The 72089-nt window shown below is 39.9% G+C and overlaps 1 pseudogene; it reads left to right on the top strand.

Annotated features, from left to right (window-relative positions):
- The first annotated feature begins 23669 nt into the window (after window positions 1-23669).
- On the top strand, window positions 23670-23766 carry LOC138819960 (U6 spliceosomal RNA; annotated as a pseudogene).
- The last annotated feature ends 48323 nt before the right edge of the window (window positions 23767-72089 follow it).

Here is a 72089-nt window from a genome sequence, read left to right on the forward strand (position 1 = left end):
AAGAAAAAATGAGCTGATTATTATTGGTATTGTTGTTTAATAGTATGGCTAAGGTCAGTTAGGAACCATACCCATTCAAGATCAAGAGCTGTTGGAGTTTAGTTTGAGGCTGGAGCCACAAGACCATAAGTCAAGGGGGGGAATGAAGGGTTAAAGTTTTGAGGCAGTGAACACTTGTTGCTTGTTTCTAGCAGAGCAACACGTGGTGGTAATCTAAACACCTGGTTGGTTGTGTGCCTTTATAAACTCTGCAAATCTTTACCTTTGGGCTCTTCTCCTAGGTGCTGCTGTGTTGGAGTGTAGGATGAGACCCGAGCTGCAGCCCGTTTAAATAAAACCTTAAAACAGCTGTAAAGTCTGACCCTCGGTGGTCTTTTTGGTGGGGGTCCTGTGACTGGGGTATAACAATGTTTCCATTTTTCTCTAGTACTCCTCGAGATTTAGACTAAGGGTTTGTGTGGAGTGGCTCCTCAGTGAATTCCTGAGGAAACCATTTGAAGCCTTCTCAGGAGAACGCCATTCAAGCCAGCAGAGCAGGAGAGTCTCTGAGACTATTTTCTCCAATAAACCACCAGAGAACCAGAAGTGAAGCAATGTCCCAGAGGGTAGAGCTCCAGCTTTCAGAGAGAAAACTGAGTAGGAGATACAATCCAGACCAGGCAGGAAAGCCTGGGAATTGCTTAGGTCCAATTAACTACCAGCTGGCAGGAAGTGGAGCTGTGGTGGTGGTAGAGACTCAGCCTTGAGCAAAACAGCTCAGGAACACATCGGGCCCTGAGTTTAAATCCTGGGATGACCACAAAAACATTCAAAAAGAGAAGGCCAAGTTTATGTATCAGTGCCCTACCTACTTATGTGTGTATATATATTACCATCCATAGTGCAAACTCTGCTTTTATTTACTGGTTTATTTTTCAGATATGCTAGTTGTACATACTGCATCATTCTCTTCATTTCAGGCCCAATGCTTTTCTCTTCCAGGGTTCTAGGCCTGTGTCTTTATATGATGCACACTGAAGCTCTCAGCAGCCTTTATTTACATTTTATTATGAGGGCAATCCAGGAACAATCACATATCTGGCAAGGGAAGAGATCAGGTTTCTTTGAAGTAACCGGTATTCAGAAAATTAAACTTGAGAACATAAAATGGTAGCATACTTATGTAAAAACTACCATTAAGAAAAAAATGAAGGAGCTGGGAATATGTATTAATGAGAGAGTGCTTGCCTAGCATGCAAGAAGCCCTGGGTTTAATTCCTCAGGCACCTGTACACAGACAAAGCCAGAATATGTGCTGTGGCTCAAGTACCAGAGTGCTAGAGACAATTCCCAGGCCTTGAATTCATCCCAACAACTGGCAAAGAGATAGCTACCTAGGTAGGATGGTAGGTAGATAGATAAAAAGAAATAGAGAGAGAGAGAGAGAGAGAGAGAGAGAGAGAGAGAGAGAGAGAGAGAGAGAGAGAGAGAGAGAGAGAGAGAGAGAGAAAGAAAGAAAGAGAGAAAGAAAGAAAGAAAGAAAGAAAGAAAGAAAGAAAGAAAGAAAGAAAAGAAAGAAAGAAAGAAAGAAAGAAAGAAAGAAAGAAAGAAAGAAAGAAAGAAAGGAAGGAAGGAAGGAAGGAAGGAAGGAAGGAAAGAAGGAAGGAAGGAAGGAAGGAAGGAAGGAAGGAAGGAAGGAAAGAAAGTTGATAGATGAATCTGTTTTTGACGTCAGAAGGAAAGAAGGGAACATTCCCAGTCATGAGGCTTTCTGCAGTGCGCCAGGACACCAGCATCGCCTTCACACAAATGCAGAGCAGGATGACAGTCTCTGTCCGACTTCTCAGGCATCCAAGAGCCCCAGAGTAAAGAGGGTAGAGCCAGGTTCTAACTCAGGTGCTTGGAGACAGAAGAGAAATGGCCCTGCCCCTCCTTGGACTGGGGATTTGCATTAATGATGTAGAGAATGAAGTAAGGAGAATGGACTGGCACAGATAGAAGGGCCTTCAAACTTGACAAATTGAGAGTCAAAAACCTACTCCCTGAGACTAGAGAGCAGGGTTTTCTACTCTGTTACTCCCCTCTCCAGCACTAGACTGGCTCTCTATTGGTAATCTAAAGATAGCCTGAGGCTCCCTTCACATTAGGAAGGAAGGTTAATTAATCAATGTTTGAAGAGAGTGAGAAAAGCCTGATCCTGCTGTAACTCTAACAAATGTTTCAGGTTGCCCCCATTGCTGGCTGTGCCTGGAATGAATGAAGTGGTTTTGCAGCTCACTTCCGTGATGAATGTGTATATTCTGCCTCCTAATCCTGGAGGCCTAATTCTCTGCACCTAGCCTGGCTTTTGAAACTGTTTGCTGTCCTTCAAATACAGTTTTACACTGGAGTTCTTCCAGCTAACAGAGTTAGGGCTTGGATCCTGAGAACTTCATTTGAATCCTGATTGGGTCAATAATATTTCTTTCCTTCTTCTGTAGCTCAAGAACTCCAAAAACATTTAGAGTGCAAGTAACTTCTCATCACCAAGTGAAACATGAATTTCTTAAGCATCTGACCTTTCAGAACAGGAAATCAGAATGTCCTAGACTTCCCTGCCTTGGCTGGTTTCACCCTATGAGAGACCTCAGCCTCCTGAGCAAGCTTGATGGGCGTGAGGTATTGGTTCTCTGCTAGGGTCAGAACTGTAATGACATTGACAATACAAGTCAACTGCTTATCACAAAGTGCTTGGGGAGCATATTAAGACTTTCAACAATGTGCCTTTCAGAACCCTGTAGGACATAAGTTTATAATGCTAGAGTCTGAGAGGCTGGGCTTATGGATGTGCTACACTTGAACCTTGAGGTCTGACTCCAATTCTGGTGTACATCAGCATTCATTTTCCTAAAAATATTTTCATAAGTAGCAAATAGGAAAAAATAAGAAATAATAGCAAAATAATAGGAAAAAATAGCAAAAAAAAATTATTTTGATTATCCGTCAATCTTTTTCCAGTTGTGTGTCTCAAACTGAAGCCTGGGTGCTGTCTCTGAGCGCTTCAGCTTAAGGCAAACACTCTACCACTTGAGCCACAGTGCCACATGGGGTTTTTTGATGGTTCATTGGAGGTAAGAGTCTAACAGGCTTTCCTTCCCTAGGCTGTCTTCAAACTGTGATCTTCAGATCTCAGCCTCCTGAGAAAGTAGGTTTCCAGAGCCACTGGAATCTGGAGTATTGTTTTTGCCAGACCTGGAGCTTGAAATTAGGGCCTGGATACTGTCTTTGAGCTTCGTTTTCTCAAGGCTAGTACTCTATCACTTGAGCCACACCACAGCTTCTGGCTTTTTCTGAGTATGTAGCACTGAGGATTCAAACCCTGGCATTCATTCATGCTGAGCAAGATCTCTACCACTAAGCCACATTTCCAGACCCAACCTTACGATTTTATCCCTCAACTTGCCTATCCACAAGAAAAGGCTTCTGAGTATAAATCATCTAAACAAATCCTTATAGGAAGTTGTCCAAAGATAAATAAGACAAAACTCATACTGGGGACAGACTCTAACCAAATGATGACTTGACAAATGCCTCCATTTAATTAAGTATTATATTTCAAAACTTAATAAAGTGTTAATGAAAATTAGTCAATGTACTGAATTATTGTGTATAATTTTATAATATATATACACAACATAATAAATATTATGTGTATAATAATACTAAATACAATAAACAATAAAATGAGTAAAATGAAAATTAAATACAAAATTAATAATAATAATCATAATATGAAATATACATACATATTTACCTATATATCTTATATTACACATGTACACAAATATTTTTTCTATTGCAGGGTCTTAATTCAGGCCCTGGGAACTCTAACTTGAAAATCTTTTCCTCAAGGACAGGGATCTTAGCCTTCACCCAAGGTGCAAAAGAGTTACATGGACAGTGAGCTCAAATCCCAGCAATGGCAGAAATACTGGCCCCAGTTCCAAGACAGTGACTTAATATTTGTAACAGAAACAGTTATGTTTATTCAGTTCCATACTGAACACTGAAAAAAAAATCAGTATAGAATTTTGTACAGCTGTTCAGACATACATCCCTTAACTCCAAAGTGCTTTTTGAGCACTACATAATTTTTTGTACGTTTTTTATTTTAAAAATGTTGTACAAATGGGTCACAGTTACATGAGCAAAATAATGAGTACATTTCCTATTGAGTATTGTTGCCTCCTCGTTTGTTTTTCCCCTACCATCCCTTCCCTCCTATCTTCACAACTAACTTCCCTGGTGAGGTCAGTGACTTATTTATTTTAGGCTTGGCATGGGGATTGAACTCAAATATTGGCAACTCTGCGCATTCTGTCACATTGCTACGGATTCATCAAAACTCTGAGTTCAAATCCCAGGCTATTAAAGAAAACTGGCAGAAATTCTAAACCAAGGAGCTTTATTATTTCAATTTAGTTAGTTAATTAATTAATTAATTAGTTAGTTAATTAATTTTGCCAACCATGGGGCTTGATCTCAGGTCATGGTAACTCTGACTCAGCTTCACTCTCCCTAGGCTGGGGTGCAGCCTCGAGACCCAAAGCTGATCCTGGGACCCTAGGCCCAGGGGGCTTGCAGAAGGAAAAAAAGCAGAACAGCACAAAAAGTGGGGAGCTGTAGAGGGCTCAGGGTTTTACAATTTTTTTCTTTACATGGTGACCATCCTGGGTCTGAATGACATGGTTTCAAAGTGGAGCTGGCCTGCCATTGCTGATGGCTGGCAGGCTATCAGGGAAGCCATAAGCCAACATGTCAACATAGGCCCTCGGTTCAAATCCTAATCCTTACATTTACCAATGGCAGGAGATCACAAGAGACTCATTCCTATGCATAAGATTACAGATTGAAAGAGTAGTTTATGCATTTGTCTAGTCTAAGATTGGATGCAATAATCCTAGGATGCTGATTGACCTTAATTAATAGTTTATTAAGCATGAAAAGAATAATATTGTTTCAATGGAGATATAATAAATACCTAAGCGTTGGTAGGAACGTAGTAGATGTTATTCAGTCATAGATAGACAGCTCTGGAACTCTTTAACAATATATATTTATTTGTATACCACCTCTGCCTAGCCATGTATTGCTGTTTTGGCTAAACTTGGGGCTTGATCTCAGTGCCTGGGAACCACCTGACAGCTTCATTGGCTAGAGGCTTCTGTGCTCGCCCTCACCCAATCATGAATTGGGCCTGCTAGTCCCTGAGTTCAGATCCAAGCACTGCCAAAAATTTAATCTTTGAGTAAGAAGCCGAGTGTGACACATGTTTTCCTTTTCTGGGAGAGTCCAGGGTGTCAGACATGATGGAGAAAACATCTACAAATCTAGATGGTATGTGATATGATGTAAAAATTGTAATAAGTGGATAAATGGTATAGGTGTCATTAAAGACAATAAAATAAATTGTAAATAAATGGATAAAAAAAAAGAAATAAAATGAATAAGAACACTAAACGTGATATGGACTGAACATCTGTATGGAAGTATAAATCCTACCACACCAAACACAGTATCTACTGAACATCTGTATGGAAGTATAAATTCTATCTCTAATATTTATATAAGGAGTATGTTTTCCATGCCTGAGGCTTGAATTCAGCCCACCCCCATGAGAAAGCAATGGCAGGAAATCCTGAGAAACTGGTTTCTGGACCAGGAAAAGTCATGGAATGTGATCGATCTCATCGAATGAGTATTTCATGCATGATGTGACTAGGAAATGATAGGCAAGACTCATGGGGTATCACTTATTTGTAAAGCAGTGTTGATTAAGCATGACAATAATCGTCAGAGTCATGAAATGAAGACATCTGGAAAGATCCAAGAATCAGTATACACATGGTAGATTGGATTCCATCACAGGTTATCGTCTCTCCTAATCTATACAAACGTGTACTCATTTGCATACTACCTTCAACTTATGAATGGATGACTACTGTGTACCCTCCTCCCCCCCCCCACCTGGGGGTCCATCTCAGGTCCTGGGAACGGCCTTAGTCCTTAGTAGCTCACAGGCTGGTGTGCTCACATGGACCCATTCGTCAGTTGGGTCTGCTAGGGCTTGAGTTCAAATCCCAGCACTGCCGTAAGATTCACCTTGATTTGAGAAGCCAATCGATCCACCTGTTTTCCTGTCCTGTGAAAATCCTGGGTCTCAGCGAGGATGGAAATTCTATATAGACAACTCTATAGGCATTCGAATAGGTTGTTATCCATGTCAGCATAGTTATATCTATCACCATACTCAATAAAATACACAATACATCCATGAATAAGGCACAAAATAAAAAGAATAACTACACTGAATGCAAGATGCATACCAAACTTGTAGGTAAAGAGAGATCCTATGTTTAAAAAAGGCGGGCTTGTTATTTTGTCCAGTACTGGGGCTTCAAATCAGGCCCTTTATGAGGCCTGACATTATAGTCTTCTAGGATGGTGAGATTTCCCTTGCCCCAAAGTGCAACAGAGCTACCCAGACCTCAATTCAAATCCCAGCACTGACAAAAGTTTCATTCTGTTGTCAGAAGCCAGTCGTTGAACGTTTTCCTCTCCTGTGAAAGAACCGGGCTTTCACTAGGATGTAGAATGCATAGGAAACCATATAACTATGGGAACAGATTGTCATCCATGTCAGCACAGTACACCTGTCACCATACTCAGTAAAATACACAATAACTCCATGAATTAGACACAAATTAAGGAGAAGTGCACCGAATGCAAGATGCTGTCCACACATGTATGTAAATATAGATCCTATATTTGAATTACGAATTTATGACTATCTGGACCTCCCTGGGACTCGATGTCAGTTCCTAGGAATGGCCTATCTCCTTCGTTGCTCACAGACTGGTGTCCTCACCTTGACCATTTCCCCAATTGGGCCTGATAGAGTGTGAGTTCAAAACCCAACACTGCCAAAAGATGAATCATGATGTGAGAAGCCCATTGATTCACCTGTTTTCCTGTCCTGTGAAAGTCCTGGGTCTCAGCTTGGATGGAGAATGCATAGGAAACCCTATAGCCAGGGCAATAGGTTGTCTTCCATGTAAGTTCTGCTATATCTGTTACATTATTCAGTAAAATACACAATACTTACATAAGACAGAAATAAGGAGAAAAGTACTCCAAAGGCAAGATACTGTCCACAGATATATGTAAATATAGATCCTATGTTTAAATCATTAGTTTATGACTATCATGGCCCACCCTGGGGATCAATGTCAGATCCTGGGATGGCCTAACTCCTTTGTTGCTCACAGGCTGGTGTGGTCACCTTGAACTATTCACCAATTTGTCCTGCTAGGCCCTGAGTTCAGATCCCAGCACTACCAACAACTGGATCATGCAGTAAGAAGCCAAGTGTGAAACTTTTTTCCTTTTCTCTGAGAGTCCTGGGTGTCTGGCATGATGGAGAACATGTCTACAAATTTAGATTCCATGTTAAGAATGAAAACAATAACATTAATTATATGGAGGCATTATAAATACCCAAGAATTGGTAGGAATGTAGTCTATATAACTGAATAATGTATAGACATCTCAGGCACTCTATAAAGATATACATTTACTACCATCTGTATGTCAATCTGTTCTTATTTTGTCAACGGCTGGGGCTCGATCTCAGGTACTCGGGACTGCCTGTCAGCTCAATTTGCCGCAGGATGGCAGGCTGACACTCACCCATTCATGAATTGGGCCTTGAAGGCTGTGAGTTCAGATACTAGCACTCCCAAAAAATGAATCGTGTAGTAAGAAGCTGATGATGGCACATGTTTTCCTTTTCTGTGAAAGTCCTGGGTGTCAGGAAGGACGTGCAATACATATGCAAACCTATATCCTATGTAATCAATGTAATCACTGTTCTATGTGTCATAATAGTTAATAAAATGAGTAGTCAGTATATGAATAAAACAAAAAATAAAATAACTACACTGAATGCAATATGGAGTCAACATATGTTTAAAAATATAAATCATATATTTAAAATGTAAACAAATAGTATGTTTTCTAGTTGTGGGCATCGATTTCAGGCCTAAAAAACAGACTTGAATTTCTTAAATTCAAGGAGGCAAGCTTCCCCTTCCCACAAAGTGCAACAGCAGGGTTACCTAGACCATGAGTTCAAATCCCAGTCCTGGCAGAAAAAAAATGGCATCTCTATGCTATGTGATGTCCAATTCGTAGGTATTTCATTTGGACTCCATTTAATGAAGGTGATTGTTTAAATGCTTCATAAAGTATTAATTAATATCGACCAGTGTCCTATTATGTAATTGTGTATAATTTTATCCTCGAATCATTCAAGTACTGCCCATTTAATCATGACATACATCACATTCCTTTGGTAATCATATGAATAGGAATGAATTTCATAGGATCTCCTGCCATTTGTTGGTGGCAGCCCAGGATTCAAGCTGTGGGCTTCAGCTCCTACCACTTAAACCTGAGGATAGGGAACTCACAGGTCTGTCCAAGATCACCAGCCAAACCAGGCATCAGTGGCTCTCAGCAGTCCTCCTTAAAACTTACAAGGCTGTGAAAGGAAGATCATGGTCAAAGTCACCCTAGGCAGGACAGTCCTTGAGACTCCTGTCCAACTTGTGCCATCAAAGACAGAAGTAAAGCCGTGTGGCTCCAGTGGTAGAGAGCTAGCCTTGATCAAAAACAACTCACAGATTGTGCCCTGATCCTGAGTTCAAGATCTGGGAACAAACAGACATACACAACAATCTGTGCAGCCATCCGGCTAAAGTGGGTCACTCTCTTGTCCCCAAATGGATTGGACAGAGTTCCCTGGGAAAGGGGCTGCCTTCATTTTGACTCCACCCATTCTGCCTGCATCAGAAGATTCCAGCCACACCTCTATTGTTTCATGGTTCTTTCTGACTAATGAGATACAAGAATGGTGGCCACGCCCACATTCCTTGCTGCCCAGTAGCACCTTGATTCACTCTGTTTGTTGACACCACTACCTCCCCTCCGACCCGGACCTCGCCTCCCCTGTGCCCCACAGTCTGGCCCACGCCCTGCCACAAATGTGCCCCAGGGGTGGAGGTGGGGGTTGACCCGAGGATGCCACCCCCATCCCCAGCCACTAGTGTCCAGGATATGGGGAGATGCAGGTTGGGTGAGGAGTGGGTGCCAAAGATCCCCTGGCCTGGAGCAGTGGGAGCCACACAGCAGCACATCTGCGCCCTTCCACTCCCTGGTGGGAGCCCAGTGGCTTTAGTCAGAGGTGGGGAGCAGCATGTCTACACCTGCCTTCTGGGGTGTTTTTCCTTTTTTTCTGGGGATGGGAGGTGTTGGATGCAGAAGATAGACACCCTTGCTGTGTGAGCCCTTGTCTTCTGTGCTCAGTCAAACTTTCACCTGAAGACAGAGAGACAGAGAGACAGAGAGAGAGAGAGAGAGAGAGAGAGAGAGAGAGAGAGAGAGAGAGAGAGAGAGAGAGAGAGAGAGAGAGAGAGAGAGAGAGAGAGAGAGATAATCTTTTTCCTTCTACAGCCTGACTGTGCTCAGGTGAGTGATCAGTTGGCAAATTGCAGGTACTGCATGGAGGAGTCTTCTGTCACCTGTCTGGATGTGTGTGTGTGTGTGTGTGTGTGTGTGTGTGTGTAGAATTGGGTTGTAACAAGGAGGCTGAATGCTTTGGTAACTTCTACCTGTTATCTTTGGGGCATGTATGGGCTTCACACCTGAGGTCTGGGGGCCAGGAAGGGTGAGAGGCTTGAAGGGGACACAGCACAGTTAAATTACAAGAACAAGGGATCTGTGTGCAATGGAGCTGTGTACTCCCTTGGGCCTGGTTGGTGGCAGTGGAAGCTTGGGAGGATCTGGGAGTGTGGCCTGCAGGGGATGGCTTCCCAGGAGGACAGAGAGCATGGCCAACTCTTAGTAAGGATATGAGTTCTGCTAGTATGGAGCGCAACAGCATAGGTCAGTCTCTGGGTCTTCTCATAATGATGTCTGATGGGCAAGGCCAACCCTATTTTAAATCTTGAGCTGTGATCTTCAGATCTCAGCGTCCTGAGTACTTGTATTATAGGCATGAGCTTCTGGCACTGGAACTCTAGTTCTTTTTGGTATATTAGGGTTTGACCTCATAGCCTTAGGCTTGCCAGTCAAGTCTTCTACCATCGAGTCAAGCTTTTCTGTCTTGGGCATTTCTGAGATGGAGAATTAATATATGCTCATTCTGGGCTGGATCATGGTCCTCTGATCTGTGACAGGCCTGAGCCATGAGGCCCGTTCTTCTGTAGTTGGGATGGTAGATATGTAGCGACATGCTCAGTCATTGGTTTAGATGGATTGTTCCAAACTCAGTCCACGGCAGCCAATTCTTGACCAGAGGTGAATCTCTGGGTTGGGCCTCAACCATTGGACTTCAATCTCTTCATTGGACAGTTGTAAGGAAACAAGGGATTGATACAGAGGGATCTCTGGAGCAGGGACAGGCACAGAGGGAGGGGCCATCTGATACTGTTCTTGGCAATTCTGTGAGCATATGATAGGAAGATACCCGGAAAGATCTCAGATGGTGTGTGTTATTAACAGTGCAACAGTTATGGGATTATGAAACAAAACATGGCTCTCTTTCTTTATTACTCTATCCCCATGAGTAACGGGATCCTTCACTTTGTTCAGTTTTGAAGCTGGGGAAACTGAGGCATAGAGAAGCCGGGTGACCTACTAATGACTCCCAGCTGACAGGAAGCTCGGCCTGACTTCTCTGCCATGCTCCCTAGGACAATGGGTGCTATTCAGTCCACTTCTTGTGGTGGGAAGTCCACTTCTTTTCAGTCATGAGGCTTGAATTTTGGGCCTAGGGCAGCTCCCTGAGCTCCTCAGCTCAAAGCTACCACTCTACCACTTGAGTCACAGCACCACTTTGGAGATAAGAGTCTCACAGGTGTTCCTGCCCAGGCTGGCTATAAACCACATTCTTCATATCTCAGCTTCCATTGTACTTAGGATTATAGGCCTGAGCCACCAGCACCTGGCTTAAGTGTAATTCTGACCTTCTTTCTTTTGCTTTCTCTCTCAGGAACTGATTCAATGGGTGCTGGAGGAGGTGGTCCAGCATCCCCATGTGGCTGGAACCAAGGTGGTCCTCTCATTCTCGAGGTAGGCTGTGGGTCAGGAGCTGTCTCGCTCAGTCTGTTGTACCAGCTCCATGAGGTAAGTCCCTCTGTGCCCTGGCTACACTGTGACAGTAATCCATTGTCCATCTAGCCTTACTGGACTCAAGTACTGTGTTCAATTCTCTTTTCTAGCAAAAATTCCTGGCTAAAATTATGATACAAAGTTATAGAATGAAAATGTAATGCTATCTTAAGAAAGTCATTTAGGGTTCTGGGAATGTGGCTTCATGGTATGGTGATTCCCTAGCATGCATAAAACCCTGGGTTCAATTCCTCAGTACCACTTAAATTGAAAAGGAAACTGGAAGTGGTCCTGTGCCTCAAGTGGTGGAGGGTTAGCCTTGAGGAAAAAAAAAACGCTGAAGAATAATTCCCAAGCACCGAGTTTCAGCCCCAGGACTGCCAAAACAACAGCAACAACAACAATGAACATTTAGTTAGTAAATGCGAAATAAAGAACCCATACTTGGAATATATAATTGCTCCTTCCATACTGATACCTGACAATAGTTCCTAATACATGTACTTTACCTATGTAAGGATACTGTGTTGAAAAAAATATTTTGTTCATTGGGTCACAGCAATTAATGCTAGGAATGTGCTTAGATGTCAGGTGAAGATTAATTCTGAAAATTCAAATATTCCAGGCTTTTGAGTGGGGTCACTGCTAATCACAATGAGAAGGATAGTGTAAGTGAGATTCAGAAACTATTTTGGCCAGTCATCTTACAAAACAGGCAGAGGCTAATTAACAGTTGTGACAGAAGAGAAGGAATAACGCCAGATGGAAAGAATAAATGATAGTAACTAAGGTATAGCAGAAACCGTTCTAGGGAACCATTTTTGCTTATTAAAGAACTAGTTATGAACTAGGCTTATTCCTCATTGCCTTCGGCATTCAAAATCTCCTAGGCTAGTTCTTAATCTCTTTGTGATGAATGTATCTCCTTCTATGCTGATCTTTCATACCTGATCTCCTTTGCTTTCTAAAAATCTGTCTTGCTGTATTTATCTATGAACATTTCCTAATACTAAATACACCTACAAAGATGAAAGAGGATGCTAATATAAGAGTCCCATAGCTCATGAGTCATTTATGTAACAAAATGGAAAAGGAGGACATATTTATTGCTACCTTAATTATTCTGAAAAGCTGCAATGTCACATCATATGGTTCATATTTCCATTCTTTGTCTACATAGTGACATTAAGTGCACATAAATGCAAATATGAGTGGGGTGCTGGTGGCTCATGCCTGTAATCCTAGCTACTCAGGATGTTGAGTCCAGAGGATTGTGGTTCAAAGCCAGCCTGGTCAGGAAAGTCCATGAAACCCTTATCTTCAATTAACCCCAGAAACCCGGAAGTTGTGCTGTAGCTAAAGTGGTAGAGTGCTCAAGTTGTGCTGAAGAGCTGAGAGACAGTGCCCAGGATTAAGTTTCAATCCCCACAACCAACAAAAAAGTGCAAATATAGGTTTATGTTTCCCCCAAAGGAATGATGAAATCAATAGTAATCTTCCCAAATGATTTAGTAGTGCACCTACTTTTACTGAGTTATTTGTTATGGCTTCTTTGCTAAATATATTCTCTTCTTTAAAAATTGTCAACTATTAGCTTTATAATAAACTTCATCTAATATTTCTAGGTTCAAAAGAGAAGTCCATAGAGTTGATGTCACTTAGCTTTCTTACTGTCTTAGTTCAAAGCCAACCCAGGCAAGAGAGTCTGTCAAACACTTATCTGTAATTAAACACCAAAAAAGCCAGAAGTGGAGTTTTGGCTCAAGCAGTGGAGTACTAGGTTTGGGCCAGGTAGGAAAGAAAGACAACTGTTCAGGGACAGGGGCCAGTCTCTAAGTTCAAGCCCCAGAACCAGCACAAACTAAACAAACAAGCAAATAAAACAAAACCTGGGTATTTCTTTGGGACTCTCCTTAAAATAGTGGTGGTCTGAGAAGAGGCTGCTTTTGCTGATCATACTCACTGGATCCTGATTTTTGGGAATTGTTATTGCTATGGAAAACTCAAGACCAGACTAAATGAATTGAAAACTGATTCCTGCAACAAGAGAATCATCTCAGGAGTGAAACATCCATCCATAAGACACTTTAAAACCTCCATGTCTTTGCTTCTTTGCAGTAGAACACTTTTAAAGTTATTTCCTTTTGTTCTATGCCTGCCTTCAAATGGCATATTGTTTCCTTTTGCAAAACTCTCAACCAGAAGTTTACAGACAAGTTTTATATGAGTAAAGGACACACTCAAAAAAGTCAGGGACAGAGTTTCCTTCCAGCCTTGGATTCTTTTCTTGACCAGTACAAAGGAATGCAATAGTTAACTTGAACTTTGTCATTTCTCTATGTTAAATTCCTCTCCTGGGATCAGTTTCCACATCCAGTAGCAGTTTCTTCCACTTACTTCCAGTAACAACTTATGGTGCTGCTCCAGAAAAAAATGAATGTTTTCTGGCTTCATTGAAATAGCACAAAGACACTTTTGGACATGAGGTAACACGTGTTTCAGAGACCACTTAGTAAAGACAAATGCAATTTAAATTGCTTATAAATACATTATCCATGAGAATATTTTGTTCAAACTTCTCATGTGCTCTGTAAATTAAGGTGAATTTTAAATGGTAAGAAGGTTCTCAGATAATTTTTTGTGAGTCTATATGCTGTGCATTAATTTCCTAACTGTACATGAGTTAACCGTAAAAGAAACAATAGCAATTATAGGAGAAAAAGTTCTGTGTTTATGTATAAGTGTTCAATACAATATACAAGACTCTACAAATAAAAAATTGAAACAATAAAGCCAAGTCCCACATGTAGATTTATGGGAGTGATATAGAGAAAGCATTACCCCTAAGTGGAACATGAAGCATGAGGCCACTCCCTTTCTAAATCACGCTTGCTAATCATGTAAATGTGCAAAAAGGAGAATGGAAGAATGATTCTTTTTCCAATGCAAGTCACATATGGGAGAACAGACTTAACTGGAAAAAAAGAGTCTATCTTGAGGGAACAGGAATTATACTAGCAATGAACCTGGTGGCTAAGATCACATTTCTTGTTCTTTCCTTTTCTTATATTCCTTTTTATTGTTGTTGTTTTTCGTGGCACTTGGAATATGGGACAGGGAGCTGTCCCTCTGAAACGCAGCTCAAGGCTAGTGCTCTTCCACTTGAGCTGCAGTGCCGCTTCCAGTTTTCTGGTAATTATTGGAGAAAAAGAGTCTCCAGGACTTTCCTACCCGTGCTGACTTTAAAACCCAATCTTCAGATCTCACAAAAACTTGGTTTATGATCACATTTCTAACAGTGTACACCCAGGATATGTAATGTATATGTTCATCTAACTTTATATGAATTCTTGAGTTAAAAATCTGGGCTACAGTTAGACTTTACACTCACAAAAGTGTTTGAAGTTTAAAAGTTGATACTCCTAGAAAAATAAAACCTAAGAATGTAAAGGAGTCTGGGAGGTTCAATTTGCATTTAGCTTGGACAGTATAGGCTTTGAGACACTACCTATAATTAACCAGCCAAAGCTGGAATACCAGTCACGAGCAAGATTGCTGAATTACAGCTTTAAGTTTTTGCATACATACATACATACAAACATACACATACACACAGAGGCACTTATAGGTGCACACAAAAATACATAAATGAAACAACTCTCAGAATATGTAGAAAAGTTAGAAAACAATAGAAAATTGGTCCTTAGTAAGACTAGAATCAAGTGATAATTTTTTTATATTAGAAAGCCCTCAAGTGAACTTTCCCCCAGAAGTTGAGAATATTACATAGGTTGGGACCAGAGATAGTAAGAGAGTCAAGCAATCATTCTTAACGGGATAGGATACATAGTGGAATGAATCAGGGAAGCCTGCAGGTGCATCCAAAAATGTTCATATCCTGTGTCAAATGTTAAAACACCTTTGAAAATAGTACATAAACAGTCTGAGCAGTCAGTCTAGTGGATTAAATCATAGGAGAAGTTCAGAATTTCTAGTCTGTTTCTAGATTAAATAAACAAACTATGGCAGGGCAATGTGATACAAGCCTGGAATTCTAGCACTCAGACAAGAGATAAGAGAGTGGAATTACATAATGATACCTTCCCTGGACCAGATAGAATAATTTTGTCTCAGTAAAACTAACCAAACAACAAGAAAGGAATACACAGTTGGAAGTTTGGCCTAATTTTGTCATTATGTTTTGAGAAGTCAAGTTTCCTATTGAATGCACCTCATATATATCCTCACTTATGTTTTAAATGCTCTCATCATTACAGAACATTCGTAGATGCAAAAGAGCTCATGTTTCCCATCCCTCATTCTGTTGGATTCCAAATAAATGTTGAAGGATTACAAAAGCTTAAGACTGGAGAAATAGCAAAGTTCGTCTAATGTAGGATTTTGTAGACCTTGTTAAATTAGAATTTAGATTTAAAATATAGTTTTTGGATTTGTTTGTAATTTCATATTCTATAGGATACTACAAAATTCTTTCAAAGTAGAGGGATTAATTGAAAAATTCACAAATAATTCTGGCATTCTATTTGCCTAGATATTCTTTCATGACAGTTATAATTAGAACATAGTTAATAGATAATTTGCAGAGTTCATGTATACCATGTTAATATGAATAATCTAGACAGAGTTGCCAAAAATGGATGACATTAATTTATACATTTAGAAAAACCAATTTTTCAAGGTTTGGTTTAATATGGTATGAAGAGAGTAATTGTGTGACATCTTCTTTCTTCTACCTATATGTACCACAGGAAGCCATTTCCTTATTTACGTGCCTCTGTATACATAGAGAAAAATGCTAGGTTTGGGGTTTTTTTTCAGTTTTTTTTTTATTGATTCATCGTAGAACTTGAACTCTTGGCATGGACAGGGTCTCTGATCCTGTTTATGCTCAAGGCTCAAGCCCTACCACTTCAACCTCAGTGCCACTTGAGTCTGGATTTTGCAGAGAAGTTTTTTGGAGATAAGATTCTAAGAAACCTTCATGCCTGGGTGGGCTTTGAATCATAATTTTCCTATCTTAGCATACTGAATATCTATGATATTTAAAATAATCTAAATATAAATAATATTTGCAAGTGTTCTGATCTCAAGATTACCAGTGGAGGAAAAATGATGCAGCTCAGTTTATTGTGGTGTTCTTTTCAGAACAAGGAGGGTGTCACATTAGCAGAGGTGTAGTATTTTTTCAAAATAGAGATAAGGTATTCATAATGTGAATTAAGGAATTTTAAGGTGTCCCTTATAAGTTGGAAACTGTTGGGCTAGGATGACTTTATGGCATAAATCTTGGGATTGATGGTCATAGACATAATAGCTTACTCTTATAAACAATTGCTTACTCTTGAAGAATTAATTATTACACATGCTTCACAGTTTTATCCTCTACAAGAATGTGGCTATTTTTCTGTTTACTTCTCAATCTGGACACCCCATTGGAAACTGCATCTATTGCAGAATTAATTAACATGCAAACAGGTACTGTTTTGAATCTCTTAGGAATGTTGAGAATTTAAAAATGAGTAGTTGTTAGTCATAGGAATTTTGAAGAACACATATATTCTGTCCTCTTTAAAAACTTACTTACTTTTAAAATTATGGGTTTCCATAGTATTAAACTGGGTCCCGTCATGGGGCCTGAACTCTGGGCCTGGACGCTGTCCCTCAGCTCTTCAGCTCAAGGCTAGCGCTCTACCACTTGAGCTTCTGGCTTTTTTCTTTTTGCTTATGTGGTGCTGAGAAATCGAACCCAGGGCCTCAGGCATGCAATGCAAGCGCTCTACCACTGAGCCATCTTCCCAGACCCTGTTTTCTGTTTTAGAATGAGAAAGTACTAAATTTATTCTTTTTTGAAAAATTTGGCAAGTATATTGTGAAAATAGTGTCTAGTTGGATAACATTCAAGTTGATGAACCTCTGATAAATAAGGGGTAATTAACTCAAATTAGAAGCCAAATATTATTGATTTTTAAAATGTTACTACATAAAGAATAATATTTACTGTGTCAATACAGTAAAATTACATTTTACACAGCTTATTTTTTCAATTTTATTACCAAATTGATGTATAGTGACTTTACACTAATTGTAAGGTAGTGAATAAAAGTCATTTCAAACTTGTTATCCCTCCCTCATTTTTCTCACAGTTGTCCTTCACCCCTTCACCCCTCACAAGTTGTAAAGTACATTTCCAACATATTGTCTTGTGAGTATTGCTATTGCATTGGTTTGCCTTTTGTCCTTTGTCTCACCATTGTCTCACCATACAGCAGGGATAAACCATAGGGGAAAACCCCAAAGAAAACAGAAATCACATAGTTCATCAAAAACAACAACCACAAATGAAAAAGAAATCTGGTTCCATATCTTGGAATTCATTTTGCTTAGCATCAGCTAATATGGTTACATATATGCATAACAAAGCCACTGGAAAATAATAGCTGCATGGATACTATATCATGAAAACAACATGTTAACATTTTGATGGTAAAGGTGGAATTAGGATTGGTGAATTTGCGGTTCTGATAAATGATTTTCAACAGATTTAAATTTATGACAGGTAAAATTGAATAGTTCAAAATTTTTAATAACTTAGCCTATTAAGAAAATTTAAAATTGCCTGGAAGAATAGGCTCTCATGCAAAGAAATCCAAGGAGACTTAGTAGAGAGGGAGCAATATGGATGAAGATGGCTCTTTTTCAAACTAAACAAACAAACATCAGAAACCTTGCTGTAAATCCTGTAGGTTCCCTTGGAATTGTCCTTACCCAGGAACTATATTCTCACTGTTTGAAAGAAGGTTGTATTGGAATTTAAATTAAAAGTTCTTTAAGGGCTGGGATGTAGCTCAGTGGCAAAGCGCTTGCCTAGCAAGTGCAACGTCCTGGGTTCGATCCCCAGTACCAAAAAAGAAAAGACAAAAAAAAATACAGTTAAAAAAAACCCAAACAAAAAAAAAAGTTCTTTAAAAAATAAGGCATCAAAATTTGTGAATGTACCTTCAATTACCAAATACTAATTCTCTGAAAAAGATAATTTGAGTCAAAATATTTAGGGAGAAAGTGCCCTCCACAATGAAAGAAGGTGTCACTTTCCACAATGTCTTTGGACGTGAAGCAGTGAAACACAGAAAAAAATTTGATTGGATACTTCAAACCAATGATTTCACATTTCTAAGTGGCTCACAAAAAATAATATTCTTATTAATATGAGGTAGTCTAGACTTCTTTTATTACATATGCCAAAAAGTTCAGAAAAGAATTGAACAAATGGAAAAATTAATAATAAAATTTTTCTTAGAAGCCTTAGCTAAGCGTATTGACTTCAGCAGTGAAGGGAGGCCAAAACTTTTTGATGTAAATTGTGTTAGTATTTTTACTCCCTAAAGTGATTTTACAGAGCCCATTTGGCTCACTACAATGCAGAACTGATTGAATGAAGACATGAAAATACATTCCACATCCAAATGAGGCAACTTGAAGAGTTTTAAAAGAGAAATAATGAAGATGTAGCAATGGTGGAGCCCGTATGGTCCTTCAGCTTCACTAGACTGGAAGCCAAGAAGCTGTGATTAATTGGAACTCTGGCAAGAGCTAAGAGTAGGACATAGAAGTAGGACATAGAAGCATTTTCCTTTTGTAACAGACACTTTCTTCCAAGGTATGGGTGGTTTAACTCTATTCTCCTCCATACATCTTGGTGAACAAATGCAAGACCAAGAGAAAAATAACCTATTAAAATAATTTTGCATAGAATAACTTCACTGTTCCTGATATGGTATCGAAGGAGAATCTTAAGAGAGAAGATTAAAAAGTGCAGTATTTTTTGGTTTCCTCTAAGCATCTTCTTAGCAAAAATATATCTTTGATGTTAGACAATTCTGATTGAACCAACAAGTGATGGAGTACTTATTTTTGTGGGCACTTTAGACACAAGAAGTCTTTCAAGGTAAAAGAAAAAAAAATATAGCCAAATATTTGTGATCACAGCATCTTGGACTGTTTTCTGCAGACAAAGTTTTACATTAGATTTCTCCTTATTAACATAGATGTTGTTTCATGGCAACCAAATACAAGAAGGAAGTTTTATGGACTCGCTTGGCCAATTAAACAGCATGAAAAAAGAAAATGGCAAATAATATTTAATGAAATTACTTTGACCAATCACTTTGCCAGAAGAAAGAAGGAAAAATATAATTCAAAATCAATTGTCTTAAAAGTATGAAGAAAGAGTAGTGAAGAGAGATTAGAGAAAATATAGAGGATCGTTTTCTCTCCAGTGGAGTAATGCGTTCTTGATCTTGTTTCTTCCATTCTACCTCACAAGCTACCAAGTGTTTCTCAGGACTGGATTATCCAGTTCAGACAGAAATCTCTTAGAAGTAAGATACTATATGCAGCAGGTGATTTATAACCTTAGACAATCTATTTAATTCTGTTGAAAATTCTCCCCTATCCCAAACTTCCCTCTTTGAACAGCTTTGTTTGCTTTTCCCAAGACTGCCCTTCATTAACTGATTAAAATTTTGAGTGGTCATATTCATACTCTCTAGAGATTGCTGTTTGGTTGTGATTTTTGTGTGTTTTTGTTTCTAGATGTGTTTTTAACTGAATTTTAAAAGTTTGTGCAATTGTGTTACAATTAAATATATCCATCTAATTGTCCAATGCTCCTAGATCAGAGTCACTCCTTCTATCATTCTCAACCAACCCTTTCTCCAAGATTTATTTCCAATTTACCACTTCCTTCATCATATGTGTACATTCAGGATTCTAGCTGTATTTGCTCCTTGTTCATTTTTCATTCATTCTATGTCTTTACTATAATTCCTCTTTGGTTTCAACTTCTGATAGTCATTCTGTTAAACTGTCTATTAATACTTTGAAAGGTTTATATACATTCCATGGAGTTTCAATCCTGCATATTCTTGAAATGATGTCAGATTATATCTCCATAATTCATTCATCTGCAGCAACAATTTGCAAGACTGGAGACGGGAAGCACCTAAACATGATTTTTTCTCAACCGTTTGAAAGATTAATCTTTAGTCAAAAAGAAAGTTAAAAAATGGCTTAGAATGTATTTCTAACTATGCATTTTTATAAATGGCTTTGTAAAATCGTGTGATTCTTTTATTTTACATGGAATAATTTTTCTACTACCTATAAGTTTTGGAAAAAGAAGAACATTATAATTTATTCCTAGATAGGAATATGATAGAAATAGAAGACAGATATTATGTTTGTCATATCTCTGATTAGTACCCATATTCAAGACTTAAAGTCATATTTCTTACTATATTAGACAGAGGGAAAACATAAAATAACATATGATGAGGCAACTATTTGTGATTGTTTAAAATGTACCTTATAAAATGATGAAATTTATTAGCTAAGGTTTGGGTTTGAAATTTAGGAGGCTGACATATTAAACACATTTCTGAAAGGCCCATACTGAAAACCACAAATTGTGGGTGGTACTATTTCTACACTTTATTGAATGGTTGAACATGTTTGGCATTAGTGCTGTGTAAATAATTCAACTCTATTGTAACTTGCTCCCTACACTTGAAAAACTTGTAATGTCACTAAGTATCATTAACTTGTCAAATGTTATTTTGGCGAAAGTGATTTTTTTAAATTTAATTTTATTTTATTTGTGAACATATTGTACAGAGGGGTTACAATTACATGGGCAGGATAATGCGTACATTTCTTATCAAGCATTGAAGCCTCCTCCTTTGGTTTACCCTTCACATCCCTTCCCAGCCTCCCCCCTCCCCCCCAATCCCAATCCTTCTCCTTCCCCCCCCTCACCCCCCCCCCGCACGGATTTTTTAAACCTCATTGTGGACATGACAACTTGTACTTCTCATTGTTGCAAGAGGTCCACCTGTATCCTTAAACACTGGTTTTTCCCCATCTCCTCCACAAGTTATACTGACACCAAATATAGTGAAAGCAGGGATTATACTGTGGGGGAGGGACATACAAAGCAACAAAGAGATAATCTTATAAATGCGTTAGAAACACATGCATGAAAGAAAAAAACATTAAAATACATATCTAAGGGTTCATTTTCCTGACCTCACATTATCTGACCTTTTCCGCTTGACTCATACATATACTAGACATTGCAAATAAGGGAAACAATGAGACCTATGTTTCTTTTGGCCTGGCTTCCTTCACTTAATATAATTTTTTCCAAGTTTTTCCATTTCCTAACAAATGGGGCAATGTCATTCTTTCTGATGGAGGCATAGAATTCCATTGTGTATATATACCATATTTTCTTGATCCATTCATCTACTGAGGGACATCTGGGTCGGTTCCATATCTTAGCTATGGAAATAATGCTGCAATCAACATAGTTGTGCTGGTAGCTTTAGTGTGGTCTTGTTTGTAAACATTTGGGTAAATGCCCAAAAGTGGGATTGCTGGGTCATAGGGGAGATCTATGTGAAGTCTTTTGAGGAACCTCCATACTGCTTTCCAAAGTGGTTAAACAAGTTTACATTCCCACGAACAATGAAGTAAGGGCGAAAGTTATTTTTAAAAGTTTATTTAAATGTAGATTATCATTGGTTTGAGAGTGACATTTTTATACCACAGAACCATGTTGTACTGAAGTCCCAGTGTTTTGAAGCACTCCTTAGTGCTTCAAATGTTTTTCTGAATTACATTTGACCTCTAAGTCAAGTTTTCAGGCTTTGGTAGACCAATTATAGATCTATCCTTCTAGGAACTATTTTTTGGCCCACTTATGTTGGAATAAAATCTTTCGTTAATCATAGGTGAGGGGTATTAAAAATAATCTTATGACAATTTGTGAACTTGTTCACTCATATGGGCTGGTCATCTGTAAGTTGAATGTTTGAATTACAGTACTTTCTCTCAAATTTTGTGATCTCATCCTTCATTTTAAGTTGCCTTGCATTTCACAATTGCTTACTGCTAATTCCTGCATCTCAAGGAATTGGGGCCCTGAAATATAGGAAATGCGAAATTGAGATGGGTCTTCAATTACTTTGTGTTGATATATTGCATGGGCCTTGGTGAAAAGTCTTGCCCCTGTTATCTGATGATGCAGGTAAATGGGCCTTGAGATCCTAGGACCCATGGGTACTGCAGAAGAATAATATTTTTTAGACATCTTAGCAAAATTTGGGCATAATCAGTAAGAATGCTTCAGAAATATGGACAAAAGCAGTTTGGGACAAGCAAGTTAAAACAATAAACAGAGCAGCAGAGTAAAATCCATTACAGATTAGAGGAAAACATTGTTTTTTTATCATGTGGATTCAGAAGACCAAGAAGAGTTATAATGTATCACAAGTTTATACTAAAAAGATTGCATTGATACGTTTTCTAGTCTAATACATATTTGAAACCTAAATATTTATATTCCAATTCTGTTTATTGGAGTAAATAAATATCAATTTATTTGTCAAATTATCAACTAATTCTAGTAAGTTTCATTGTGTGAAATATAAAATCAGCACATATAACTATATATAATATGATTAAAAGACACACGTTTTGTATTGTTCTGTTGTAGTTACTGTATCAAAGGCAACTCTGTTTTAAAGTATGATTCCATTATCTCTACTTCAGTGTTTGATAGAGTTAGATCTAAAGCTTTATCATTTGTAGATTTACAGCATGGAGGCAAGAGGAAACACTGTGATTAAAACATTATCAATTTAATGCCTAATAATGAGGAGAAACATATGCACTTCTCCTGCAACTATGAAAATATTTGGTGATAAAAAGGCAGTAGTGTAAGTTCCTGCCAGGAACTTACAGACAGGCCAGGACATTAAGTAATCATGCATACGAACAATTTTTTCACTTCTTGGCTTTAGCTACTTTTAAATGGAAGGTATAATAAACAATTATATTTTGATAAAATACCTTCTCGTCTGAACAGTTCTCTTTGAACTGTTCATCCCTCTATGATCCCTTGTAACCAAGATTAGTTTTGTTCTTGTAAGAAAATCTTTGCTGTCAGGGTAAGGTATTCTGGTTGTTCTGTTCCCACATGGAAGAAGGGTAAAGGCTCAGGTAGACATTTGTTCCAGTAACACCTCATTTGGGAAAATGTCAGCTGAAGAAGTTTAGAAGTAGCTCTTAAGCAACGCTTAGTTTGAATCCATTAGGTCCACAAAGCTGGATAAATAAATACTTGAAAAAGCCATCACCTTTGGACCTAATTATAAGTAATAGAGAGTATGATCAAATTCCAAATAAAAAGACTTAAGATATTCATTGGCAAAAAAAAGTTTGCAAATGTGAGCAATCGACTGATCAATATAATTTTTTCAAATATTCACAGAATTTTAGGGAAATAAGATCGATAGCATTGTTAGGAACAATAAGGTTTCCTTGTTACAAGTAGGCACCCATAGATATAAGCCTGTATAAAGATTGCAGCATTAACTATTATATTTAGAGGATACTACATGCTTCAGCAGCACGTATACTCAAACTACAATACAGAGATTAACATGGCACTTGCACAAGGATAATATGAAAATTTGAGAAGTATTCCATATTTTTCATTCTTCAGATGCAAGAAATGAAAAAAAGTGATTAAAAAGTTGATTACAAAATTACAAGTTTAACAATACACGTAATTCATATAATTAAATTTAGTTTGACATCAGTGTATTAAATCACCTCAGAAAGGCGTTTACATAGCATAAACTTTACAAAACTTTTCAAATTAGACAACATTGTCATTTTATCCCAAAGAAAAATAATATTAAGACCTAGAAAAAAAGGAATCAAACTGTTTCTATATGGAATACAATCGGAAAGGACACATTAATGAACTTATATATTATAAAATAATATAGAATTCAATGTATATCTAGGAGAAAATAAACTATGAACATTATGCAAACATAGAATATAGAATATTTTAAAATATACTTTTTCAGACAAGCACCAGAAATATTTTAGTTTCTGTACTACTCATTTCAACAGGTAAATTAAAATTATTTCTTATTAAAAAATCACAAACTCTGAAGAAATTATTATACATGTTTACAAAATCTATTGAATACATTTTTCCATCCAAGGCAGGCAATTCACTTGGAAGAATTCCGCGGAATCCATGAATTTTTACAGTAAAATATTGGTGCTGCCGGGCACTGGTGGTTCATGCCTATAATCATAGCTAAACAGGAGACTGAGATCTGAGGATCATGGTTCAAAGCCAGCCTGGGAAGGAAAGTCTGTGGTACTCTTATCTCAAATAAACCACTAGAAAACTGGAAGTGGAGCTGTGTCTCAAGTGGTAGAGGGCTCACCTTGAGCTGAAGATCACAGGGATAGCTCTAGGCCCAGAGTTCAAGCCCCATGACCGACCAAAAAGAAAGATATTGCTCTTATTTGGATTGTGAAAATATTTTGTAGGGACACAAAAGATGAACTTGCATTTTTGAAATTTAAGAAACTTAACCCGACCATTAGGACTTCGGTGAACAATTTGTACAGCCTTTTACAACTTCATAGAGGTAGTGATACATACTTATGCTTTTGGCAATGTCAAATAGAGTTTCTTCTATGTTGTTCTTCAGGCCTGGATTTATATAATGGTTCAACAGAAGGCGATCCAGCGTATCTTTGCTATCTCAATTCTCAACAGCAAGATATAAGGGTGTCAAGAGTCCTTTAGTTTGGGGAAGTGTTACTGTGGCTCAAGCGGTAGAGCACTCCCCTTGAGCTGAAGAGCACAGGGACAGCACCCAAGCCCAGAGCTCAAGCCCCATGACCCACCAAAAAAAAATCACAACAACAACAAAAATCAAACAAACAAAAATATTTGGGCTGGGAAAGTGGCTCAGTGGTAGAGCGCTGGCCTTGCATACATGAGGCCCAAGGTTCGATTCTTCAACACCACATAAGCAGAAAAAAAAGCAGTAAGTGGTGCTGTGGCTCAAGTGGTAGAGTGCTAGCCTTGAGCTGAAGAGATGAGGGACAGCACCCAGGCCCAGAGTTCAGGCCCCACGACCAGACCAAAAAAAATTTAAAAAAAAAGTCCATTAGTTTGGCCATTGGTATCTGTATCATGATGAAGTAAGAAAGAAGCGACTCTGGTATTATTCCACGTGTATGCACTGTTCAGGGGTGTCCAGTCATCTACAGTTATTGCATGTGCCGCTTGAGAAACCAACTGACTGACAATGTCTAAGTGTCCACCGTAGGCTTCTTGAAGAGGGATATACTGATCATCATCCCTACTATTCACATAAGTGGCCTTTTGAAAAAGAAGTCTCCGCACTGTAGTAAGCTGAATATTTTCGACAGCCCATTGAAGAAATATGGTTGGATCCTTCTCCAATTTTTTTCTTGCAATTGATACCATTCCTTACTTTTTCATCTTGTTCCCCATATTCCTAAGAATTGCCTAACCAGAGACTTTGAGTGCCAGTGGGAATGAGGTGTCCATGTATTTCCCTAATAGTTCACATTGGTTGAACTGGTCAGAAATATCTGGTGAATTTTCTGCAACTGTTTATTCACCATGATTTATTTTCTCTTTTTCTAATTTTACTATTCGAAATTATTCTAACTGCAGAGTAGGGAATTGATGGAGAGCAGAGGAAAGATATTCCTCCATATTCAAATGTACACACTGAAAATGAGGACCAGTGATGTCTCCATGTGCAGCTTATTCTAGGCATGAGAAAATAGGAAATAATGCCTTCCATATAAATGATTTGGGAAATGGCAGAGCAAAAAGTGAAATGATACAACCAAAAATATAAAAGCAAAATAAATTAGGATAATTATGGAGCAATCGTGTTATATATGAGAACCATGAAAGGGAGAGAGAAAGAAAGAGAAAGATATGTAATGACGTAGCTAGCCACATAATCCATGCCTCTGATCAATTTGTAGAGCAAACAAAATTTTATTTTTTAAAAGAGATGGAAATCGAATTTATGTATTTACTTGAAGTTAGTAAATACATTTTTAGTAGCCTACATAAAGAGACATAATTTTACCAAACTACAGACAGTAAAATAAATCCTTGATAGTTCTAGTAACAGATCTGACTGAAATCAGTTGAATCATACTTTTCTTGTACAATGAAGGAATAAGAGGGTAGTAAAGCAGCTAGAGAAGGCAGGGAGATTGTATCTGTGACAAAACTTTGTGGAAATTGGTATTGAGGATTTCTTACTGGTGATCCACTTGCACTGGAAGCATGATTCTGAAGTATTGCTTGCCGATTCTGAACTATTGATTTGATTATTATATTCTCCAAGAAGAAAATGAGAATTGATAATGAAGGACTACTAATACATTTTGACCTTCTCACTAAGCACTTTCAATCATCAAAATCACATGAAGACAATAGACAGGCCTACTTTTTAGATGAAAGCAAGTGTCTTATAAAAACAAGGAATGTATGTAGTCATGCAAAGGACTTCTATTTTACCAATGCCGCATACATTTTTCTAATGTTGGGTACCAATAAATAATGGATCTATTAGAAAGCTCTTAAGGCTCCTATGTTCAATAGTGAGTTCTCTTACACTATATCATGGTATTTTTTGTGTTTTAAGAATAAATTTACATTACTAACTTGAATTTCTGACAGGACAGTATCATCACTGTACATCTTGCTTCTATACTCTCATTTTAAAATTACCATCTAAGTATGTGCATTAGATAACTATATAGGAAAAAGTAGAAGCCACACTGATGGCTTATGTCTTTAGTAGTAGTTAATCAGAAAGATGAAATCTGAGCATTGTGGTTTGAAAGCAGACCAAGAAAAAACAGTCCATTAGATTCTGATTTGAATGTAACCAGCAAAACCTAGAAATGGAGCTGTGGTACAAGCAGTAAAATGCTAGCCTTGAGAAAACTGAAATAAAAAATAAATTCTGGGACAAAGCCAGGCCCTGATTTCAAGCCCTAGTAGTAGCACCAAACAAATAAATTAATTAATAAGGTAATTAATTAATTAAAACTAAATTAAGTGGTCACATGTGGAGAGGCAGGTAAAATGTAACGTGCGTGGTAATGGTTTATGTATTATTTTGTAATAAGGCATATTATCATTTGTCCTAATCACTAATATTTTATGTGGACTTTTTTGTACAATAAACCCTGAATTTAGCATGCGTGTATATGTGTGTGTACATGTGCGAACATGTGTGTATGTGTATATGTGTGTGTGTGCTGTTGCAATGTTGCTTGCCAATGTGGACAGGGTGAGGCTGAAAAAAGCTAACTGTGTTGCAATGTTTTTATTTATCAGTGTTCTGTCATGTCATTTCAGTGGAACCAGCCTTTGTACATATTATTTGTCTAATAATAACATCATAATCAAAGCATTTACAATATTAAGTTAGAAAAAGAGACCGCTTTCAGCTCTTATTGTATGTTAGGTAAGAAGATACAGACATAATTAGTTAGTAAGTTGTTGCTATAAGATGATTGTCTGTACAAAATACGTATTTGACCTCTTAAATTGGTTATACTTTTAAGATACACTCATAGAGTGATTTGGACCGACTTGACCAAACAGGTATTACTCTCTGATTATTCCTGTGAAACACAAGTTGGATAAACTCTTTCCGGATTTCTGTTGAAAATCACTTTCTTTGCAATATTATATCTATTCTCACTAAGAGATAATCCAACCCATATTATGTTTGAATATCCCATCTTATTCATTGAAAATAAGTATTGTGGATATGCTTGTTAGATATTCCTTTCAAAAACGAACAAACAAAAAGCAAGTGTTATTTCCATATTGTGGATGCATTTGAAGGTGTTTTGTACATGCACAGGTATCTTTACTAATGGCTCTTTTGTGGGAGAAACTATGGCAACTTTAACAAATAAGGCTTTTTGAATATCTGTTCCAATATACATAACATCTCAGAGCAAGTCTTGCAATTTCTGAAAATCCTTTGAATATTTTAGTATTATTTCAGTTCATTGACTGTAGAGCTAAAATTTCTGAAATATTGTTAAGATCTGAAAAAGTATGTGGGTATATATGCTTTTTTATGCTTCATTTTATGAAAACCCAGTTTTTATGAAAGTAAATGGAATAGAATGAAAGAATTAAGTGAATTGGGTAAGCTAATTATTAGTATAATTTTGTTTTCTATTAATAGTCCATTGAATGTAGATGATGCAGTTAAATTATTTCCTCTCTATTTCAGTTAGTTTTAGTCTTTATAGTTATGAGTGAACTTTTAAATAAAGGTCTTTTAAAATAATTAGGATTAACCTTGTGCTTTTCGTCCTACTCCCAAGAAAATGAGTTATTTTTAAGTGTTAATAGTTTATCATTATGATTATCATAGTGAATCATTATCATTATCATAGGGACTTAAAAATGTAGTAGTATTGATGTCTTTTTAAACCAATTGTATTCACAAGTTGGAGAGTCTTTAATTCATAATTAGGTCTTGGTGTCAATGATTTAAACTCTCGTTCCTAACATTAATGATAGGTAAGACTGCATTTTTGGGTATATGAAAGGTTTTTATATTTATCTCGGGTCAAATGTGATTTTATATCATTCTTTCTTTAATAACATTTTAAAGTAGTACATTTCTCTCAAAATGGTGGATATAAAAAGCAATCAAAAGGGCTGGGAAGGTGGCTCAGTGGTAGAGTGTTTGCCTTGCATGCATGAGGCCCTGGGTTCAATTCCTCAGCACCACATAAGCAAAAAGAAAAAAGCCGGAAGTGGCTCTATGGCTCAAGTGGTAGAGCACTAGCTTTGAGCTGAAGAGCTGAGGGACAGTGCCCAGGTCTAGAGTTCAGGCCCCACGATCGGACCCCCCCCCCCAAAAAAAAAGCAATCAAAATACTTCAAATGGTAAAAAATTTAGGTGAGCTACAATGTGGAAACGATTGCTCCAAAAGGCCTGCAGTCTGTTTCCATCAGGAATTGGGCAGGTCATTCTTTCAGTAAGACTGTGTTAACCAGAGATGGGGTCCCCAGGCAGTGCAGTGTTGAGTGAAGGCCTAAAATATGATTTCTACTATTTTGAGCTAGAAATCAAGAATGTTATAGTTTAGCAGTTCCTTTCACTAGGGAGGTATAAATTGAGTTTTCACTAGGGAGGTATAAATGGAGTTTTCTTCTTACAGTTACTTATTGTCTTTTTTTGTTGTTGTTGGTCATGGGGCTTGAACTCTGGGCTTGGGTGCTGTTCCTGCACTCTTCCACTCAAGGCGAGCGCTCTACCACTTGGACCACAGTGCCACTTCCAGTTTACTAGTGGTTTATTAGAGATAAGAGTCTCACAGTCTGTCCTGCCCAAGCTGGCTTTGAACCACAATCCTCAGATCTCAGCCTCCTGAGTAGCTAGCATTATAGGCGTGAGCCACCGGTGTCTGTCTAAGTTACCTATTTTCTAACAAAGATAAAGGAAATATTATTAGAGTGTGCACAATAATTTTGGGAATTTTCCTAGAATTAGTAGACTGAGTGCTAGTATTTAGTTATAAAATAGAATGAGGTTAGTTCATATAGTGGGAATGGAACGCAGGCTAACACTTACCGTGTGTAGAATGTTGTACTAGTAATTCCAACTCTGAAGACTTAAATATCATCATCTTAGAATTAAAAATAGAAATAGTTTCACTTTATGGGATTATTGTGAGGATTAAATTAGATACCAAAGGTAAAGTACTTGGAAAAACAATCAGAGTTTGATACTTTCTACCTTTTATTTTATCATGTGATATATTCTAATAGTTTTACTGTGATTTTTATATTGTCTATTTAGGATATGCAAAGTGATGTATTGATATACATTGCGTTGTTCACTTTTCTGTCATTATGAGGAAAATACCTGCAAAGAAAATTTCTGAGAAGGCAAGTATCATATTGACTCATGGTTTAAGATCAGATGTCTCCATTGTTTTTAATTATATTTTTATTAAATAGGTGTACGAAATGTTTTCCATTCAACGAATCAGTTTATAAGTACAATGGATCTTTACATAACTTTCTCACATCCTTCCAAACCTCAACCCACTTTCGTTTTTATTAGTTTCATACTATCTGCATTGAATATTATGGCTTCACTCTCTACTTCCATAAGTCTCTTTATTTCTTCCCTTTGATTTTCCCTCACATTTTCCAAGTGGTAGCCTCCTGGTATTCATTTTGTTGGATTAAAAGTTCAATTTTATAAGAAATTACACCTGTTAAATACTCCTCTACAAATAGCATGCTTCGATTAATACTGTTTTTTAACTTGCATAAAATTCTGGCTTCTAAATACACGTTCTTTTTGTGTCTGGCTGTGACTTCGTTTATTTAACATAATTTTAGTTCTATCCATTACTTTGCAAATACTGTAACAGTCTTTATAATGGATGGGTGCAATCCAATTGTGTATATGTGCAACACTTTCTCCAACCATCCCTCTGCTAAAGTGCATCTGGGCTGTTTCCATAAATTCTCTACGGTGAATAGTGCAGTAGTGAACATGATTGTGAGAGTGATTTTACTCTAACCTTTTGGGAAAATTCATCACTGTTTTTCTGGGAGCAATCCTCTAGCCAATTTTCCAGAATTAGCACATCCCTTCCTTCATCTACATCACAACGTTTTTCAGGTCCTCAAAAACACACTACCCCCTACAGGTACCAATCAGCTAAAACCAGACTGTGCCCATATTCTTTTGTTGTTGTTATTGTTTTCTTTCCGGTCGAGGGGCCTGAATTCTGGGCCCTCAGCTGTCCCTCAGCTTTTTTGCTCAAGGCTAGCAATCTACCACAGCGTCACTTCTGGCTTTCTTCTTTTTGCTTATGTGCTGCTGAGAAATCAAAACCATGGCCTCAGGCATGCAAGGCAAGAGCTCTACCACTGAGCTACTTTCGGAGCCCCGATGTGCCCATATTCTTTTAATACATTTTTCATAATTTTACACATAATTTAGTGAGAACCTTCTATGTACTTTCCTAATGTGGGAATGAGGTATATGACAATAGAGCAAAAGTAAGGGATATGGGATTAAATTAGCTATTATCATATTTAAAATAATTTTCAGCTCTAACTCACAGCCTCACTTAGTATTATTTTAATCTTTATTTGATTACTTCACCTATCCCCTAAATTATAACATGAGATTTAAATACAAAGGCAAAAAAGTGTGGTTTGACTTTGACACTCATGTGTGAGGATGCACAATATGGGCAAATAAAGGGATTGGAATTAATAGCCATTATCCATTTTGTTAAATGGTTTTCTCAAACTGATTCTCACAATTCATATTTCATTCAACAACAAGAAACATGTGACAATTCCCTTTGTTTTGCTCCTCATTAAACTTGTTTCCATGTTATTTTATAATGAAGGATGATTTCTTAAATCTACTGTAGATACAAAAATATGTTAAAATATTTCTATATGTATGCATTGATATAAATACAAACACATATATTATAAAGGTTATAATGATAAATTATAACTTCTGTAACTATACAATTTACTAAATTATTAAAAACATGGACGACTCAGGCCTGGAATCCTGGTTACTCAGGAGGCTGAGAGCTGATTATTGTTTTGAAGCCATCCTGGTCAGGAAAGTCCATGAGCCTTTTATCTCCAAACAACCAACAGAAAATCAGAATTGGAACTGTGGCTCATAGTAGTAGAGTGATAGCCTTGAGTGAAAAGACTCAGAGATATCACCCAGGCTCTTAGTACAAGAACTAAAATCTACCCCCAAAAAGTATTTAATTTACACTTATGTAAATAGAGTATTTCCTTCACACAAATGCACATCCATGCTCATTTGCAAGGTAACTCTGTTATGTCTGGAGTACCACATAATATTATCACTTAAGTAGAAAGTATTACAACATGGGTAAACTCTACCTCTCTCATGGATTTTTCTCCACTCAAATATTCAAATCTTGCAATTATTCCCATTATTTAAAGTCATAGCTTTTTTTCTTTAATACACATAAGATTGGAATTTGAATTGAGTGTCTTGTGCTCCTAAATGGTTGTTCTTACCACTTTGGCATGCCCCCAGCCCTAAATTATCCTGATTAACTTTCAGATGGAATCTTGCTTCCTACTTGTGTAAGATCGTGGGCTCAGTCTACTTTATGTTATTCTTCCTGGAATTTAGAATAACAAGTGCCTGGCATTGTGTACAGATCTTTCTGTCCAGTCTGAGCTTTAACCACTATCCTCACAATAGTAGACTCCCTCGTAGTCAGGATTTTCATAAGCTTATCATAGCTATTTTTAAAAAAAATCTTTGCATTTCCTGCAGGTTCTTGAGTACTGAGTTAATTGGTGTTTTCTTGGGTTGTTTTGTTTCTTTTGAATGTATGTGTTGAGTTGTTCCTCATTTTTCCTTTTGTTTCTTTCACTCAAGTTCTTACCTATAGTGCTGAGAAACCAATTCTTCTTTCTCAAGATAGTCAAGGTGAACATTATTTATTCCAAAACAATTCCAGTAATATTTAAACACCTTCAGAAATTTCGAGAAAATGGCGGAGGAGAATCTGGTGGCTAAACAAGCTCTTGCATAGAAAGCAGTTCTAGTGTTCCAATGAACAGTCCTAGGCACACCAAGTGTGCCATCACATTACAGAGAGTTTGGGCAGAGAGGAAAAATCCAGGTAAGGAGACAGATCTGAGCATTTTCCAGCAACCATGGCTGAGGTTGCTGTGGCGGCTGTGGTGCCATCCATAGCCGCCATAACTACAACCCAGAGAGTCTGGGACAAATGTGCCAGATGCAGCAAGTGAGCAGATTTTACTCAACACGACCAAGAACTGACAAGTAGCAGATATCTTCATCCTGCAGATAGCAGACCAGACGCTACCCAGGAACCCACACTCCAGCGTGAGTACAAAACTAACATCCTCACTCCTTCTCAAAGGGAGCAGAGGAGGGAAGGACACCCCTCCCCCCAACACCGGAAATATCCACCTTTGATGTAGACAAAAGCCTGGCTAAGTAGCTAGATCCAACTCAGTTCTTTGATGAAAACAAAAGAGTCATTTAGCTAGTCACAAGTACCTACCCTGACCTGCCATTCTCAACTCCACCCATGGGAAAGTCACAACAACAAGGCAGAGAAAGCTAATCCCACAAAGGAGTGGCTTTCTTCACTGGGTAAACAGAGCCAGAGGCTGCCCCTCCCTACAACAGCCCTGACAATCAATTGAAACTCAGTAAACATAAACCCTGAGAATGGCTCCAGGCTGGGCTTTGTGAATGTCTCAGAAGCTAGCCCCTCAGGGAAAAGCTACTGTTTGCTGAAAGGCTTCAACTTTACCCAGAACCCAGCCTTATTACAGTAACTCCAAACTAGAGGAAACAGCCATCTCCCACTTTTGTGATACTCAAAGCAGATCTCCCTCCCACTGAACTAGCCTGGGAGGCAATCACAAACTTCTGGGTAAACCAACAGAATTTTTTCTGCCTGCCCAAACAAACTGACTTAAGAAACCAATCAAGCCCCAGAAAACCAAACACCACAAGCAAACCAGAGACTCCACCAAGAGACTGGTTACTGACACAAGGGAGATACAGGATCTTCCCATCAACCCCCAAAAAACAAAATCAAAGAAGTCTTTTTTGTATCTTTTTAAATTTTTACTTTTTAATGATAAAAATTGTTTTCATTAATCTTTTTTTCTTCCTCTTATAACTTTTATTTTAGGTGTATGTGTGTGTGTGTGTGTGTGTGTGTGTGTGCTTTTTTAAAAAAAAATGTTTACTGACCTGTTGGTCTTTTTTGTTCTTTCTTTCTCATTCGTTTTACTTTTTCATCTATTGTTCTTTTTGCATGAATTATTTGTTGTTCTGTTCACCTCCTATATACCTGTCATTGATTATAAGACCTTATCCACAATTGTGTACATTCTTAATCCAAAAACATATTACGCAATTCAAAACCTCTTCGGATTACATTCCTTAATAGCAGTATTACTTATTTATACCTATAAATTATTTGAAGTATTTTTATTTTTTAGTTTTTCAGGTCTCCTTTCTGTCCCTCCCCTCCTCTCATCCTTGTTCATCTCTCAATTTTACTTCTTTAAATTTTCATTACTTTTAAGAGTTTCACTTTCTCAATTTAAATATTTGTCTTTCCATTTTTTCTTGTCTCTTTTTAAAAATTTTTTCTTCTCTCTTTTCTATCATTCTTTCCAATCCATTTCCCTCTGTGAGATTAGGACTTGGTTAATTTCACTCTCCTTTTACCTTTCCACATCCCTCTAATGCTGTTTTCCCCACTTTTCTCCCTAAACATAATAATTTCTGGTTTGTCAAATTATTCTTTGGTATTCTTAGCCCATTAAAACATAGTTATTTAATGTTGAATTGACTGTATCTGTTGAACTAGATTGTATCTTCAAACATTTGACTATGCAATTACAGGACTTTGGTTGATGCTTGCCTTAAAATTGTGTTCTAGCACAAAACTGGCATTACTTTCATCCCAAATGGGCAGAACAAGCAAGAAAAACACAAGGAAAATGGCAAGTCCGGGTATCTCAATTCCCACTCAAGATAATCAGGTGACAGAACAGATAATGAATAATCCAGACGAGAGTTCCCAAAAAGCTCTACAAACACTACTGGTAAACATGGTGAATGAAAAGATTGAAACCCTGCAAAGGACTCAGTGTGAACGTGTTAGGGAGAGAGAGGAGGCAAACCAAAGATCAAAACAGGAAGCTCATGGGCTTGAGAAAGCTACTCAAAGATTGATACTGGAATTGCGTGAGCAGGTTGAGAATACTCAAAGAGAAATAAATAAAGGAATTGCCTGAGCAGGCTGAGATCAGTCAAAGAGAACTAGAGAAGTTACATGAACGTGAGAAATCTAATCAAAGAGTAATACAAGAATTGCAAGAGCTGGATGAGCATAGACAAAGATCAATACAGCCATTCATGGAATCCATAAACAGTCACCTGTAAAGAGTCAGGGAGACCACAAAGGGAATGTTGAATGGAGCCCAAGAGAAGGAATGGGAGTCCAAGGAAACCATAACCAATCAACTAAGTGATTTGAGAGTAAACACTGAACACCAAATTAAGGAAGTAAAGAATTTCATACAAGATCTAAAACAAAGCTCCAACAAAGAATTTGAAGCCATAACAGCCAACCAATTAAAAGGAAAAGAAATTAAAAATAAAGTAGAAAGTCTTGACATTAGGTTAGACTATGCAGAAGATTGAATCTCCGGCATTGAAGACAGCCTAGGTATTATAGAGAAAGAACATACAACTATCCAAGACAAATTCAAGAAATATGATAGATCTATTCAACACTTGGAAGACACCATCAGAAGGCCTTATCTGAGGGAAATGGGTGTAGAGGAGCATATAGAGACATAAGGTAATGGTCTAGAAAATTTGTTCAACAGGATCCCAGCAGAGAACTTCCCAACACGCAAAAAGATAGGCATATTCAGATACAAGAAGCTTTTAAAACTCTAAATAGAATTGAGATATCACCTCACTCCAGTTAGAACAGCAAAAATCAAGAACTCTAATAACAACAGATGCTGGAGGGGATGTGGACAGAAAGGAACCTTACTTCATTGTTGGTGGGAATGTAAACTTGTTCAACCACTTTGGAAAGCAGTATGGAGGTTCCTCAAAAGACTTCACATAGATCTCCCCTATGATCCAGCAATCCCACTTTTGGGCATTTACCCAAATGTTTACAAACAAAACCACACTAAAGCTACCAGCACAACTATGTTTATTGCAGCATTATTTACCATAGCTAAGATATGGAACCAACCCAGATGCCCCTCAGTAGATGAATGGATCAAGAAAATGTGGTATATATACACAATGGAATTCTATGCCTCCATCAGAAAGAATGACATTTCCCCATTTGTTAGGAAATGGAAAGGTTTGGAAAAAATTATATTAAGTGAAGTAAGCCAGGCCCAAAGAAGCATAGGTCCCATGGTCTCCCTTATTTGCAATATCTAGTATAGGTATGAGTCAAGCGGAAAAGGCCAGATAATGTGATGTTAGGAAAATGAACCCTTAAATATGTATTTTAATGTTTTCGTTTCTTTCATGCATGTGTTTCTAATGCATTTATAAGATTATTTCTTTGTTGCTTTGTATGTCCCTCCCCCACAGTGTAACCCCCGCTTTCACTATATTTGATGTCAGTATATCATGTGGAGGAGATGGGGACAAACAAGTCGTTTAAGGATTCAGGTGGACCTGTTGCAACAATGAGAAGTACAAAATGTCATGTCAAAACCAGCTTTACAATGTCGGTGTGGGGGGGGGGAGGGGGGTATAATTGGGTGGGGGGAGGGGGGTAAAATTGGGTGGGGGGAGGGGGGAGGCAGGGAAGGGAAGTGAAGGGTAAACAAAGGAGGAGGCTGCAATGCTTGGTAAGAAATGTATGCATTATTCTGCCCATGTAATTGTAGCCCCTCTGTACAATATGTTCTCAAATAAAATAAAATACAATTTAAAAATAAAAAAAATAAAAAAAAAAAACTCTAAATAGACCAGACAAGAACAGGACTTCCCATAGTCCAATTAATTATAAGCCACACAGGATCAATTCAGACCAAGGAAATGATCCTTAAAGCTGTCAAGGAGAAAAGATCAGTCACCTATAAAGGAAAACCAATTAGAATCACCTCAGATTTCTCAAAAGAGACAATTAAAGCAAGAAGAGCCTGGAATGGTTTATGCCATGCTCTAAAGACAAACAACTATCAACCAAGAATAGTGTACCCAGCTAAACTCTCAATCATAATTGAAGGTCTAATAAAAATCTCCATAGCAAAGAAAAACAAACAATATATCTCCACCAAATCAGCTCTACAAAAGATACTAAAAGATGTCCTAAACATAGAAAACCAACAAGACCACAATAAAGGCCAAGAAACCACATACAAACAGAATCCAAGAACCAGAGAAAGAATCCAGTAGGCGCAGCACCCAAGAAGGTGGATAAAATGGCAGGAGCACCCAAATACCTCTCAGTCCTCTCTCTCAATTTTAGGGGATGTAACTCTCCAATTAAGTGACATGGACTGTCTAGTTGGTTTAAAATGCAAGATTCTTCTATCTTCTACCTTCAGGAATCACAACTTGCCCATAAAAATCAAACACATTTTGAAAGTGAAAGGCTGGAACAAAATCTACCAAGCAAACGGCCCCCCAAAACAGGCAGGAGTTGCAATCCTAATATCAGATAAAATAGGCTTCAAATTAACATTATTGAGAAGAGATAAAGAAGGTTACTACATACTAATTAAGGGATATCTCTTTCAGGAGGATATTAAAATTCTAAATATTTGCCAAACAATAGTGCACCCAAATTTATACAAGAAATACTACTTTAAATCTCACATAGGTCCAACGACATTAATTGTTGGGGACTTTAACAAACCACTATTCCCACTAAATAGATCAACTCGGCAAAAACTCAACAGAGAAACTGCAGATCTAAACAAGTGCATACATCAACTGATTTAGCAGACATCTAGCAAATATTCATCCAGCAGCATAAGAATACACTTTTTGCTCAGCAGCACATGGAACATTTTCCAAATCAAACTTGTCAAAATTCAGAAACATTGAATTCATATCTTGCATTCTATCAGACCAAAAGGGAATAAAATTAGAACTCAACACAAAAAGCCACCAAAGAAAGTCCAGTATAAGATGGAGGCTCAAAAACACACTGTTCAAACACCAATGGGTCATGGAAGAGCTTAGAATCGAAGTTCAAATGTTCATATTATTCAACAAAAACTAGCACAGAGATTTTCTGCTCCTCTGGGACACAGAAAAGGCACGATTCAGAGGCAAGTATATAGCTCTGAGTTCCTATATTAACAAATTGGAGAGACCTGGAACCAACAATTTAATGAGATCTGACACTCCTTGAAAAAGTGAATCAAGATAAACCCCAATCAAGTTGATGGAAAGAAAGAATTAAAATTCAATCACAATTAAATGAAATAGAATCCAAAAAAAAACATATGAAGAATCAACAAAATGAGAAGGTTCTTCAAAATAATTAACAAAATTGACAGACCCTTAAAAAAGAAAAAGAAGAGAACACACCCAAATTAATAAAGTCAGAGATGAGAATGGAAACATCACTACAAAAACAACCAAGATTCAGAACATTATAAAGGAATACTGCTCAAAACTTTATGCTAATATGTTTCAGAACTTGGCAGAAATGGACATTTTCCTGGCAAATATTGACATGCTGAAACTAAGATGAGTTAAACCATCTTAACAGGTACATATCAAGCATTGAAATAGAAAGAGCAATAAGAGAACTCCCATCTAAGAAAAACCCAGGAATAGATGGTTATACAGCAGAATTCTAAAAGGCCTTCAGAGCAGAACTCACACCAATACTCCTCCAAATCATCAATGAAATTCAAAGAGAAAGTTCCCTACCGAACTCTTTCTATGAAGCCATCATAACCCTCATCCACAAACCCTCATCAAAGAAAGAGAACTATAGACCCATTTCTTTGATGAGCATTGATGCAAAGCCTCTCACCAAAATTTTGGCTAATCAACTTCAACAATTCATCCAAAAAATCATACACCATGAGCAAACAGGATTCATTTCAGGGATGCAAAGCTGCTTCAATATACACAAATCAATTAACATAATTCATCACATCAACAAGAGCAGGGATAAGAACCACATGGTTATCTCAATAATTGCAGAAAAAGCCTTTGACAAGATCCAACACCCTTTTATGGTGAAGGTCCTGGAAAAATTAGGAATCTATGGAACATTCCTCAATACAATAAAGGTTGTGCATGACAAAACTACAGAAAGCATTATACTCAATGGTGAAAATCTAAAGCTATTCCCTCTAAACTCTGGAACGAGACAAGGAGGCCCACTCTCTACTGCTCTTCAATTCAAACATAAAGAGGAACCCAATAGGGAAAGAAGAAGTATAACTTTCCCTATTTGCAGATGACATGATCTTGTATTTAAAGACCCCACTCCCAAGTTACTCAAGGTTACTCAAAACTTGGGCAAACTAGAAGGGTATGAAATTAACCCTCAAAAACCAATGGCTTTTCTGTATGCCTACAATGAGAAAATTGTGGCTGAAATTAGGAAAGCAACTCCATTCGTAATAGCCCCACAAAAAATAAAATACCTACGAATTAACTTAATCAAAGGAGTGAAGGACCTCTATGATGAAAACTTTAAATACCTGTAAAAGGAAATCAAAACAAACTTAGAAAGTGGAAAAACTCCCATGTTCCTAGATTGGAAAGATCAAATCGTGATAATGGCAATACTTCCCAATGCTATCTACAAATTGAATGTGATACCTGTCAATATTCCAACCTCATTCTTCAAGGACATAGGAAAGGCAATCCAAAAATTCATATGGAACAATAAAAGACCCTGAATAGGAAAAACGATCGTTAACAGAATGAACAGTGTTGGAGGAAAATCAGTACAAAATTTCAAACTCTTCTACAAAGCCATAGTAAGTAAAACAGCTTGGTACTGGCACAAGAACAGACCTCAGGACAAATGGAATAGAATTGAAATGAACCTAAAGACCTACAGCCATCTAATCTTTGATAAGGGAGCTGAAAAAAATAGAATGGAAGAAAGACAGCCTCTTCAGTAAATGGTGCTCTCAAAATTGGTTAACTACTTGTAGAAAAATAAATCTAGATCCTTATATATCACCCTGTAGCAGAATCAACTCCCAATGGATCAAAGACCTCACAATATGAAGACACTCTGAAAACATTACAGGATGGAATAGGAGAAACCCTAGATCTCCTTGGTACAGGCTGAAAATTGCTTAATAGAGACCCAGAAACACAACAAATCATAGAAAGGTTGACAAATGGAACTGCATGAAATTGCAGAGCTTCTATATGGCAAAGGACATAGCTAGCAAGATCCATAGAAAGTCCACAAATTGGGAGAAGATCTTCACTAGCCATACAATGGACAAGGGTCTCATATCTAAAATATATCTGGAACTCCAAAAAATTAAATCCCCCAAAAACAAATCCTAAAAGAATCAACAGCCCAATAAATAAGTGGGCTAAAGGCTTAAAGAGAAACTACTCTGAAGAGGAAGGAAAGATGGCTAATAGACACATGAAGAAATGCTAAACCTCCCTAGCTATAAAAAATGCAAATCAAAACAACATTGAGATACCACCTCACCCCAGTTAGAATGGCTATAATCAAGAACTCTATTAACAACAGATGCAGGAGGAGATTTGGATAGGGGAACCCTACTGCATTGTTGGTGGTAGTGTAAACTTGTTCAACCACTTTGGAAAGGGGCATGGAGGTTCCTCAAAAGACTTCATATGGAGCTCCCCTATGACCCAGGAATCACACTTTTGGGCATTTACGCAAATGATCACAAAGAAGACCACACTAAAGCTCCCAGCACAACTATGTTTATGGCAACATTATTTACCATATCTGAGCTTGGAACCAACCCACATGCCCCTCAGTAGATGAATGGATCAATAAATTGTGGTATATATACACAATGGAATTTTTGCCTCCATCAGAAATAATGACATTGCCCCATTGTTAGGAAAATGAAAGTCTTGGAAAAAATTATATTAAGTGAACTACGCCAGGTCCAAGTACACATAGGCCCCATGGTTTCCCTTATTGGTAATAAATAGGATATGTCTGAGACAAGCAGAAAAGGTCAGATTCGTTGATGTTAGGTGAAATGTACCCCAAGATAAGCATTCAAATATTTTTTCTTTCATGCGATTGTTTCTAACATATTTATAAGATGAATTTTTGTTGCTTTGTATGTCCCTTCCCCACAATATAGCTCCTGTTTTCACTGTATTTTATGTTGGTATAGTTTGTGGAAGGGAAAGGAAAAAACAAATCTTTTAAAAAAGGATAGAGTTGGACCCATTGTAACAATGAGATGTACAAGATGTTTTGTCGAAAAATGAACTTTAAAATTTTCGCAAGGAGGGGCATAATGGGGGGAGGGGCAGGAGGGATGAGATGGAAAGTGATAGGAAGTGGAAACAAAAGAGGAGGCAACGATGCTTGATAAGAAATGTACTCATTATCTTGCCCATGTAATTGAAACTCTTCTGTATGGTATTTTCAGAATAATAAAAAAAAAAAACCTTCATACCTATTAATGGTATACGAATTCTTTGTGCTTAGAAGGGTCTTTTTATTTTCACAGTCGTTTTTGGCATACACAGACATATCATTGATTATATGAAGATAATAAATTTCCAGATGCTTGCCAGGAGGAGTAAAACCTATAGTTTATTTTTTTCCAGAGGCTTCACATTTCATGAAAGAAATATGCTGCTTGATGTAGGATTTCACAAAATTATACTGCTAGGAAGAACTTAAACAATCATCTAACATTACAGAGATGAGGGAGATGAATTGATCTCTTAAATAATTTACTTTTGGGTCAAATAAGAGCAGGCTGCCCAAAAGAGAGTAGACTTTAGAGAAACATGATGAGTTGTATGTAAATACGTGCTTAGCTGATTTTGTTAATTTGTGAACTAATACAGGGAAATAAAGTACAGCAAGGTAAAAAAAAATAAAGAACTCTGCATTGAAATACTCATCTGTATGTGTGTGCACACACGTGCCTGTACACACACGTGCATGTTCATGTGCTCATGCATGCATCATTCCTGCTCTAAGCATCTGTGCCCAAAGTAGTGGTCTACCACTTGAGCCACTGATGCACTTCTGGTTTTTTGGAGATAATCACATGTTTTTTCATGATTGTACTGGCTTTGAAAAGTGGTTTTCAGATCTCGGCCTCCAGAGTAGCTAGCTAAGCTGATTCACCCTCTGAGTAGCTAGCTAAAATTCTGTTTGTCCTCTATGCTTCATTGTTCTTTTATTCTTTTCCTGAGGTAATCACAAACGTGTCATAAAAATGTCTAATTGCTTTAAAAATACTGTTACTGTTTGGCACCAGGGGCTCCAATCTGTACTTTTAACTACTTAGGAGGCTTGAGAACAGAAACCAGGCCAAATTTTAGGGGAGTTCCTTCTCAATCTATAGCTGGGTGCATTAGATCATTTCCACCATCCTGCACTATCTAGAGACTAACATTGGAAGGACTGCAGGATCCAGGAAGCTAGACAAGTTGGTGTGCAACTCTGATGCAATTGATGATGGGAAACTTAAAAGGACAGATCAGGTGCATGTTTTTGTGGAAAGGGAACCCTTATCCTAAAATTAACCAATGACATAATGCCAGCCTAGCAAGAACAATACCCCAATTTGAAATCATCACAATTTTCCAAAACCAAAATAAGTACATTCTTTAACATCCCAAAACTTAGTACAATCTGTTCTTTGCTCTAATATCATCTTTATCTGATTATCATATGACATGACAGAATAGTTTCTTCATTAAACTTATGATATATTTTAAAAGACCTAGAAAATTCTTTCTCACTTATTAAGTGCAAACGAATGACATATTACCTCATTTCTTACATATTTGACTGCCACTAAAAATCTATTCAATGATTAGTATAGTAATATATTCTGATTTATTACTTTATTTGTAACAGTTGTTAAACATGTTGCTTTTCTGCTGAAGTATAAGTATTTAAATAATCTTAACACAGGGTGCTATATGCTGAGTCCTGGGAAAGAGTGCTATGTGCTGAGTTTTTCAAAGCATGCCATGCACTGAGTCCTATACAGGGCGTGCTATGGACTCCCTCCTTCAAAGGGTGTTGTGTGCTGAGTCATCCCAAAGGCTACGATATGCTAAGTCCTTCAAAGGACACATTGTGCTGTCTTTTACATAGTGTGCTTTGTGCTGTTTTTTGAAGTATGCTGTGTGCTGAGTCATCCCAAAGTGTGCCATGTTCTGAGTCCTTGAGAGGTAGTTTTCCCCAACAATCTCTCTCAGTCTCTCAGTCTCTCAGTCTCTCTCTCTGTCTCTCTCTCTAACTGGGTCACTGTGCACGTTCTTGATATGTGGAGTGGAGAGGCTTGGAGGAGAGTCTCCTCTAGAGGTGGGGCTGAGGGGAGATTCGATCCCCTGAGCAAGTGCTAGGGTTGGCGGTTGGCGGGGAGTGGAGAGCTGAGGTGAGGCTGTAATTCCCATGGCCTGGAAGCCTTAGGGCCCTGTCAGGGCTGATCTTTTGGGCAAGGGTAGGGGGTGGAGCCAAGGGGAAGAGGGGACTGGGCAGAGGGGAGGAGGAGGGAGGGTCGGGGGCCTCAATGTGGTGTCAGCAGTGGCCAGGGTCTCCCAGGGGCAGATGTACATGCACAGAGGATGTGAGGCGGCCTGCAAGAGGAGTAGAAGTAGAGAGAGAGAGCAGAGAAGAGCAAGGATAGGCACGAGGGTAAGTGGCTTCACATGCTCTGTTCGTGGATCAATAGAAAAATAGCCAAAACAAGAATAAAGGAAACAAATGTACAGCCAAGAAAAATATAGTTAGAATAAAGGTAGAGGCAATAAAGGTGCAGCCAAGTATAGAGGAAGCCTTGAACCAACACCCCTTCCTGCAAGCATGCTTCCATGAAGCTTATGCTTTGTCTGGCATGATCTCTCACGCAGCTTCAGCAGGAGGTGTCATGGCATTTCTTCCTTTTCTATTTTTTAATTGAAACTCATGAATGTCTTGGTGCACAGAAGAGATAAATCTAAAGATCATCAGGCCCTGGAAACTGGTCTGAAATTCTTGTCTTCAACCATGGTGGGTTTCCCCTCCCCCACAGTGCCCGAGAGTTAATCAGACCTTGAGTTGAAATCCCAGGCCTGTCAGAAAAATGGTGAGAATTCGAAGCCAGGGTCTTAAATTATTTTTAACCAGGAACATGAACTGTCTTGAGAGCACTCTCTGTGCTATGATATCATACTATTCAAAGCAAATTTGTTAGCTGGGTGCTATTCTTCATAACGACTATGGATGTTCACTGAAAGAAATATATGCATATATATGCAGACACATGCAGTTACTGGTTCTTTTTTTTTAGTGCAGATTCTGAGGCTTGAACTGAGCCTAGAAATTGTCCCTGAGCTCCATTTACACAAGGAAGCACTTTATTGTGCCTTAATCCATGATACTTCATTAAATGGAGGCATAATTTAATACCTAATAATTATTAGTAATATTTTACATGTAATTTAATAATATATAGACATCTCACATTCTATAAGTATATTTATATTTTCTATAAATATATTTATATTTAAATGTACAGTGGAATATACATATACATCTCTCTCTATATATATTTATATACACTTATTTGCAGCAATTTACACATCTATCTATTTATATATTGGCCACTGCTGGGGCTAGAACTCAGGTCCTGGAAACTGCCTGGCATTGAATTTGTTTGAGGCTGCTGTGCTTAAACTGACCCCTTGATGAATTGGACATTCCAGGCCCTGAGTTCAAATCCCAGGAATGCTGAAGTCAATTGGTGGAGTAAGAAGCCAATGATGACCTAATTTCCTTTCCGTGGAAATATTGTGCCCTAGGTACAATATGTAATATCTATGCAAATACATATGTATGATATATATTATACATGTATATAAATATTATTTTTGCCAGTTCTAGGCCTGGAATTCACACACTGGGAAATGCTCCGGATTTGTTTTTCTTCTAGGTTAGCTTTCACTTCACCCAGAGCACAATAGTGTTACCTAGTCTCTGAGTTCAAATTCTAGGTATGGCAGATAAAGTGGCCCAAACTCCTAGCCAAGACCTTAACTTTTTTGGGGGGGCAGGCATGGGGCTGGAACTCAGGTCACCACAAATCTGACTCAGCCTTGATTACCCTAGGCTGGGGTGCAGCTTTTAAACCCACAGATGATCCAGGGATCAACTCCCAGCTGTGGCAAAAAAAGTAAAGCAACCAAAATGGAAGAGGAAAATCCAGGAAATTTTAGACAACAGTTTTACCTTTGTTTCCTTTGCACTGTGACCATCCTGGCTCTCAATGACTCGGCTTGAAAATTGCACATGTCCTTGCATGGCCGAAGGCTGGCAAGCTGTCAGTGAAGCCTGAGCCCAACCAAGACACCTAGGCCCTGAGTTCTGTGCTGGGACTTCCACTTACTCATTCCTATCTATAGGAACAATAATAGAATCTTTGTAATGTACCAATTGAACTACTAATTAGCTAGTCATTGTATTATAAGATTGTACGCAATAAATATAGGTCATTGATTAACTTAATTAACACTTTATTAAGTCTCCTACTGTGATTAATTAATGGTGGCATAATTTTAGACCAAATAATTCATAGTAATAGAATATATAAAAATAAGATATAGGTCATCATTCTTTATATAGAGTTACACACTAGAATCTACATAAATGTCTATCTGTCTCTATCTATAACTTTATTTATAGATTCATATACATATCTAAATACACACACACGCTGCAATCTACACATCTATCTGTTTATATATTGGCCACTCCTAGGGCTTCATCTCAGGTCCTCAATTTTGCCCGACACCTTCACTTGTGTCAGCCTGGTGGGCTAACATTGACCCACTAAAATATATAATTGATCCTCTAAAATATATAATAACTAAATAAAAAATAAAATGAATAACTACACTAACTGCAATATGCAATAAACATGTATATGTAAATATAAATCATGTGTTTAAAATGTATATGAATATTATTTTAGCAAGTGCTAGGAACAGGCCTGTCTTTCTTGTCTTCCAGCATTGTGAGCTTTCCCTTCCCCAACAGTACTGCAGATTTACCCAGCCCCTGAGTTCAAATCCCAGGCCTGGCAGAAAAAATGGAATGTATATAACACCAAGTAGCCTAATAATTGTTTAAATATTTTTAATGTATATATGTACGTATGCATTTATGTATTACATATTTTTATTTTGTCAAGCACAGGGCTTGAACTCAGGGCATGGCAACTCTGCCTAAGCTTTGATCACTCTAGGCTGGGTTGCAGCCACTGGACCCACAGCCGAACCTCGGTTCCTGGGCCTCAAAGGATGACAGGAAAATTAAATAAATAAAACGACACAGAAAAACAACCAGTAACTTGCAATGGCTGCCGGTTTTACATTTGTTTTCTTTTCAAGGTGACCATCCTGGGTCTAAATAACAGGGCTGAAAAAAGTGTCGGTAACCTGGCATTGATGAAGGCTGTCAGACTTCCAGAGAATCCATGGGCCAACACCGCAACTTAGGCCTTGTGTTCGAAGTCGGGTCCTGACCCCAACCAAGGGAGGGAGATCCTAAGAGTCTCGTTCCTATTCATAGGAATACCGATGGAAAGATATGAATGTCAAGGTTGAATTACTTGTTCCTGAATGATACTGGCATAAAATTAGAGAGAGATTTTAGGAGGCTGATGGATTTTAATGAATATTTTAGAAACATTAAAAGATTACTATTAATTACATGGACACAATAGCTTTGGGACAGTGGTCGATATAATTAATAATTCATTAAGGATGAAAACAGTAATATTACTTACATGGAGGCATAATAAATACCCAAGAATTGGTAGGAATGTAGCCTATATAAGTAAATAATGTATAGACATCTCTGGCACTCTATAAAGATTTATATTTATTTGTGTACTACCATCTGCATGTCCATCTGTTCTTGTTTTGTAAACCCCTGGGGCTCAATCTCAGGTGCTGGGAACTGCTTGTTGGCTTCATATGCCCCAGGCTGGCGTGCTGACACTCATTCATGAATTGGGCCTTGTAGGCTGTAAGTTCAGATGCCAGCACTAACAAAAATTGAATCATGCAGTAAGACACAGGGTGACACATGTTTTCTTTTTCTGTGAAATTCCTGGGTGTCAGGTGTGAAGTTTTATACATAGGCAATTCTATACCCTATGTAATAAGTGTAGTAAATATTCCATGTGTTACAGCAGTCAATAAAATAAGTTGTAAATGAATAAAAAATAAAATGAATAACTACACTAAGCACAATTTGGAGTCAACATATGGGGCTCAATCTCAGGGCCTGGGAACTACCTGGCAGCTGAATTGGCTAGGGCTGCTGTGCTGGCAGTCCCCCATTCATGAACTGAGACTTCTTTGCCCTAAGTGTAGATCCAAGCACTCCCAAAAACATAATCTTGTAGTGAGAAGCCGAACATGACACATGTTTTCCTTTTCTGTGAAAGTGCTCGGTGTCAGATAGGATATATAATTTGGATATTAATCTATATGCTATGTAATATGATGTAATAAAGTTAAAAAACATCATAGGTAGAAGAATTGCCACTACAGTAAATGATAAACAGATTGAATTAGTAGTGAATCATTCTAGGATAAAATTAGACGCAATAAATGTAGGATGTGCACTAAGTTTAATATTTTATTAAGCATGAACAGAATAAAAATTACATGGAGACATAATTAAATAACTAATAATTGGGAGTAACACATGATGCATAATTTAATAATGTATAGACATTGGTCTCATTCTATGAAATATCTAATTATATGTATGGATATATGTACAAAAATGATAAACAATTATAGGATATTGAGTAATTATTAATTAATGCTTTATTAATTTTTAACTGGGACACATCATTAAATGGAGACATAATTTAATACCTAAGAATTGGTAGCAATATTATCTATAATTTAATAATATGCAGAAATCTCTTTTTCTGTATATAATATTTATATATAGCAATCTCTATTTACACCTCGTTCCCTCCAGAGGCTCGGGGGTTAAGTGCTCTCATAGTAAGCACAAAGCCCTGGGTTCGATTCCTCAGTGTCACAAAACAGAAAACTCAGATGTTCTGCTGTCTTTCAATCAATTGAGTGCTAGCCTTAAGCACAAACGTTTAGGGACAGTGTCTAAGCTCTTACTCAAGCCACAGGTCTGATGCCAAAAAAGTAGGATATTCTAACTGCTTAATAAAATATTAATTAAACTTAGTGCACATCCTACACTTATTGCTCATTACAGAGCAATCTAGGAGTCTGGTGCTGACAGCTGCCACCTAACCTGACTTAGCCACATGTAAACTGCTGCAAGCCAGCTCCATGAGTTACCCAGGTCATCCTGGCTTATGCCCGTCACCCTAGCTGCTCAGGGGCTTTAAAACCCAGTACTGTCAGGAAGTCTGGGAGACACCTCAAAATGTGGCTCCAAGTGGTAGAGCTTTGAGTTCAAGCCCCATGGCTAACACCCCAGAAAACACCCCTCTAAACCATTAGATGTGAACTTGTATGGTTTGTAAATTTTCCTCAAAGAATGGTGAAAGCACCCTAATTCCAATGACAGCTTGTGGAATGGAGCTATGTGCTGAGTCCTCCATAGGTTGCTCTGTTCTGAGTCCTGCACAGGGTGCTATGTGCTGAGTCTTTCACAGGATGCAGTGTGCTGAGTCCTGCATTGGGTGCTGGGTGCTGAGTCTTTCACAGGATGTTGTGTGCTGAGTGGTGCAAAGAGTGCCATGTGCTATGTCCTTAACTGGGTGCATTCTTACACCTTTTCTATGTAAGAGCCCCATAACTTAGATAATTATACAGACAAGAATATTGAGGCTCAAATAGGTCCCCATGTCAGGGACAAAATTATGTATTACTGAAGACTCGTGAGTTGTCTACAACAGACAATGGCTTGGTTTGGTTTTTTCTTGGTCATGAACCATGAAATTGGGGCTGATGCAGTGACCCTTACCTCTTGGGCTCATGGCTAGCACTCCACCACGTGGAGCCATGGACCCCCTTGCAGCAGAGGCCATGGCCAAGGGGTCAGTAGCTGAAGTCTGTCATCCTGCCTTCTTGGGAAGCTGAGTTCTAAAGGTCTGGGTTCCAAACTATCTCACACACAAAAGGTACCATGAGACTATTATCTCCAATTCACTACTAAGAACCTGAAGGGGGAGCTGGGTGCATGAGGTCATGTCAGCTATCCTACCTACTCAGGAGGATGAGATCTGAAGATCATGGTTCAAAACTAGACTAGGCAGGAAAGTCCTTGAGAAACTTAGCTCCAATGAACCACCAGAAAACAGGAAGAAGCTCTATGACTCAAGTGGTAGAACACAAGAATTGAGCTGAAGAGGTCAGGGACAGCACCAAAACCAAGACTTCAACTCCTTCAATCGACAACAAGAACAATAAAAAAGACAGAACTAAACTAACAATGCTGAAGTAGAGGGCTGTGAATGTGCCTTAGTGGTAGAATGCTTTGCATATATGAAATCGTGGGCTTCATTTCTCAGGACCGCATTACTAGGACAAAGCCTGAACTAGCTCTGTGGCTCGAATGGGAGAGGGATATCATTATACAAGAGAAACTAGGTACAGTGCTCAGATCAGGAGGTCAAGCTTCAAGATTCATGTATTTGTGTGCATGCACACTCACACCCGTGCACACACACAATGTGGTGTGCACATATACACACACACATTCATCACAGACCAGATGTGATGTTGTTACACAAAATGGTAAAGTACTGAGCTTCTGCACTGAGCTCATTGTCAGCACCCAGCCCTGTGTTCAATCCCAAAACCTAGCCACCCAGGGCCCAACTAGGAGAAGTCAAAGGTTTCAAAACCTGATGAGCTTCACCAGTCCTACATGACAGGAAGCTTTGTGATATACAACATGTGCTTGGATTTCCCAAGCTTCTGGAAACATAGGAGAGGCATCATAGGTCCAACATTGCCTGCAATGAATCGTGTCATTATGTTCAGTGCCCTAGCTGTCTGCCCTTCAGGCAGACAACTGAATTATATTGAGCACTTTAACTCATCACCAGACTATAGTCTCACAAAGGCAGGATAAGTGCACAGAACTTGGCCTGCCATGGGAGGTGGCACAAATGAAAGTCTCCTGTTAAAACAGAGCACTGGGGAGAGAGATAGCTAAGGGTACAAAGAGGAATTATTTTTTGTGACTTTCAGAGCCTGCCCACACTCAGCCTCACTAACTGGCCCAGATGGCGTTGTTTGTTACCCAGCTGTACAGGAGTGAGGACTTTTGTGTGCCTCTCCAGACAATGAGATAGTCTTCCTCCAGCAGGCCTGTGATTCAGAAAAACCCTTAAGTTACAATGTGAACAGTGAAGGGAGCCCCGGCACATGCACTATCTTGAAAGAAGTCTGTCTGTTATGAACTCATTGTACTGAATACAAATTTCCTAGGTTGGTGCGATTCATCATAGCTGCTCTGGATTTTCACCTATAAGAATATAATACAAAGACAAAGACAGGCTCTTTTTGAGGGGGCAGGTCCTAGGGTGGAAGTATGAGCCTATACACGGTCCCTGAGCTCCTTTTGCTCAAGGGTAGTGCAATAAGCTTGATTCACAGCCCCACTTCTGGGTATTTCTGTGATCTCTTAGAAATAACTGTGTCATGGATTTTCCTACACTGGTTGGATTCAAACTAAGTTTCTCTATATTTCAGTCTCCTGAGGACCTGGGATTACAGACAGCAGCCACTGGCACCTTTTTTCTTCTCTTCTTCATTTTTTAATCTGGACAATCTGACTTCTTAATGGTCATTCCCAAGGTTTTAATTTATAAGTAAAATACCCAATGTTCTTTATAGCTGCTTTCCCTGAGAAGGATTTTCCCTCCTCATCTTCCCCTCTGGTCACAGGTTTTAGGCCAAAAGTGAGAAATGAGTGTCACAGGATTTGGGAGCAAATATCCACAGTACATGCCAGTTCTGTTACTTAGCATTGAGCTGCTGTGAATTTACTGTCTCAGTATATGAGGACCGAAAGGTGGAGTGATCCTCATACAGTCTGCATTGCTCCTTTAGCCTATAAAGTGATCTAATAATTATGAGTGCTTTGTGTCTCCAACCTTAAGTGTCTAGAACACACTAGTAGCATCTTCATGTGAAGGGTTAAAGTTTTGAGGCAGTGACCACTTGTTGCTTGTTTCTAGCAGAGCAACATATGGTGGTAATCCAAACACCTGGTTGGTTGTGTGCCTTTATAAACCCTGCAAATCTTTAGCTCAGGGTTCTCCTCCTAGGCTCCACTGTGTTGGAATGTAGGATGAGACCCGAGCTCCCGCCCATTTAAATAAAACCTTAAAACAGCTGTAAAGTCTGACTCTCGATGGTCTTCTTGGTGGGGATCCTGCGACCTGGGTATAACATAATAGTGCGGGTTCGTCCGGGATGCCCCCAAAGACCTCCGAGATCTCAAACTCGAAAGGTAAAACAGCACTGTCTTTATTAATTTGTCTTGTCCTTTCATTTGTCTGTTTTACTTTCATTTTCCTTTGTGAGGATGGCCTCTCCGATTTGTAAAGGGTTGTTGAAGCAGGCGCCCTTTCACCACAACCCTGGAGGAACTAGGATATGTCCAAGATCCTCTTGTGGGGCAGGGGTCCTTGGAACCCTGCCACATGGGGCGGGGGTCCTTGGAACCCCACTGTGTGGGGCAGGGGTGGCAGTCCTTGGAACACCACAGTGTGATTTGTGGCACGGAGGTTGGTTCAGTGTTGGGCCAGAACTGACCAAGAGGGTCTCCTAACAGAGGCTCAACTCGCCCACTGTGGCTCTTCTCCTTCTGCTGTGTGGTGTGGGTGTGGAACCCCACCATGACAGTAGTCAGTGGACCAATTTGGGAGATCTCCACTTTGTAAGCTTTTTTTTAGTAATTGTCAGGCCTGCATGTGTTTTGTTTGTACTGTTTATTGTTTTTTGGACTGTACGTCTGACAGGACTGGAAACCATAGGCACCACTCCATCTAGCCCCCTAGACTTACAAAAAGAAACTGAGATACAGGGTACCCCCCGGTTTTTCAGGGAGATAACTTGAAAGAAGAAATGTTTCCTCCACCATATTCTCCTTTCCAGGTCCTTTTGCAAAACCTGAGAATGATCAAGAGGAGGAGGGCGCTATAGAACACTCGGCACCTGCCCTTAACGTTTTTGAGGAGCCAGTCACTCGAAGATGCCGTGGGATCAATCCCCCTTCTAATGCAGCTGTTTTTCCCTTATGCTCCATAGGTCCTGTGGATGTGGATGGTCAACAGCAACTCTAATATTGGCCGTTTTCTACCAGTGATCTATACAATTGGCACACCCAAAATGCCCCCTTTTCTGAGAAACCCCAGGATTTAATTTGTTTGCTTGAATTTGTTCTCTTTACTCATCAGCCCACCTGGGATGATTTTAGTCCACTTTTACAGGTCATTTTTACCACCGAAGAGAGAGACTATATCCAAGAGGCAGCCCGGAAACATATCCCAGGCCCCACAAGAACACCTATTACGGATCCTGCCCTTATCACTGTCTATTTTCCTTAGATCTGACCAACATGGGACTACAATACAGTTGAAAGTAGGGAGCGACACTTCGTCTATCATCAGGCTCTGTTGGCAGGTCTCAAGGAAGAGACTTGCCAACCTACTAATATGGCCAAAGTTTATGATGTTATACAGGGAGGAAGTGAAAGTCCCGCAGCATATCTTGAGCAGCTCAGGGAAGCTTTTAGTCAATATACCCGTATGATCTTGAGAACCAGGTGTCGGCTCAGATGATTATGTTTGCCTATATAAATCAAGCTGCACCAGACATAAAGCAGAAGTTGCAGGCTCTAGACAGACTTGGTGAAAAGTCTATTAGGGATCTAGTAGCAACAGCAGAAAAGGTTTACAATAAGAGAGAGAAAGTACCAAAGACAGGAAAGGAAGGACAGAGAATGTGAAATTAGTGTGAAAAGAGTGACCAGGCCAAAGATAAGAGGCCAGACTTGTTGGACTCACCACTATCGCACGCCGAGCATACCTGGTTCACAGACGGCAGCAGTTTCATTTGAGATGGAAAAAGGTATGCTGGTGCAGTAGTCACCACAGACACTGAGATAGTGTGGGCAGAAGAACTCCTCCAGGGAATGTCTGCACAAAGAGAAGAACTAGTGGCACTAACAAAAGCCCTACAGATGGGAAAAGGGAAGAGACTAAACATTTACATGGACAGTCGGTATGCATTTGCCACTGTGTATGTTCATGGAGCCATTTACCAAGAGAGGGGGCTGTCGATAGCCGAGGGAAAGGCTATTAAAAATGAACAAGAAATTTTAAGGCTCATCCGGGCCTTATGGGAACCAGCAAATATTGCCATTATCTACTGTCCTGGACATCAAAAGGTAACTGATTCAATAACCAAAGGAAATAATTTGGCCAATCAGGCAGCTAAGGAGGTGGATCTCCAGCCCAAAGCAGAAGTAGACCCAGGGCCCCAAGCTTTGCCTCCTGAGCCTCAGTACTTCCAAGAAGACTTGGAGTGGATAAAGAAAAGTTCAATGGCCTATAAACCCCCAAACAGAGAAAGAAATAAAGACTGGTGGAAAACTGGTGAGAGAAAACTTATCTTGCCACAAAGATTGGGCAAGAGGATTCTTATGAGAATCCATCGGGTCTCTCACATGGGAACCCGAAGAATGGAGGACTTGTTCCTACATACAGAAGTAAAAATCAGGCAAGGAAATCAACTCATTGAGGACATTGTTAAAAATTTTAAAGCCTGTAAGTTTACCAATGTCCCTAATCAACTGGTTACAAAAGGAGCTCGCCTCCATGAAGATAGGCCAGGTGTGTATTGGGAAGTAGACTTCACAGAAATTAAAACTGGAAAATTTGGATATAAATATTTGCTAATTTTTGTAGACACCTTTTCAGGATGGGTTAAAACCTACCCAACAAAGCATGAGACTGCACACGTCATATCTAAGAAGATCCTGGAAGAAATCCTACCCAGGTATGGCTTCCCATCCACCATCTGGAAAGACAATGAACCAGCCTTCATCTCAAAAGTAAGTCAGGGAATAGCCTCCACACTGGGGAGGATTGGAAATTGCAGTGTACTTATAGACCCCAGAGTTCAGGGCAGGTAGAAAGAATGAATCAGACTATAAAAGTGACCTTAACTAAATTGGCCTTTGAGACTGGCGCAGACTGGGTATCACTACTTCCTTTTACCCTGTTTAGAGTAGGAAATTCACCCTATCAGCTTGGCTTTACTCCTTTTGAAATAATGTATGGACACCTTCAACCCATTATCCCTAGCCTTCAGACTGAATTGCTTGCTGATTTGGATGATATTGAATTTCTGTGTAAGCTTGTCTATTTACAGCTGGTGCATAAGAGGATGTGGCCCCAGCTTAGAGCATTATATGATTCTGCTTCTATTCCTACCCCCATTTGTTTAAACCAGGGCACTGGGTGTTTGTTCGAAGGCAAAACCTGAGATCTCTGGAGCCACAGTGGAAGGGACCTTACATGGTTCCACCTTTACATGGTGCTACTGGTGTGTAGCCCTGCTGCTACTGTGGCATTGCTGCTTGGATCCACTGCTCCCACGCTAGACCGGCTGACCCGTTTGCCCTGGACAAGCATGGGGAAACATGGGAAGTCTTACCCAACCAGTCTGCATACACCTCAAGTAAAGAAAAATGAACTGATTGTTATTGGTATAGTTGTTTAATAATATGGCTAACCCGTTCAAGATCAAGAGCTGTTGGAGTTCAGTTTAAGGCTGGAGCCACAAGATTGTGTTCCAGGACCATAAGTCAAGGGGGGAATGAAGGGTTAAAGTTTTGAGGCAGTGACCACTTGTTGCTTATTTCTAGCAGAGCAACACATGGTGGTAATACAAACACCTGGTTGGTTGTGTGACTTTATATATCCTGTAAATCTTTACCTTGGGGCGCTCCTCCTAGGTGCTACTGTGTAGGAGTGTAGGACAAGGCCTGAGATGCAGCACGTTTAAATAAAACGTTACAACAGCTGTAAAGTCTGACTCTCGGTGGTCTTTTTAGTGGGGGTCCTGCGACTGCGGTATAACAATGTTTCCTTTTTCTCTAGTACTCCTCGAAATTTAGACTAAGGGTTTGTGTGGAGAGGCTTCTTGGTGAATCCCTGAGGAAACCACTTGAAGCCTCCTCAGGAGAAAGCCATTCAAGCCAGCTTAGCAGGAGAGTCTCTGAGACTATTATCTCCAATAAACCACCAGAGAACCAGAAGTAGAGCAGTGGCCCAGAGGGTAGAGCTCCAGCTTTGAGAGAGAAAACTGAGCAGGAGATACAATCCAGACAGTCAGGAAAGCCTGGGAATTGCTTATGTCCAATTAACTACCAGCTGGCGGGAAGTGGAGTTGTGGTGGTGGTAGAGCCTCAGCCTTGAGCAAAGCAGCTCAGGAACACATCGGCGCCTGAGTTTAAGCCCTGGGATGGCCACAAAAATTTCAAAAAAAGAAGGCCAAGTTTATGTATCAGTGCCCTAACTACTTATGTGTGTATGTAAATTACCTCCCATAGTGCAAATTCTGCTTTTATTTACTGGTTTATTTTTCAGATATGCTAATTGTGCATACTGCATCATTCTCTTCATTTCAGACCCATTGCTTTTCTCTACCAGGGTTCTAGGCCTGTGTCTTTATATGAGACACACTGAAGCTTTCAGCAGCCTTTATTTACATTTTATCATGAGGGCAATGCAGGAACAATCACAAATCAGGCAGGGGAAGAGAAGATCAGGTCTCTTGGAAGTAACCGGTATTCAGAAAATTAAACTTGAGAAAATAAATGGTAGCATTCTTATGTAAAAACTACCATTAAGAAAAAAGTGAAGGGGCTAGGAATATGTATTAATGAGAGAGTGCTTGCCTAGCATGCAAGAAGGCCTGGGTTCGATTCTTCAGGCACCCATACACAGACAAAACCAGAATATGTGTTGTGGCTCAAGTAGCAGAGTGCTAGAGACAGTGCCCAGGCCTTGAGTTCAACCCAACAACTGGCAAAGAGATAGCTACCTAGACAGGAAGGAAGGTAGATAGATAGAAAGAAAAAAAGAGAAAGAGGGAGGGAGAGAGAGAGAGAGAGAGAAGGAAGGAAAGAAAGAAAGAAAGAAAGAAAGAAAGAAAGAAAGAAAGAAAGAAAGAAAGAAAGAAAGAAAGAAAGAAAGAAAGAAAGAAAGAAAGAAAGAAAGGAAGGAAGGAAGGAAGGAAGGAAGGAAGGAAGGAAGGAAGGAAGGAAGGAAGGAAGGAAGGAAGGAAGGAAGGAAGGAAGGAAAGAAGGAAGAAAATAAGGAAGAAAGCTGATAGATGAATCTGTTTTTGACATCAGAAGGAAAGAAGGGACCACTTCCCAGTCACGAGTCTTTCTGCAGTGTTCCAGGACTCCAGCATCACCTTCGCACAAACGCAGATCAGGATGACTGTCTCTGTCCCACTTCTCAGGCAGACAAGAGCCCCAGAATCCAGAGGGCAGAGCCAGGTTCTAACTCAGGGGCTTTGAGACAGAAGAGAAATTGCCCTCTTCCTCCTTGGACTGTGGATTTGCATTAATGATGTGGAGAATGTAGTAAGGAGAATGGACTAGCAGAGATAAAAGGGCCTTCAAACCTGAAAAATGGAGAGTCAAAAACCCACACCTTACGACCAGAGAGCAGGGTTTTCTACTCTGTTCCTCTCCTCTTCCCCACTAAACTGGCTCTCTATAGGTAACCTAAAGATAGCCTGAGGGTCCCTTCACCTGAGGAAGGAAATTTAATTAGTCATCCTTTGAAGAGACTGAGAGAAGCCTGACCCTTCTGTAACTCTAACAAATGTTTCAGGTTTCTCCCACTGCTGGCTGTGCCTGGAATGAATGAAGTGGTTTTGCAGCTCACTTCCCTGTTGAGTATGTACATTCTGCTTCCGAATCCTGCAGGCCTAGTTCTCTTCACCTAGCCTGGCTTTTGAAACTCTTTTCTGTGCTTCAAATACAGTGTTACTCTGGAGTTCTTCCTGCTAACAGAGCTAGGGCTTGGATCCTGAGAAGTTCATTTGAACCCTGATTGGGTCAATAATATTTCTATCCTTCTTCTGTAGCTCAAGAACTCCAAAAACATTTAGAGTGCAAGTAACTTCTCATCACCAAGCGAAACACAGGAATTTCTTGAGCATCTGACCTTTCAGAACAGGAAGCCAGAATGTCCTAGATTTCCCTGCCTTGGCTGGTTTCACCCTGTGATAGAGACCTCAGCCTCCTGAGCTAGGGTGATGGGTGTAAGTTACTGGTTCTCTGCTAGGGTCAGAACTGTAATGACATTGACAATACAAGTCAACTGCTTATCACAAAGGGCTTGGGGAGCATATTAAGCCTTTCACCAATGTGCTTTTCAGAACCTTGTGGGATGCAAGTTTATAATGCTAGAATCTGAGAGGCTGGGATTATGGATGTGCTACACTTGAACCTTGAGGTCTGACTCCAATTCTGGTGTACATCAGCATTCATTTTCCAAACCATATTCTCATAAATAGCAAACAGGAAAATTACTTTGATTATCCCTCAGTCTTTTTCCAGTGTGTGTCTCAAACTGAAGCCTGGGCGCTGTCCGTGAGCCCTTCAGCTCAAGGCAAACACTCTACCACTTGACCCACAGTGACACATGGGGTTTTTTGATGGTTCATTGGAGGTAAGAGTCTAACAGGCTTTCCTTCCCTAGGCTGTCTTCAAACTGTGATCTTAAGATCTCAGCCTCCTGAGAAAGTAGTTTTCTTGAGCCACTGGAATCTGGCGTATTGTTTTGGCCAGACCTGGGGCTTCAAATTAGGGCCTGGGTACTGTCTTTGAGCTTCTTTTTCTAAATGCTAGCACTCTACCACTTGAACCACACCACAGCTTCTGGCTTTTTCTGAGTACGTGGCACTGAGGATTCAAACCCTGGCATTCAAGCATGCTGAGTAAGCTCTCTACCACTAACCTACAGTTCCAGCCCCAACCTTACGATTTTATCCCTCAACTTGCCTATCCACAAGAAAAGGCTTTTGAGTATAAATCATCTAAACAAATCCCTATAGGAAGTTGTCCAAGATAAATAAGACAAAGCTCATACTAGGGACATAGTCTAACCATGTGATGACTTGACAAATGCCTCGATTTAATTATATATCATGTTTCAACACTTAATAAAGTATTAATGAAAAATGAGCATGAATCAATGTACTAAATTATTGTGTATAATTTTATAATATATGTACACAACATACTAAATATTAAGTGTATAATAATACTAAATAAATAAACAATTAAATGAATAAAAAATTAAATACAAAAATAATCATAATATGAAATAAACATACATATGTACCTATATATCTTATATTACACATGTATACAAATATTTTTTTCAATTGCAGGGCCTTAATTCAAGCCCTGGGAACACTAGCTTGAAAATCTTTCCCTCAAGGACAAGGAGCTTAGCCTTCACCCAAGGTGCAAAAGAGTTACTTAGACAGTGAGCTCAAATCCCAGCAATGGCAGAAATATTGGACCCAGTTCCAAGACAGTGACTTAATTTTTGTAACAGAAACAGTTACGTTTATTCAGTTCCATACTGAACACTGAAAAAAATCAGTGTAGAATTTTGTACAGCTATTCAGACATTCATCCCTTACCCCCAAAGTGCTTCTTGAGCACTACATAATTTTTTGTATGTTTTTCATTTAAAAATGTTGTACAGGGGTGTCACAGTTACATGAGCAAAGTAATGAGTACATTTCCTATTGAGCATTGTTGCCTCCTCGTTTGTTTTTCCCCTACCATCCCTTCCCTCCCATCTTCACAACTAACTTCCCTGCTGAGGTTAGTGACTTAATTATTTATTTTTGGCTTGGCATGGGGTTTGAACTCAAGTAACGGCAACTCTGAGCCTTCTGTCATATTGCTACGGATTCATCAAGACTGTGAGTTCAAATCCCAGGCTAGGAAAGAAAACTGGAAGAAATTCCAAACCAAGGAGCTTTATTATTTCAATTTAGTTAGTTAGTTGGTTAATTAATGAATTAATTAGTTAATTAATTTTGCCAACCAAGGGGCTTGAACTCAGGTCATGACAACTCTGACTCAGCTTCACTCTCCCTAGGATGGGGTGCAGCCTCGAGACCCAAAGCTGATCCTGGGACCCTAGGCACAGAGGGTTTGCAGGAAGAAAAACAAAGCACAACAGCACAAAAAGTGGGGAGCTGTAGAGGGCTCAGGATTTTACAAGTTTTTCTTTGCATGGTGACCATCCTGGGTCTGAATGACATGGTTTCAAAGTGGACCTGGCCTACCGTTTCTGACGGCTGGCAGGCTATCAGGGAAGCCATAAGCCAACATGTCAACATATGCTCTGGGTTCAAATCCTAATCCTTACACACTAATGGCCTGAGATCACAAGAGATTCATGCCTATGCATAAGAATACAGATTGAAAGAGTAGTTCATGCATTTGTCTAGCCTAAAATTGGATGCAATAATCCTAGGATGTTGATTGACATTAATTAATAGTTTATTAAGCATGAAAAGAATAATATTTTTTCAATGAAGATATAATAAATACCTAAAAGTGGGTAGGAACGTAGTAGATGTCATTCAGTCATAGATAAACAGCTCTGGAACTCTTTAACAATATATATTTATTTGTATACCACCTTCTGCCTATCCATGTATTGCTGTTTTGGCCAAACTTGGGGCTTGATCTCAGTGCATGGTAACCACCTGATAGCTTAATAGGCTAGAGGCTTCTGTGCTCACACTCATCCAATCATGAATTGGGCCTGCTAGGCCCTGATTTCAGATCCCAGCACTGCCAAAAATTTAATCTTTGAGTAAGAAGCCGAGTGTGATATATGTTTTCCTTTTCTGGGAGAGTCCAGGGTGTCAGGCATGATGGAGAAAACATCTACAAATCTAGATGGTATGTGATATGATGTAAACAATGTAATAAATGGTATAGGTGTCATGAAAGTCAATGAAATAAATCGTAAATAAATGAATAAAAAAGAAATAAAATGAATGACCACACTAAACGTAATGTGGACTGAACATCTGTATAGAAGTATAAATCCTACCACACCAAACACGGTATCTACTGACCATCTGTATGGAAGTATAAATCCTATCTTTAAAATGTATATACGGAGTATGTTTTCCATGACTGAGGCTTGAATTCAGCCCACCTCCATGAGAAAGCAATGGCAGAAAATCCTGAGATACAGGAAAAGTCATGGAATGCGATTGATATCATCGAATAAGTAGTTAATGCATGATATGACTAGGAAATGATAGGCAAGACTCATGGGTTATCACTTATTTGTAAAGCAGTGTTGATTAAGCATGACAATACATCACAGTCATGAAATGAAGGCATCTGGAAAGATCCAAAAATCAGTAGACACATGGTAGATTGGATTCCATCACAGGTTATCATCTCTCCTACTCTATACAATTGTGTACTTATTTGCATACTACCTTCAACTTATGAATGGATGACTGCTGTGTGCCCTTCCCCCACACCCTCTCCTGGGGGTCCATCTCAGGTCCTGGGAACGGCCTTACTCCTTAGTGGCTCACAGACTGCTGTGCTCACATGGACCCATTCGTCAATTGGGTCTGCTGGTCCCCGAGTTGAGATCCCAGCAGTGCCAAAAGATTCATCCTGATGTCAGAAGCAAATTGTTGCACCTGTGTTCCTTTCCTGTGCAAGTCCTGGGTCTCAGCTAGGATGGAGAATGCAGGGGCCACCCTGTGGCCACGGAAATAGGTTGTTATCATGTGAGACCAGTTATACCTGTCATCATATACTGAAGAAAATACACAATACATCCATGAATAGCATACAGAATAGAATAACTACACTAAATGCTAAATGCACAGTGCAGTCCACACATAGCTTTGAATATATATCCCATGTTTAAATGATGCATTCAGGACAATTGTGCCGCCCCCTGGTGCTCGATCTCTGTTCCTGAGAACCAACCAGCTCCTTAGTGGCTCACAGTCTGTTGTGATCACGTGGACCCATTGGGCAGTTGGGCCTCCTAGGCCCAAAGTTCAAATCCCAGCACTGCCAAAATTCACCCTGATGTGAGAAGCCAGTCATTGCACCAGTTTTCCTGTGCTGTGAAAGTCCTGGGTCTCAGCTAGGATGGAGAATGTATACGAAACTCTATACTCATGGGAATAGTTTGTCATCCAGGTCACCACAGTTATATCTGTTATCCTATAGTCAAGAAAATACACAACACATCAATGAATAAGACACAAAATAAAAGAATGACTACACCGAATGCAAGATGCTGCCCATCCATGTATGGAAATATAGATCTTCTGTTTAAATGATGAATTTATGACTATATTGGCCCCAACAAGAGCTTCATCTCAGGTCCTAGGAATGGCCTCCCTCCTTAGTGCCTCACAGGCTGGTGTGTTCACCATGACCCATTCACCAATTGAGCCTGCTAGGCCTTGAGTTCAAATCCCAACACTGCCAAATGATTTACCTTGATATGAGAAGCCAATCGATCCACCTGTTTTCCTGTCCAATGAAAGTACTGGGTCTCAACGAGGATGGAGAATTCTATATAGACAACTCTATAACCATTCGAATGGGTTGTTATCCATGTCAGCATAGTTATATCTATCACCATACTCAATAAAATACACAATACATCCATGAATAAGAAACAAAATAAAAAGAATAACTACACTGAATGCAAGATGCATACCACACTTGTAGGTAAAGAGAGATCCTATGTTTTAAAAAGGCAGGCTTGTTATTTTGTCCCGTGCTGGGGCTTCAAATCAGGCCCTGGACCAGGCCTGACATTGTAGTCTTCAAGGATGGTGAGATTTTCCTTCCCCTAAAGTGCAACAGAGCTACCCAGACCTCAGTTCAAATCCAAACACTGACAAAAGATTCATTCTGTTGTCAGAAGCCAGTCGTTGAACATGTTTTCCTCTCCTGTGAAAGTCCTGAGCTTCCACTAGGATGTAGAATGTATAGGCAACCCTATAAATATGGGAACAGGTTGTCATCCATGTCCGCATAGTTATACCTGTCACCATACTCAGTAACATGCACAATAATTCCATGAATTCGACACAAATTAAGAAGTGCACTGAATGCAAGATGCTGTCCACACATGTATGTAAATATAGACGCTATGTTTAAATTATGAATTCATGACTATCTGGACCTCCCTGGGACTTGATGTCAGGTCTTGGGAAGGGCCTATCTGCTTTGTTGCTCACAAGCTGGTGTCCTCACCTTGACACTTTCCCCAATTGGGCCTGATAGGCTCTGAGTTCAAATCCCAACACTGCCAAAAGATGAATCCTGATGTGAGAAGCCCATCGATTCACCTATTTTCCTGTCCTGTGAGAGTCCTGAGTCACAGCTTGGATGGAGAATGCATAGGAAACCCTATAGCCAGGGCAATAGGTTGTCTTCCATGTAAGCACTGTTATATTTGTTACCTTACTCAGTAAAATACACAATATTACATAAGAAAGAAAATGAGGAGAAAAAGTACTCCAAAGGCAAGATGCTGTCCAAACATATATGTAAATATTGATCCTATGTTTTGATTATTAATTTATGACTATCGTGACCCACACTGGGGATCAATGTCAGATCCTGGGAATGGCCTAACTCCTTTGTTGCTCACAGGCTGGTGTGGTCACTTTGAACAATTCACCAATTGGTCCTGCTAGGCCCTGAGTTCAGATCCCAGCACTACCAACAATTGGATCATGCAGTAAGAAACCCAGTGTGAAACTTTTTTCCTTTTCTCTGAGAGCCCTGGGTGTAAGGCATGATGGAGAACATGTCTACAAATTTAGATTCCATGTGATAGGATGTCATCAATATAATAAAGGGAATGGGTGTCATCATAGTAAAATCAATGGTAAATAAATGAATAAAACAAAAAGTACAAGGAACAACCACACCAAACGTGTATGGACTGAACATCCATAGGTAAGTACAAACCCTGCATTTTCAATGTATATAAATAGTATGTTTTCCAAGGCTGGGGCTTGAATTTTGGCTTAGAGTACAGGCCTGATTTTCTTATCTTCAAGTACGGTGAGCTTGCCCTTCTAACACAGTGCTGCAGATTTACCCAGAACTTGAGTTCAAATCCAAAGCCTGGCAGAATAAATGGGGTGAATTGCAAGCCAGGGAGCTAATTTCTTTTAATTATTTTTTGCTCAGTAGGGGGTTTGAACTCAGGTTGTGGTAACTCTGCCTCAGCTTCGACACCCTATGCTGGGGTGCAGCCACTGAACATACAGTAGATCCTGAGATCCTAGACCCCCAAGCCTTGTGTGGCAAAAATGTACAGAAAAAATGCAGCGAGATGGCCTTTTTATGTTTTCTTCCTTTGCACGGTGACCCTCCTGAGTCTGAATGACACTGTTGCAAAGGGTACTTCACCTTGCATTGCTGAAGGTTGTCAGACTATTGAGGAAGTCATAGGTCCACGTGGCAATGTAGGCCTTGATTTCAATCCTAGTCCTGACACCAATCAATGGCAGGAGATACTAAGAGACTCGTTCCCATCCATGGGAATAACAAGGTAATATTATCAATGTCACAGTTGAATGAGTTGATGGTGAATGATGCTCCTATAAAATTAGACAGCATCATTTCAGAAGACTGATTTTATTTAATATTTATGAAGCATTAAAATAATACTATTACTTACAGAATGTAATAATTTCAGGATATTGATTGATTTACTTAATAGTTTGTTAAGAATGAAAACAATAACATTAATTATATGGAGGCATTATAAATACCCAAGAATTGGTAGGAATGTAGTCTATATAACCAAATAATGTATAGACATCTCTGGCACTCTATAAAGATATATATTTATTAGTGTACTACCATCTGGATGTCAATCTGTTCTTATTTTGTCAACCGCTGGGACTCGATCTCAGGTACTCAGAACTGTCTGTCAGCTCAATTTGCCACAGGATGCCAGGCTGAGACTCACCCATTCATGAATTGGACCTTGTAGGCTGTGAGTTCAGATGCCAGCACTCCCAAAAAATGAATCATGTAGTAAGAAGTTGATGCTGACACGTTTTCCTTTCCTGTGAAAGTCCTGGGTGTCAGGAAGGATGTGCAATACATATGCAAACCTATATCCTATGTAATCAATGTAATCACTGTTCTATGAGTCATAATAGTCAATAAAATGAGAAGTCAATACATGAATAAAACAAAAAATAAAATAAATAACTACACTGAATGCAATATAGAATCAACATATGTATATAAATATAAATCATATATTTAAAATGTACAAAAATAGGATGTTTTCTAGTGGTGGGCATCGATTTCAGGACTAAGGAAGAGACTTTGAATTTCTTGAATTCAAGGAGGCAAGTTTCTGTAGAGAGCTGCGAGAGGCCGCACCTGGAAGATGGCGCCAGTTTTCGCCCTCTGCCTTCCCGATGGCGAGTGCTCTCTGTGGTTAACAACTCCTTATATGGCTAAGGCAAAGAATCTGGCTTGCTTCCGTGCACCTGAACCTATTGGTGGTTCTCACGTGGCGTATCAGGGTTGGTTACCCAGCGGGTACTTAAGGCTGTGGGGAATTCTCCCCAGGGTTGGGGACAGAAGATTGCTCAAAGGTCCTGAATAAACTGCAGAGAGAAGAGTTCGGTGTCGTGTCTCCCTTGGTGGTCGAGGCAGTAGCGACACGTGGTGGTCCGTACGGGGACTCAGCCATAACCCCAATGAGGACTCAGAACTCTCTGCCCTCAGGGTGGTGCACGGGTAAGTTCCCAGGTAAGCGACAAGAGCGGGGGGGGGGGGGGGGATTTTTTGCTCTTCTCTGTAGATAGAGAGTGAGATCCCGGGGCTAGTCAATAGAGTAGCCAAAAGTAAAAGTAAAAGTTTGTTTACCAGCTTTAAATGTTTAAAACATGGCTGCTTCTTCTTCGCTCCCAATTTTTTTGGCTCTCAATGAGCTACTGCACTCAAAAAAGTTAAAAATAAAAAAGAGTACTTTAGAGAGATTTTTGGATGAATGTGACATCGTTGCCCCATGGTTCGCTGTCTCCGGAAGCCTCACGGTGGCCTCTTGGGAGAAACTAGGGAGGGACCTAGATTTTGCCTCTGAACAAGGAACACTTAAGAGCGGAGTGAGACCAATATGGAAACTGATAAGAGGCTGTCTTGAGGACCAGCGTTGCAGTGAGGCGGTAGAGAATGGTCAGACCGCCCTAGAAATGCTTCAGGAAGAAAGATCGGAAAGGGCAGACAGCGAAAAGGAGGAGAGCAGGGGGGGGGTTATATCCCGATCTTGCTGAACTAGAGACCTCTGAGTCTACAGATTTAGAGGAACTACAATCACTCATACAACAAATAGAAAAAACAAAGATAAGAAAGAGGAGGGCACGCCTTTCATGTGCTGTGCCGCAACCTCGGCCCCTCTGCTTTATGTGGAGGACCGCGGAAGTGGCAGCCCCAGCTGTTCTTTCAGCCCAGGCATGTGGAAAGCGGTCAGAACCGAGTTACATCTAGCCTGTCCAATATTTCAGGATCCACAGGGACAGTGGTATCATGAACCCTTAGATTTTAAGGTTATAAAATCTTTAGCTGAGTCTGTGCGGACATACAGAATCATGGCCTCCTTTACTGTGGCCCAGGTGAAGGCCCTAAACAGACACTGCATGACACCCGGTGATTGGAGTGGGCTCGCACGAGCTTGTTTGAGCCCAGGTCAGTATTTAGATTGGAAGGTCTTTTTGATTGAATTTGCTAGTGAAGAGGCTGCGGCCAATCAGGCTGCGGGAAACCCAGCTTGGGACAGAGATATGCTGCTTGGACAGGGGAGATTTGCCAATCAGCAGATAGGCTACCCGGTTCAAGTTTATGAAGAAATCAATAAAATTGGCATAAAGGCATGGAAGGCCTTACCAAATAAAGGCGAGATGAGTGGCAATCTCACCATAATCCTGCAGGGCTCTATGGAGCCGTTTTCGGACTTTGTTGCCCATATGGTCGAGGCCGCTGGCAGAATTTTTGGTGACCCAGACGCAGCCATGCCATTAATTAAACAGCTTGTTTATGAGCAATGCACTAAGGAATGCAGCGCTGCCATAACCCTATATAAGAATAAGGGACTAGAAGCATGGATGAAAGTTTGCACAGAGCTGGGCGGACCACTAACTAATGCTGGATTAGTTGCTGCTGTGGTGCAATTAACCCAGAAGGGGCTGAGAAGGTGGCTCAGTGGTAGAGCGCTTGCCTTGCCTGCCTGAGGCCCTGGGTTTGATTCCTCAGCACCACATAAGCAAAAAGAAAAAGCCAGAAGTGACGCTGTGGCTCAAGTGGTAGAGCGCTAGCCTTGAGCTGAAGAGCTGAGGGACAGTGCCAGGCCCAGAGTTCAGGCCCAGGAAAAAACCTATTCAAAAAACACTGCAAATTTGTCTAAACAGTTGTCTAGTTATCTTTTAGGTAATTGAACTGGGGAGTTCGACAGCCTGATGGAACAGCTCAGGGTTGCCATCGTCACGGTGAACTCGACACGAGTGGATGCCGGATTGGCGGAGGGGTTATCTTCATGGATCTCCACTGCTATGAATCATCTTAAGGAGTGGGCGGCTTTGGGAGCCCTGACAGGCCTCCTGGTGTTAGCCTCCTTGATATGTCTGTGGTGCATTTGCCAAATTAGAGGTTCTCAGTGTCGCAGTGCAGCCATGATTATCCAAGCCTTTACAACCATTGGAGCAGGTCAGTCCCCCCAAGCATGGCTTGCCACCCTAAAACAATGAACACAGATTGCAATGCCAAAGTATTGCAGTCGAGAAGCATGAGTTTTGCCCTCGAGGAGAGCATGTTTGATTGCACACGGGTTCGAGTCGCCTTTTCCCGTCCTTGTGAAAAACGAATCAATGGACAGGCTGAATCATCCCTAGAGAAGGTACCCTCTGGGAGAAGGCTTGTATGCAGTCCTTGCATTGCACAACAGGGATCAGACCTCTGTTCTCATCTGTGTTCTTTAAACAAAAAAGGGGGAACTGTAGAGAGCTGCGAGAGGCCGCACCTGGAAGATGGTGCTGGCTTCCGCCCTCCGCCTTCCTGATGGCAAGTGCTCTCTGTGGTAAACAACTCCTTATATGGCTAAGGCAAAGAATCTGGCTTGCTTCCGTGCACCTGAACCTATTGGTGGTTCCCACGTGGTGTATCAGGGTTGGCTACCCAGCGGGTACTTAAGGCTGTGGGGAATTCTCCCCGGGGTTGGGTCAGAAGATTGCTCAAAGGTCCTGAATAAACTGCAGAGAGGAGTTCGGTGTCGCTTCTTCCTTGGTGGTCGAGGCGGGTAGCGACAAGTTTCCCCTTTCTACACAGTGCAACAGCAGGGATACCTAGGCCACCAGTTCAAATTCCAGTCCTAGCAGGAGAAAAAATAGCATCTCCATGCTATGTGATGCCCAATTCATAGGTATTTCATTTGGCCTCCATTTAATGAATGTGATTGTTTAAATGCTTCATAAAGTATTAATTAATATCGACCAGTGTCCTATAATGTAATTGCGTATAGTTTTATCCTCAAATCATTCAAGTACTGCCCATTTAATCATGATATACATCACATTCCTTTGGTAGTCATATGAATAGGAATGAGTTTCATAGGATCTCCTGCCATTTGTTGGTGGTAGGACCAGGATTCAAACTGTGGGCTCCAGCTCCTACCACTTCAACCTGAGGATAGGGAACTCACAGGTCTGTCCAAGAACATCAGCAAAACCAATGATTAGCCAGGCATCAGTGGCTCTCAGCAGTCTTCCTTAAAACTTACAAGGTTGTGAAAGGAGGATCATGGTCAAAGTCACCCTAGACAGGAAAGCCCTTGAGACTCCTGTTGAACTAGTGCCAACAAAGCCAGAAGTAAAGCCATGTGGATCCAGTGGTAGAGAGCTAGCTTTGATCAAAAGCAACTCACAGATTGTGCCCAGATCCTGAGTTCAAGGTCTGGGAACAAACAGACATAGACAACAATCTGTGCAGCCATTTGGCTAAAGCAGGTCACCCTCTTGTGCCCAACTGGCATGGACAGAGTTCCCTGGGAAATGGGCTGCGTCATTTTGACTCCTCCCATTCTGCCTGCATCACACGATTCCAGCCACACCCCCATTGTTTCATGGTTCTTTCTGACCAATGGGATACAAGAATGGTGGCCACACCCACATTCCATGCCGACCAGTAGCACCATGATTCCCTCTGTTTGTTGACACCACTACCAGCAGTTGAGAAAGGTAGAGGTGGCTGAGTAAAATACTCGAGGCCTAGGAGGAAAGGGCTTCCTCAGGCCCATCATGTGCCTGCCTGAACTCTGGCCCCCTCCCCCCCTTCCCCATGGAGCAGCATTTCAAACCTGGTGCTGTGGGCTCAGACCCATGGTTTCCTCAGGCAATGGTGCAAGGGTGTGCCACGAGCCAGCTTGCTGCCCTGACCTGGTCCTGGCTCCCCTGTCCTCTGCTCAGGGCCTGAGCATGTGTCATGCCTCTGCCATTGCTGCTTGCCCCACCTGTAGCAGCTCCCAACAGCTTCTGCCAGCAACACATGTGAGTGGCTGCCACACATCCCTGCACCCTGCACCCCATATCACCTCCTCTCTGACCTGGACCCGCGCCTCCCCTGTGCCCCACAGTCTGGCCTACGCCATGCCACAAATGTGCCCCAGGGGTAGGGGTGGGTGTTGACCCGAGGATCTCACCCCCATCCCCAGAGGCTAGTGTCCCAGGAAACCAGGAGATATATGGTTGGGTGAGGAGTGGGCGCCACAGATCCCTTGGCCTGGAGTAGTGGGAGCCACACTGCCGCACATCTTCACCCCTCCTCTCCCTGGTGAAAACCTGGTGGCTTTAGTCAGAGGTAGGGAGGAGCATGTCTACACCTGCCTTCTGGGGTCTTTTTCTTTTTTTCTGGGGATCGGAGGTGTTGGATGCAGAATATAGACACCCTTCCTGTGTGAGCTCTTGTGTTCTGTGTTCGGTCAACGTTTCCCCTGAAGACAGAGAAACACATAGAGAGAAACATAGAGAGACAGAGAGAGAGAGAGATAATCTTTTTCCTTGTACAGCCTGACTGTGCTCAGGTGAGTGATCAGTTGGCAAATTGCAGGTGCTGCATGGATGAGTCTTCTGTCACCGGTCTGGATGTGTGTGTGTGTGTGTGTGTGTGTGTGTGTGTGTGTGTGTGTGTGTGTGTGTGTGTGTGTGTGTGTAGAATTGGGTTGTAACAAGGAGGCAGAATGCTTTGGTAACTTCTACCTGCTATCTTTGAGGCAGGTATGGGCTTCACAGCTGAGGTCTGGGGGCCTGGAAAGGTGAGAGGCTTGAAGGGGACCCAGCACTGTTAAATTACAAGAACAAGGGATCTGTGTGCAATGGGGCTGGGTACTCCCTTGAGCCTGATTGGTGGCAGTGGGATATTTGGAGGACCTGGGAGTCTGGCCTGCAGGGGATGGCTTCCCAAGGGGACAGAGACCATGACCAACACTTAGTAAGGATACGAGTTCTGCTAGTATGGAGTGCAACATCATAGGTCAGACTCTGGGTCTTCTCATCATGATGTCTGATGGGCGAGGCCAACCCTATCTTAAATCTTGAGCTGTGATCTTCATATCTCAGCCTCCTGAGTATCTAGGATTATAGGCATGAGCCTCTGGCACTGGGATTCTGGTTCTTTTTGGTATTTTAGGGTTAGACCTTAAGACCTTAGGCTTGCCAGTCAGGTCTTCTACCATGCGAGTCAAGCATTTCTGTCTTGGGCATTTCTGAGATGGAGAAGTAATATATGCTCATGCTGGGCTGGATCATGGTCCTCCTATCTGTGACAGGCATGAGCCACCAGGCCCGGTCTTCTGTAGTTGGGATGGTAGACATGTAGCACCACGCTCAGTCATTAGTTTAGATGGATTGTCCCAAACAAAGTCCACAGCAGCCGATTCTTGACCAGAGGTGAAGCTCTGGGTTGGGCCTCAACCATTGGACTTCAATCTCCTCATGGTACAGTTGAGGAAACAAAGGATTAATACAGAGGGATATCTGGAACAGGGACAGGCACAGAGGGAGGGGCCATCTGATCCTTTTCTTGGCAATTCTGTGACCATATGAGAGGAAGATTCCCAGAAAGATCTCAGATGGTGTGTGTTATTAATGGTGAAACAGGTATAGGATTATGAAACAAAACATGGCTCTCTTTATTACCCTATCCCCATGCGTAACAGGATCCTTCATTTTGTTCACTTTTGAAGCTGGGGAAACTGAGGCACAGAGAAGCCAGGTGACCTACTAATGACTCCTAGCTGACAGGAAGCTCGGCCTGACTTCTCTGCCATGCTCCTTAGGACAATGGGCGCTATTCAGTCCACTTCTTGTGGTGGGAAGTCCACTTCTTTTCAGTCATGGGGCTTGAACTTTGGGCCTGGGGCAGCTCCCCAAGCTCCTCAGCTCAAAGCTAGTATTCTACCACTTGCGTCACAGCACCACTTCCAGTTTTCTGGTGGTTTTTGGAGATAAGAGTTTCACAGATGTTCCTGCCGGGCTGGCTATAAACCACGATCTTCATATCTCAGCCTCCATTGTACTTAGGATTATAGGCCTGAGCCACCGGCACCTGGCTTAAGTGTAATTCTGACCTACTTTCTTTCTCTTTCTCTCTCAGGAACTGATTCAATGGGTGCTGGAGGAGGTGGCCCATATGGTTGGAACCAAGGTGGCCCTCTCATTCTGGAGGTAGACTGTGGGTCAGGCTCTGTCTTGCTCACTCTGTTGTACCAGCTCCAAGAGGTAAATCCCTCTGTGCCCTGCCTACACTGTGACAGTAATCCATTGCCCAACTAGCCTTACTGGACTCAGTACTGTGTTCAATGTTCTTTTCTAGCAAAAATTTCTGGTTAAAATTATGATACATAGTTACAGAATGAAAATGTAATGCCATCTTAAGAAAGTCATTTAGGGTTCTGGGAATGTGGCTTCATGGTATGGTGATTGCCTAGCATGCATGAAACCCTGGGTTCAATTCCTCAGTACCACATAAATTGAAAAGGAAACACTGGAAGTGGTCCTGTGCCTCAAATGGTGGATGGTTAGCCTTGAGGAAAAAAAATCTGAGGAATAATTCCCAAGGGCTGAGTTTTAGCTCGAGGACTGCCAAAACAACAACAGCAACAACAACAACAACAGTCTAAGTGAGATTTGGAAACTCTTTTGGCAAGTCATCGCACCAAAAGGGCAGAGGCTAATTAACAGTTGTGACAGAAGAGAAGGAATAACTCCAGATGGAAAGAAAAAAATGATAGTAACTAAGGTATAGCAGAAACCGTTCTAGGAAACCATTTTTGGATATTGAAGAACTAGTTATCAGCTAGGCTTATTCCTCATTGCCCTTTAACATTCAAAATCTCCTAGGCTAGTTCTTAATCTCTGTGTGATAAATGTACCTCCTTCTATGCTGTTCTTTCATACCTGATCTACTTTGCTTTCTAAAAATCTGTCTTTCTATATTTCTCTGTGAACATTTTCTGATACTAAATACACCTACAAAGATGAAAGAGGATGCTAATGTAAGAGTCCCATGGCTCATGGGTCATTAATGTAACAAAATGGGAAAGGAGGACATATTTATTGCTAACTCAATCATTCTGACAAGCTTCAATGTCACATCATTTGGTTCAGATTTACATTCTTTGTCTACATAGTGACATTAAGTGCACATAAATGCAAATATGAGCCGGGTGTTGGTAGTTCATGTCTGTAATCCTAGCTACTGAGGAGGTTGAGACCAGAGGATTGTGGTTCAAAGCCAGCCTGGTCAGGAAAGTCCATGAAACACTTACCTTCAATTAACTCCAGAAACTCGGAAGTGGTGCTGTAGCTAAAGAGGTAGAGTGCTCAATTTGTGCTGAAAAGCTGAGAGACAATGCCCAGGATCAATATTCAATAATCACAACCAACAAAAAATTACAAATATGGCTTTAAGTTTCCCTCAAAGGAATGATGAAGTCAATAGTAATCTTCCCAAATGATTTAGTAGTGCACCTACTTTTGCTGAGTTATTTGTTA

Source organism: Dipodomys merriami, unplaced genomic scaffold, assembly GCF_024711535.1.
Source record: "Dipodomys merriami isolate MVZ:Mamm:240054 unplaced genomic scaffold, mDipMer1.0.p SCAF_838, whole genome shotgun sequence".
Taxonomy (NCBI): Eukaryota; Metazoa; Chordata; class Mammalia; order Rodentia; family Heteromyidae; genus Dipodomys; species Dipodomys merriami.